This window comes from Pollachius pollachius (assembly GCF_949987615.1).
Source record: "Pollachius pollachius genome assembly, chromosome: 2".
Lineage (NCBI taxonomy): Eukaryota > Metazoa > Chordata > Actinopteri > Gadiformes > Gadidae > Pollachius > Pollachius pollachius.
In genome coordinates, this window is record NC_136935.1 from 36,757,889 (window position 1) to 36,829,939 (window position 72,051).

General features: G+C 43.6%; 2 protein-coding genes and 1 long non-coding RNA gene across 7 annotated transcripts; all 3 read left to right on the forward strand.

Moving 5' to 3' along the window:
* The first annotated feature begins 2,912 nt into the window (after positions 1 to 2,912).
* On the forward strand, positions 2,913 to 8,127 carry LOC307071630. The gene is made up of 3 exons (XR_013811631.1): positions 2,913 to 2,964; positions 3,573 to 3,663; positions 6,158 to 8,127. It is a non-coding gene; the product is annotated as an uncharacterized lncRNA (long non-coding RNA).
* Positions 8,128 to 20,501: 12,374 nt separating this feature from the next.
* Positions 20,502 to 28,940, forward strand: LOC307071629 (cell adhesion molecule CEACAM6-like). 3 transcript variants are annotated; one of them, XM_079730674.1, is made up of 7 exons: positions 20,502 to 20,607; positions 20,713 to 20,820; positions 22,691 to 23,062; positions 23,169 to 23,384; positions 23,517 to 23,777; positions 24,386 to 24,476; positions 26,971 to 28,940. In XM_079730674.1, exons 2-7 carry the CDS (start codon positions 20,766 to 20,768, stop codon positions 27,068 to 27,070), a joined length of 1,095 nt encoding a protein of 364 aa, XP_079586800.1. In that variant the 5' UTR covers positions 20,502 to 20,607; positions 20,713 to 20,765; the 3' UTR covers positions 27,071 to 28,940. The 3 variants fall into 3 exon arrangements, with proteins under 3 accessions (XP_079586800.1, XP_079586802.1, XP_079586801.1); XM_079730676.1 differs by having other exon boundaries at positions 23,169 to 23,231; XM_079730675.1 differs by lacking the exon at positions 24,386 to 24,476.
* A 12,411-nt stretch (positions 28,941 to 41,351) lies between these two features.
* On the forward strand, positions 41,352 to 49,419 carry LOC307071484 (cell adhesion molecule CEACAM6-like). 3 transcript variants are annotated; one of them, XM_079730470.1, is made up of 9 exons: positions 41,352 to 41,423; positions 41,529 to 41,636; positions 46,575 to 46,946; positions 47,053 to 47,268; positions 47,401 to 47,652; positions 47,827 to 47,917; positions 48,006 to 48,060; positions 48,570 to 48,808; positions 48,889 to 49,419. In XM_079730470.1, the coding sequence occupies exons 2-9, from the start codon at positions 41,582 to 41,584 to the stop codon at positions 48,962 to 48,964; spliced, it is 1,356 nt and encodes a 451-aa protein (XP_079586596.1). In that variant the 5' UTR covers positions 41,352 to 41,423; positions 41,529 to 41,581; the 3' UTR covers positions 48,965 to 49,419. The 3 variants fall into 3 exon arrangements, with proteins under 3 accessions (XP_079586596.1, XP_079586597.1, XP_079586598.1); XM_079730471.1 differs by having other exon boundaries at positions 48,573 to 48,808; XM_079730472.1 differs by having other exon boundaries at positions 47,053 to 47,115.
* Positions 49,420 to 72,051: the final 22,632 nt, after the last annotated feature.

Genomic DNA, 72,051 nt, shown 5'->3' on the forward strand with positions numbered 1-72,051 from the left:
ACCTGTTCAGAGTTCACCTCGACTCTGCATAGAAACCAATGCACAGCCACCATTGAATGTTGTACGTCCTGGCACTTGTACATTGCACTTATTCAGGGTACTTAATTGTGTAGCATCTACAGTAGCTGCTATCATTGCTTTACACGGGGAATGGGTTAGCCTAGCGATTGTAATACTTGCATTTGGTTCTATGAACATCTTTACTGTACCGACAGCGATATATTGTTTCACTTCTTATGACAAATGTACTTATTGTAACAAATGCACTTATTGTAAGTCGCTTTGGATAAAAGCGTCTGCTAAATGCCCTAAATGTAAATGTAAATAATGGCGGAGAATGGGATTTCAGATACAAACATGTTCTGTTTCCCTGGCAACCCTAGGCTGCCCCAAAACACACTGATTTTACCACCGGTTAGCAAAAGGTTTGATAAATTAAACAAAAATATTTAGATGTTAACGTTGGAGCTTCCATCATTCTGGAGGGGCAATAATAATAGGGGGGGGGGGGGGGGGGGGGGGGGGGTGTTTCAGTGTCTACAGACAGACAATCATTTTGTGACCATTTCTTTGCTGTAATTTGCAAAGGTGCATTATACCCACTACAGATATTCAGAAAATACATTCATACAATTATAGAATTGTCCATGAGAGTTAGGTAATTGGTTTAAAATAATACACATGATTAGAGAGAAGTACCAGGGTGCGGTAGTTCTCTTAGGAAAGGAACACATTTCGTCTACTCAGGCCACTCCCATATCAACCATATCCCTAACCACACAGTACACCTCACCCTCACTTTTAGATGATGCCAACGAACATTAGCCAGCTTAACCAACTAGTTTGCTGTGTAGAACTGTACATACAACTGTAGAACAGTTGTATGTTGCAGCTGAAAATAAGATTTCATCCTGTTTTGTAAATTAACTATGAAAAAAGGTCTAAGTATAAAGTAAGTATAGAAAGCTCTAAAAAAAATTGAAGTAAAATAAGAGAAGTAGAAAAAGGTAAAATAGCAGAAGATCAAACAAGAAGGAACTTTGTGACATTGTGGTCTTAAGGTGATTCAATGCTTCAGGCCTGCAATGCTGGCCAGGCCAGGCCTCCTTGTTAATACTGCTGCTAATTATGGTAAGAAAAGAAAGGTTTGAAAGTTTTCTTTTTTTTGTTTGGCTTAATATATGTTGAATATTGTTGGTCTTAATATAAGACCATGTATTTTGTTTTTACTTTCATTTCACTGTTTAACTAATTTAATTAATATATTGATGATTACAAATCCTATTAAGATAAGTATTGTGGTTTTCTCCTATTAAGATAAGTATTGTGTTTTTTTTTTTCTAAAAAGCAATCTCTTGAACACTGTGTTTGGTTAAGATGACTCATAGAATAGAGAAAGGTCAACTTTATATATTTTAAGTTAGGTAATTAGTCTTTGATGTGGGTAACACATCAATGCAAGTTGCATACAGCCTCTTGTAGTAATAGTTATGTCGTTTTTTGAGATCATAAAATTACAACGTGAATTATTTGACAGAATATATATTTCTATTTCAGGATACAAGACATATTGTAAGCCATTTCCTGGTTGCTAGGTGATCCTGAATTATTTACAACATTGATATAATTCAGTTTGTCTATTTTTGTATACAGCATCAAGTCTGAAGGTCAGAAGCCAACATAGTTTCCTATCTTAAAAATGTTTGCTCTTTTACTATCTTGATAACTATTTTTTCATAGCTGTCAATCGTCAGCTATATTGCTACCTGTATCACTAGCTGTATAATGTTGGTTTCATGATGTCCTGGAACGTTCCTCTCACAGCTCAGTGGTCCGCATGTATCTGTAGTTTCCAGTTCCACCCAACAGCCTCCATCTCTTTGTGTATCTTGTCATCATGCATTTCATCAGTTGAGCCTGTGTCTTGTTCATTCTCAATGAGATATTTTTCTTTATTTTTTTCCAGCGCTAAAGGGTAGTAAGAACTATGCCGTAACTTACAAATCGACTAATGTCTGCGCATTAAGAGAATCAACGGGGACATCAGCTGCACCTATGAATTCCCTCATAACAACCATTACAGCGTCACAACACTGTGGTTCACTAAAGTAGCGAACCGTGATCGTGTTGAATACAGCTGTGGAGAGATACGATGTAACTTGTTCAGCTGTAATGGAATGTGTACTCTGAGGATCAAAGACTTGAGACAGAGTGACTCTGTTGAGTATGTGTGTGTGTGTGTGTGTGTGTGTGTGTGTGTGTGTGTGTGTGTATGTGTGTGTGTCTCTGTCTGTGTTCTTGCATGTTTTGTGTGTAATCTTAATTTTTGTTATTAACTGTGTATTTCATTCTCAGACCAGGTGATGGTGTTGTTTCCTTCCTCTACTGATCCTACCAGGGCAAACATGACATGTCACAGTATGTGTAGCCTAGCTGGTGGTTTTACCTACAGCTGGTTCAGGAATGGACAGTATGTAGAACAGGGAATGTACTACAAAGGCAATATTAGTTCTGAAGACAACTATGCATGTGCTGTTGAAGGATACAAACATCTCCACTCTCCTTTAGTGTGTAAGTCAACTCCACAGTATACAGACATGCTACCAGATGTAATGGAGTTTTTAGGGTACAGAACTACATGTAGATGTACTATGGATGCACTCAAACTGTCGAGTTTTAATTAACTATTTTAACTTCTAACAGACGCTCCAAAGACCCCCTCAGTGACCGTGAGTCCCTCTGGTGAAATATTCAACGGCAGCCTAGTAACACTGAGCTGCAGCAGTGATGCCAACCCAGCAGCTGACTACACCTGGTTCAAGGAACATGAAGACTCAGTGGGACGATCAGGACAGAACTACACCATCACTAATATCACATCTGAGCTGGGAGGAAACTATTGCCGCCAAGCTCATAATGCCATTGGACGTCATAATTCCACCTGTTTTTACATTCATGTGACAGGTAATTATTGTTTTAAAACACACACACCACACACTTTGCCACTGAATGTATTATATATTCATAGAGCAGGGCATATGCTTCCGAAAATAAATGTGTGCGACCTCGAAATATATTTTCCGGCATTTGTGAGAGTGTAAATAATGACGGTGCTACCATTAGTTTCTAGGGATGTTCCCAGAGGAATATGCAATTTTGGTTGGGGATTCATTGTTTATTTATTGATTTATTGTTATTGTTGAGTGTGTGTAGAATATACTAGCAGCTTGAGGTGAGGTTGTAGATTGGAACCAACTGGACAGTTATATATAATGAATGTCTTCTTCGACTACGTCATCATACATTTAAATATTTCCCTGACCTAGGGCCACACAAGACACGTAACATAACAAAAGTGGTTGCAAAGTCTGAAGGAAGTAACTGGTCAGATCATCAACAGCTGACTTTAATGACGCTGAAGCAACTCAGCTGTCCTGCTCATTCCAAATTGCACAATGTTCCTTTATCATGATACTTGATACATTTGAAGCTCCAGTGATCAACCCTAGCCCTAGCATTAGCATAACTATTTAAACCCAGCCAGTGTCTGAATTCATATCTGTTTTTTCCAGAGACATCATCACTGACATCATTCATTGTCAGAATCGTTGTGGTTTCAATACTAGTATTGGCCACAATACTCCTTGTTTTTCTCTTCCATAGGTGAGATATTCTATCACCTCCCTAGCTCGCTATCTGTCTTGCTAACTCTCTCTTTCTCTCTGGGCCCTATTTTAACAGTCTGAAATGCAAGTATGAAACGCGAAACGCAAGGAGCTTTGTGGGCAGATCTCTGCGCTGTTGCTATTATAACGGTGGATAAATGGCTCTTGTGCCCGAAACAAATCTAAAATGGGTTGGTCTGAATACCTGTAGGTGTGTTTTGGGCGTAACATGCAATAAACCAATGAGAGTTCCATCTTTCATCCCCTTTAAGAGCAATGAGCACATTTGAACTTGGCAAGTTGATATTTTGTCAGTGCGTTTACAGTCTCCGCTGAGACAGATTGATGACCACAGGAATTTCAAACTTCAAATGGCTCAGTTTATGGCCAAATAATATGGCCTAATTCAAACAAGGAATAGCGTTTTATTCTACAACATCAGAAACACTGAGTCGTCATGTAAATTTCGGCAAAGAGAACTTAACACATATATAATATCTGATCCTGTGGCCGCAGCTGTGGGTCTATTTAATGATAAGCGGCAATACATTAACAATCATCGTTTGTTACCAGTATTGTATACATTATCGTTATCGACTTGTGTTCATAATATGCATATGTCCCACCGTATACATTGCCATGGACTGTATTATGCGTTACCTGTTTAGTTTGCCTTTTTTAAACAGATGGGTAAAACAATGTTTTCTCACGATCAAATAGATAGATAGAAAGCTCTATTGTCATTATACAAAGTACAACGAAATGCAATGAGCAGCTCCTTAAAAGTGCAGACATAGTTATCGAATATATAATATATAATAATATATAAAAGTAATATATAATAAAAATAAATAAATATATAATAATAAAAAAAAAATTAAATACAGTAAAACTTAAATACACAGTAAAGACCACAAACAGACAACAAACATCAGTGCAGATCTGAGTTCAGTATGGTGACAGCTTTGGGAAAGAAGCTGTTCCTGAGCCTATTTGTTCTGGCATATATGGACCTGAAGCGCCTGCCAGAAGGCAACAGGTTGAAGAGATGGTAGCCGGGGTGGCTGGTGTCCTTCAGGATCCCTCTGGCCCTGCTGAGACAGCAGGAGCCATAGATGGTGCTTAAGGAAGGCAGAGGGCAGCTAATGATTTTTAGCGCGACGTTTGCCACCCTCTGCAGTCTCTTCCTGTCGGCCTCCGTGCAGCTGGAGTGCCACACTGACACAGCGTAGGTCAGCAGGCTCTCGATGGTGGAACGGTAGAAGGTCACCAGCAGCTGTGTGTTTAGATGCTCCCTCCTGAGCACCCTCAGAAAGTGTAGCCGCTGCTGGGCCTTCTTGACCAGCGCTGAGTTGTTGACAGACCAGGAGAGATCAGCAGAGATGTGGACTCCGAGGAATTTGAAGGACTGCACTCGCTCCACACCTTCACCGTTGATGTACAGGGGGGCAGGGGCGGCTCTGTTCCGTCGGAAGTCCAGGATGAGTTCCTTGGTCTTGGTGATGTTCAGTGCCAGGTTGTTAGATGCACACCACTCACCAAGTTTCAGGCTCGTTTCCCCCTGTTATAAGGCCCACCACCGTTCTGTCATCAGCGAATTTGACAATGATGTTCTCTGGGTGGGTGGGACTGCAGTCGGATGTGTAGAGGGAGTAGAGTAGTGGGCTCAGCACACAGCCCTGGGGAGAGCCAGTGCTGAGAGTGCGGGAGGAGGAGAGGTTTGATGAGTTACAATTGATGAGTTAAATACTCTTTCCAATCAATCCTAAAAGTTATGGGCTTGTACCTGATGTCTGTGTCAAGAAAATATGTGTTTGCTGTACGGTGTTTGCAGATGCATTGGTTTAAAAGTAAAACTTCTTACCGCTGTATCAGCTGTTCTTTCCCAAATAATTTAACCAATGTTATCATTTACCCTAAAACGAGATTTAGTTTTTGGGTAGATTTTAAGACTGGGATATACTTTACTTTGAGTTTATTATTGTTATTATTATTAACCTTCAACGCATGGCATGTTACTACAGTGTTCATTCATGGAAATATTTTTTTTCCACAATTCACATCATCATATTTCAATTAGGCTAATCGTTTGCATGTTTATGCTGTGTATAGCCTATGTGTGTGAAAACTTATATTGCAGTTCCGACCTGCCATGGCATGTCAGAATAGCAACACTAACTGCGCTATCCGCTAATGCATTTTGACCAGGTATTTTCTGGTCAGTGGCGCAACTGCTTTTTTGATCACTAAAAGAGCACATGTATCATTTGTGCCGGAACTCGCCTCTCCTTCTTGCCAACACGCCTCTCAGGGCGCAAGTGTAGGGGCGCGAGTTTGCTGCGGGGAAAAAATCTGCTTTACGCCGGGTGCAAACTAACAACGATACATGCGCTGGGTGCAAGATAGGGCCCTCTCTCTCCTTGTGCCTCTCTCTTCCTCTTTCTCGTTTTCCATTCACTTCTGTTTCTTCTTTATCTCTGTTCTCTTACCAGAACAACAAGGGCCTCCAGAGAAGCATCTGGCCTGGGGGAGGCAGCAGAGATGGTTGGCGAGGTGGAGGGGGAGGTGAGGGACAGGAATGCAGACTTTTGACTCAACCATCATTTTACTAATCCACCCATTAGAAGAAGTCTCACCAGGCCAGTCTCTGTGTGGGACCTGTGTTGACCCAAACTAAAGCTGATGTATAAGACTGAACCATCATGGTACAGGTCATGTTCCTCCCCTCACCTGTGGTCACCAGATAATGGTACAGGTCATTCTATGTTCCTCCCCTATGGTCACCAGATAATGGTATAGGTCATTCTATGTTCCTCCCGTATGGTCATCAGATGATATGGCAGATAGAATCGGATTTCAGGGGCCAACAAGTTTTGTTTCCCAGGCAATTCTAGGCTGTGTGAAAACACACAGATGTCACCACAAGGTTTGACAAATTAACCAAAAACCAAAATGTACGGTTGCTTCCTCTCTCCTGCTCAGACACTTCCTGTTCCTGTGTATGTAATAGAGCTCTAACCAATAGCTCCGCCCCTTCAGCACAGAGAGAACCAATAGAGCTCCAGGAACTGTCTTGTCCAATCAGATCAAAGACAGAAGGTCCTGTACTCTGTGGTCAACTGTAAAAGACGCAACGCTGTGGCTGAATAAGCTTCTTTTGGGAGTATAGAGTATAGACCAGTGGTTTTCAAAGTGTGAGAGAGTGAGCCCCCCCTCAGAGAACAAATAAACAGCTGCAACCCCCCCTAAATTAAGAAATCTTTGTGTTTTTAAAGATATTTTTGTTCTTTTACACATTTTAAACACATTTTTAAACATTTCAAACACCTCAGTTGGTTTTTAAAGATATTTTTGTTCTTTAACACATTTTAAAAATATATTTTTAAACATCTCTGTGCATTTTTAAAGATCTTTTTATTCTTTTACACATTCAAAACACATTTTTCAAAATTGTTAACGTCTATCTGTGTAAATAATCGATCCGTAAACTGCCAGTTTAGTCTCCTTTTTGGCTCACCACTACTTTATTGGGAGCAATGAGTTTGCGTCTTTGATACGCACAGGCTAATTAAGAATAAAGTTAAAAAAAGGAAGAATAATAAGAGAAGTAGTTAAGATAAAATAGCAGAAGATAAAACAATAAGGAACAGTGTGCCATTGTGGTCTTAATTCAATGAAATACTGCATACAGATACACAAAATAATGAGTTTCACCGTTTTTATAGAAGAGGGCTGGATCTAATGCACTTAAATGCCATCTAACATGGCTGGATGGGTCAATAAAGAAAATAAGTTAATCTTCCGAGTAATAACATCATCAGATGAGACCGAAACCGCAATTGTGGAGGTGTATGCTTTTACAAAAAAGGAACAAATAAAGGATCTTTGTTATTTCTAAGTTATATGCAAGATTGCAGATGGTGAAGAGTGCACTCTATTACAGGCGGACCATTTATGCTTATTTTCATGTAGGCTGTCAGACTGTTGCCCTGCAGCCTGATGTATACACAGAAAACGAAAAGCTTTGGCTTGGAAGGTCCTCACTCAACCATAGAAGGAAGTCAACCTGAATGACTTACCCTACTATTAGCAATAATAATAAAGCTATACAGAGAAGTCAACCAGCAAGAGTTAGCCTACCGTCAGCGCTGATGCTAAAGAAGAGAATTGCTTTAGGTCTGACATGGAGAACCGTATGCAGTGAGATTGTACATACATATACATGTGTTTCTGCATATCTTGTAGCGCTTCATTTCTTTACGTGCTGAATACCTCCCACCAAAGACTTTTGATTTTTTATGTTCCACTCATTAACTTCTCATAACGTAACGTAAATATTGTGATATTTGCATGTTAACATTGGAGCTGCCAGATTTATAAGGCAGTAATTCAATTTGTACAACGTGGGCATTTGAGGCTGTAACTGATTAAGAGCGATATCAATAAATGATTTTTCAGTGTCGGCAGACGGACTATTCATTTTCATGACAATTGATTTGCTGTTAATTGTAGGTGCATTATACCCACTAAAGATATTCAGAACATACATTCATCATATTTAATAATTGTTTGAGGGAGATAAAGTTGAAGTGATGAGTTAAAAATAATACACACGCTTAGAGAGAAGTACCAGGGTGAGGACGTTCTCTAAGGAAATGAACACTTATCTTTCTACTCAGGCCTGCGTAGAAAGCTGTGTAGAAAACTATTTAAAAGTTGTATGTTGTTAGCTGAAAATTCGATTTCATCATGTCTTGTAAACAAACGATTAAAAATAATTAAGAATAAAGTTTAAAAAAAGGAAGAATAATAAGAGAAGTAGTTAAAGATAAAATAGCAGAAGATAAAACAATAAGGAACAGTGTGCCATTGTGGTCTTAATTCAATGAAGTACTGCAGACAGATACACAAAATAATGAGTTTCACCGTTTTTATAGAAGAGGGCTGGATCTAATGCACTTAAATGCCATCTAACATGGCTGGATGGGTCAATAAAGAAAATAAGTTAATCTTCTGAGTAATACCATCATCAGATGAGACCGAAACCGCAATTGTGGAGGTGTATGCTTTTACAAAAAAGGAACAAATAAAGGATCTTTGTTATTTCTAAGTTATATGCAAGATTGCAGATGGTGAAGAGTGCACTCTTTTACAGGTGGACCATTTATGCTTATTTTCATGTAGGCTGTCAGACTGTTGCCCTGTAGCCTGATATATACACAGAAAATGAAGTTTAAAATATTTTATAGTTTTGTATAATATTCACAATTTAAAAAAATATATATATATTTTTTGGACGTCGTAGTTAAAGGGGAACTCTGCAACTTTTTTGGCTTAATTTACCTTAATCTAACAGGTTAAAAGTCATTATGATGGTTCTATTACACTTTTTGGTTTGATTGGTCGCAGTTTCGACTCCCCCTAGCCCATCGTGGCGGAGAAAGGGAATATGCAAGTTTCTGTCGGCGACCCACCGCCCACTCTCGCGGGAGTCTCGAGTCTCACAAAGTAACAAATTGCTTTACGGTACTCCAGACCCACAAACACGGAACCGGCTTGATATAAACACAAGTAGGATGCACTTGAAAATAAGAATTTTTTTCTTAATTTGCTTGCCTGGGTAAATAAAGGCTAATAATAATAAGTAGCAAAGGGATTTTTACATTCATCATGGATCAGCCGACTAAAAAGAGACAGAGAAACCCAATGTCGGAGGAACAGAAGAAGAGAAATGGGAGACAGGGAGGCCAGACACGAGTAAACGTTGGGCGAGCCTTTCAGGAATAGCGTGAACTGAAATAAAAGAAGACTGTAAATCGGACGCCGACTTGGCCATGTTGCTTTTTGTAATTGTTAGTACTGAGAACTTTGTCCTCGTGGCTTTCTTGATGTTGATAGTCTATGTAAAAATGTGTTTGCGCTAACGTTTTGTTGTGAGCCCTGTATGTCTCTAGCTTGCTCACTTGCTGGGTATTATCGTACTCGCTACCAAGCACGTTTGTTTCCATGGTTGTTTTGTTCGTCGGTCTCGTCCCCCAGATACATGCTAAATCCCTGGATCCAGGTTCTTGTTTATTTAGATCATAGACTGCTTTTCTAATGCCTCCGATTTTCCTAAGAGTTTAGCCTATATCATGTGATATGTCTGGCTGCAGGGCCGCTGACAGGTTTGGCTGGGCCCGGGACAAAATTCTCTCAATGGGCAGAGGTCCCCATAAATGCTCTGAAGCCCCATTTCGTATATGGCATTCAAAAGATCCAGGGATCCAAGATTTTCTTTGAATGTTGCACTGTATATTTTTTTAATGTGCAGGATTTGGTCTTGAATGGACTCCGTCAGGTCACTCTTGTACTTTTCAGTGAGATTTTTGCAGGCTTCCTTGATGCTGTCCTCCGGCATCTCCCTGAACTTCCAGAGGACACAGAACTCACTGCAGATCTGCTGCATGGACTGAAATCTTGTTTCTAAGTGGGACATTATACTGTCCATTGCAGCATTAAACACTTTGTCCCGAAAGAGGTCCTCTGGGCTTTGCACCTCTGTCTCTGTTTGTTGTTCATCAAAAAAGCGTTTCCTCTTTCGAGTCTTCACTTCAATCTTGGCACTGATGCCCATGTCAGTGGCAACAGCAGTTGCCTCTTTCAAAAAATTGTTCCAAGAGGAACGCAATAATGCAATCTCCCCCTCCAACTCTTTAATATTAGCTGCTTGGACATCGAATGAGATTGTTGAGGACTGACTTATAATGTTCCTGTCCTCGATACATTGTAGCACCTTCGTCCAAAATGTGAGGAGCAAGACAGCATTAAAGGATTGAAAGTAGGTTTTCAGCCCATGTGCCTCAGCTTTTGTGTCATTGCTCAGGTTTCCTGTTGAAATGAGTGTGTCAAGTGCCTGTATCACGCTTGGCAAATGTTTTGCCACTGGGCGCACAGCTTCAATCCGAGCACTCCATCGCGTGTCTGATAAGAGGTGAAGACAACATCCCAAAACTTTTTTGAGGATTCCCCACCGTTGAGGACTTCCACTGAACAGTTTGTACAGCTGATTTACAAAGCCAAAGAAAAGATCAACTTCTGGGCAAGCTCTGGCAGCATGGACACCAACCAAGTTTAAGGTGTGAGATGCACATGGGGAGAATCTGGCCAAGGGGTTCTTATCTAGTATGCGCGCTTGCACCCCTTTCACCTTTCCAGCCATGTTTGCACCATTGTCATAGCACTGACCCCTACAATCAGCTAGGTCTATTCCATGCTGGTCAAGTGCTTCCTCCATCATGTTGGCTATTTCCTCTCCTGTTTTTTTGGAAAAATCTTTGAACTGAAGGAAACGCTCATTAATTTCCCATGCATTTTCAGTGGAGGTTTGACTGACATACCTCAGTAACAATACATTTTGCTCCACATTAGAGATGTCTGGGGTTGCATCACACATAATTGAATAAAATGAGGTCTCTTGCCTTTCCTTCAAAATAGCCTTCAGGACACGTTGTGCACAAAGTTCAATGAACTCGTTTTGGCTGTCAGGTGAGAGGTAATGTGCTTGCAGCCTTTTGCCCTGTAGCCGCTGTTGTCTGATGTTTTCCACATGATCCTTTAGGACAGCGTCATACCTCGATAATAGCTCAATTAAGCCCATGAAATTACCATTATCTGGTTCATCAATTTTGTTTGAGCTGCCCCTGAATGGCATATTTCTGAAGGCCAAGTACAGGGTCACATCCAGCAGTCGCTTCAGTAGTGCTTTGTTTTTTTCAATTTCTGTGTCCAGCAATTTCTGTTGTTCACTATCAATTCCAGCTGTATGCAAGACAGAATGTTGCAGGTTTTTCCATTTCCAATAGCAATGTTTGTGTGCCACATTTCTTTCATGTTCTGGGAATCTTTCATATAATTTTTTGTATTTGACTTTGGAAATCTGCATCCCATTTGTAGAATTTAGTGCACTTGTTGACCTTTTCTCTACTTCATGAGAGAAAAGTAAACATGGAAGGCAAAATAAGGCTTTCTTCGTCCTGCTATAGAGAATCCAGTCCCTATCGTTTTTTTCCCGTCCATTGTGAGAGGAAGAATATGTTAAATAGTGGGGAAATGCCCTGCCTTCTGCATCTGCTGGCAACTCTTTTGCCATCTCTGAAAATGGGATTCTTTTCGCCATTGCACGCACAACGGTTACTCTGTCAGCATCTTCCATTTTTGCTGGCCATAATGCAGGGTCATGGTAATCAGGGGAATGAGCCCCTCCTCCTTCGCTGTGACTTTGTCTCTCACTGGTAACCTCTGACTCTTCCTCTACTCTGGGGGATGGATCCACTCCTCCTGAATCACTGTGTCTTTCTCTCTCTCCCTTCACTCTCCTCCCCTTCTCTCTCACTGGTAGCCTGTTCTTCCTCTATCTCACTGGTAGCCTGTTCTTCCTCTCTCTCATCCTGTTTGGTAGCCTGTTCTTCTTCTCTCTCATCCTCTCTAGCCTCTCCTATAAAGTTGAACATATTTCGATAACAAGGGCTATATCTAAATTAACAGGGGTCAAAATGAACAATTTAAGAACAAATTGAAAACCCCTTAATTTGACGATTTAACACAGAAAAGAATAGACTGATCAACTTGGCTAACGTTATCCCAAAGACTACAAAAGTTTAAAAATCGAAGGTTTTTTTTTTTGTTCCCAAAATTGTCAAACGCCGAAACACAACCACAGAATTCCCTTGTGCAGCTCCCAAACACATGACGTCGGGATGACAAGCCCATTTATTACGGATAAACCAAAAGGATTATTTACAACTTTAATTGGATAGGCTATGGATATGGACTGAGTGAAGTTATGGCTTTCAGAATCATACCACAATAAAACTCACGCTATTGTATTCACTTAGAGCTCATTAACTGCACATTTCATCGACCATTTTTCACTTGACCAAGGGGAATCATGTCAAGGGTACTTTTATTTATCGCCAGACCCGCGTTTATGTCCGCTGAACTTCCAGAGAATGTTTGGGGAACAAGGCGGAGCCCATTCATCTGGCGAGTTTCAAGTTAACGGCAATCAGAAACTAAGTTACAGGCTATCCCAAAACGTCACGTTTATAACCCATTCCTTACATCCAACTCTATCTAAATGGCAATTTCACATGTTGCCATGCCACTGGCTTATTTTAAACCATGAGCCGCGTAACACTGGCTGTAATTCAGCTGACTGGGAATGATTCTCAAATCAATTCAGCCTGATTGGAGTGCGCAGCGCATGCCTGCCTGAAACATTTGATTTGGACATGGGCCTATTTGCGGGGTAATGTGCATATTCTAAGATTCAATTAGATATAGGCGTATGAAACACAGTGTAATAAAGCCTTTGTGGTTATCAAATTATTCAATGCCCCCTGTCTGTCTGATATTGATCTCCGTGTGACTTTCTCATGTGGTGCTGCACTAATATGTTTGACACGCCGCCTGTGCCTGTGTTACTTGACGACGGGGCTGGAAAAAGTTGGCCGTGTCTTACCTGGCTGTGCTGCACAGCTGCCTTTACTGGTACCTGCAGCATCACCTGAGTCTTTTCTGAAATATTTATAAAGAGATCCCCTCAGGCTTTCGGCTTCTTCCCCTCTTTTTCGCCTTTCTTTTTTTTTCAGGGCTCCTGACTTGTGCATGTTGAATCAACTCGCGCACTGACCACTAATGGAATGATGTCGTCTTTTTTCTTCTCCAAAGACCAAACCATTTTGGCATAGGGGTGATAGGGGGTTATTGGCCGTTTTTTCAAGAGCAATGAAGGCAAACAATCTAGGAGTCATTAATTGAATGCAAATAAAGCACTTTTCTTCTCTAAATCAACACATTTTGAAGTATACATACAATAATTAATCCCAACTTCATGGGGGTCCAGTTATGGGCCCCCCCCATTCCAGGGCCAGTCCAGGGCCCGGGACAACGTACCCGTTTGTCCCCCCCTGTCGGCGGGCCTGCAGACCAGTGTGCTGTAATCCTCAGATATGTCAATGATGAAGTTCAGGAGAAGCTCATAGGTTTGGTTCAATGTGAGTCATCAACTGGAGAATATTTTGTGGGGCTACTTAAAGAAACTCTGTCAAAGGTGGATATTGATCTTCAGAACTGTGTAGGCAACTCAACTGATGGTGCATCAAACATGCAAGGCCAATACAAGGGGTTCTCTACCTTACTCTCATCAGAGTCTCCTAATCAGGTGCACATCTGGTGCTATGCACATGTGCTTAATCTGGTTTTGGGAGACACCACAGGCATTGTTATCGAAAGTGCATCTCTTTTTTCTATTATAAATGATGTAGCTGTATTTATTAAAGATTCATACAAGCGTATGAATGTCTGGGAGAAGGTGAGTGATGACAAGCGACACAAAAGGCTGTCTCCAATTGGAGAAACTAGGTGGTGGGCAAAGGACCAGGCTCTCAGCAAAATATTTGGCTATTTTGGTAACCCCGACAATGCCTTGTTCGTGGACTTAATCCTAACACTGAAGAGGATAGTGGAGGATAAATCAATGAAACCACCTGTCAGAGCAAAAGCAAAGGGTTACTTTGAGTCAGAGCCACACCTGGAAGGCTCAAGGCCGAGCTCTATAATCTGGCCAACCAATGGGAGAGAATAAAGTTGCCCCATTTGGAGTCCTACACTGTCAGGACTGCAGCAGAGCATACCAAAGATGGAGATGGCCTGGAGCTCACAGTCACCAGCTGCACCTCCTGTAAAGACTGTGCAATTTGTGTGTATCGGGTCCTTTCCAAATACAACCTTCTGACTGGTTCCTATCATGTCATTGGATTGGCCTACAAGTTCCTGCTGACACTCTCCTTCAGCCAAGTGGCCTGTGAGAGGACCGTCTCAACATTAAAGTTTGTGAAGAACAGACTGAGAACCACCTTGACACAGGTTCGTCTTGAGGCCTTCATTATAATGTGCACCGAAAAAGAGATCCTGATGTCTCTAGACAACGATGAGGTCATTGACAAAGTTGCAGAGACCAGTGAAGTGCTCCAGCGCTTGCTGATGATGTGAGGTAGGACAGTCTGTTTTTTTTTTGTTTTATGAATAGGAATTAAAGCATAAGATTACGTTTGAAATTATCAAAAAACATAAATTAAGAGAATTTCCACTATTGCCTTTAATGTATTGGCCTGCTAAATTAGAATTATTTGTTACTTGTCATTTTCATGCAGATGTAGCTCTACACCGGCAGATTCAGGGTCCAGCAGAGAGAAAGCAGAGCGAGTTCTACATCCAGATTATTTTGATGACCAGCTGTTTGTTTTCTCTAACTATATAAATCCAACTATATCAATTAAGGAAAGTGTGTGTGTCTGTGTGTGTGTCCTAATTTTTCTCCTAAATGGCTTGACCTATCACTCTGAAATGTTGCATAGCCCCTCAATATATACCTGGCCAGAGACTGACAGAGCCATTTTTCTAATTTGTCAATGCAAACGTTGGTTAAAAAAAAGCTTGATTAGTGATTTATGTGAAGCAGTAACCAGCAGACAATGTGTATGTGTATGACAATTTTTTTCCACTAAAATAATTGTATCTTGCACTATTTAGATCATTTTCAGCTTTGATTTACCTTTCTAGGCACATGCAATTTCTAATATTTTGTACATGGACAAGATTGCTTATAAAATATTTCACAATATTCTAAACACATGCACATCCCGACATTGACATGCAGTTACAATGCACATATCCACGGATAAGGACTAGTTTTTATTATTTTACACCGTGGCAGAATTTTACGCACGCTATTCCCGCGGTCTCATAAAAGGCCTCTCCATCCCAAAGTCCCGGGCCAAATTTTTGTCCCAGTCCATCCCTGGCCTCCCCCAACCCTTTTCGAAAGCAGAAAATACCAGGCTAAAATAAAGCCAACCAATTAACTAAATCGGTAGATACAAACTACCATAGGGGTTCACAGACCCATGTACCATAATACATTTATATTTAACAATGAAATGATCAAATCAGTGTATGTTCAAACATACACTTCATTACACATAACAGTACAAATGTTGATTATGAACTTCACTGTTGCAAAATGCAAAATACCGTAATAATTAAACATAGTGCAAATAACGTTCCCCCCCTCACAAACAGTCATATTCCTGCATCCCAATCAGGCAATAAAGTGTTGCATTTCCAGGTGCTCGTGTTGCCCGGGTTTCAAAATGTTTGGGGACCCAGGAAGTGAGTGTGGCTGTCAGTGTCTGTTTATGTCGTGCAAAATGTATGGATTAACGGCAGAGAATGGGTTATGGAGCAGATCAGCTGGTACCTAACTGATTGCCAGGATGTTTACATGTAAGTAACTGAAAGGTTTTGTCGTTTGTGATCGCTATGATCGCTATGTCTCATGACGAGACGCGGTTGCCGGCACCGGGCGTCATACTCAACATTACCAGATGTGTGAATGCGTGTGTGCATGTTGATCAGTTACGTGTTGCGGGTAGTGTCAGATGTACGTGAAAAGGAGGGGGTACCTTTTCACACCATGTTGCAAATATAACCACAAAAAAAACTTTAATGCTGAAATAATGTTAAATGTTGATGCATGATTGTGGACTATATGGAAATAATACAATTCCAGGTCTCCTGGAAATGTTTTTATAATTCAGCTTAATATTTAATATATTGTTGCTTAAGGCGCACTCATAAACGAGAAAATTTCAAACTGGCACTGCATGTTGAAAAGGTTGCTGAGCGCGTTGCAGCAGATCTTTTTTCAGTGGAAAAGCGCAATGTACCTTGTGGTTATTGACTACTTCTCACGCTACATTTAAATAGCTAACCTCTCCTCAACTACCACAGCCCATGTAAAGGAGAAGTTGAAGTCCATATTCGCACGCCATGGAGTCCCAGACACTGTCGTCTCCAACAACGGCCCCCAATTCTCTGCAACTGAGTTTGCGGACTTCGCCAGGGAATACGACTTCAGCCAAGTGACCAGCAGCCCCCGTTATCCGCAGAGCAACGGGGAAGCTGAAAGAGCTGTGCCGACGGGGAAATCTCTCCCGGATAAGAGAGAGGCCACACAAGGCATTCATGTCTTACAGGGCTATTCCGTTTTCACATGGTTCATCCCAAGCACAGCTATTGATAGGTCGGCATAGCATAACACCTTTGCCCGTAAGCCAGGAGAAACTACAGCCTAAGTTGCCTGACCTCCAGGCTTTCGAAAGGAAGGATCAAGACATGAAGGAGAAACAATCTTCCTAATACAATAAAATACACTGTAGAAAAAAAAGACGAGCTCAGACCAGGACAAAGGGTCTGGGTGAAAAAACCCACTCCGAGTCTTGAACTGTCAGAGGCCCAGCTCCAACACCAAGATCTTACAACGTTGACCTACCCTCGTGGAGTCTATTTCTTCGTAGACTCCACATCAGGGTCATTCCAGAGGCTCCTACCGTGACCAGATCAGGGGGTGTTGAATATAGTTTAAATATCTTGGCCATTGGCTCGACTCCCAACTCACTTTCAGACCTCATATTGATTCCATATTTAAAAAAATAAACTGCAGCTTAAGAATGTTATATCGCTGAATTGCTTTACAAAACAGTTTAGAGTTTACAAAACAAATTATTACTCAAATTCTATTGCCTATAATTGATTATGTGGATGTTGTTTATCAGAACACAGCCAAAACCAATCTCAAAACTATGAATGTGATTTATAATATTTTCTGCAGATATGTTTTGAGGTGTCCATTCAGAACTCATCACTGTCATAAGTATCAGTCTTTGAACCAGTTTCACTGGTTACAGTTTGTACACAAATGCATTTTTTCCATATCGTTCATTTTATTCCATAGCGTTCATCCCAAGAAATACAGACCATCTTTTCTTTTTTGTTCAAAGAATAGCCAAAGAAATTGGGAGGTGAGCCTTTAAATTTAAAGCCCCTTCTACTTGGAATGGCTTAACTAGGTCTCTTAGAGCCATTTCCTCTTTTCACCAGTTTTAGTGGTCTCTTCTTAATCATTTGCATACAAGCTGCAACTGTTTTCCTCATGCTGGATTTTTTTGTTTTTGTGTGTTTATTTGTTTCTTTCCTTTTCTGTGTCTATGTGTACATGAATGACCCTAACTGTAACTGTTTATTGTCTAATAACTAATGGTTGGTATGGGGAGGATATGAGTGGTTTTGGTGTGACTGAAAGCTTTTGTCTGTCTGTATGTTTGTAATGTATTTTTTTTTGTGAGGTCCCCTCGAAAAAGATGGTTTATCTCAAGGGGTTTCCTCTGAATAAAATTGAAATTAGAAGAAACCCAACTAGAATGGACTTGATATGAAGTACCCAAGACTACACCGGCTACACGAGTGTCTCTGTTTATTAAACCTGCACAGCATAAAAACAATCCTGTTACAGCAAGCCTTCCACGGAATTGAGCCTTTATTCAATTATTATTAATAAAATTGTGATTTGGGGGGTTGCATGTCAATAGGCTCATTTTAATAACTATAATTTTTGGCAGGTACCTTCTGGTGCTCTAGTCGCACAAGACCCAAGGCCCACTGAGATTTTCGGCATGCCATCAAGACAGATGCTTGTGAAGACCGCCATGTGACTTGCGGAGCATCTTTTTGCCAGCTACGCCCACTGCCATGATGAGGAGAGAAAGCAAGAGAGCGATGGTGCATCTTCAGAGGCAGTAGATGGGACATTGTCGAGTGTGCAAGGCGAAGCTCCATGTCCTTATGAAGAAGAGGTCTCGACTCAGAGTGAAGGGGACCTAGCTTTAGATCTGCAGCAAGCTATTTCAATGACCACTAAGCCAGCGTCAGAGGAAATAAAAGACGGTGACTTCATGAAAATTCTAACCAAAGAGTTTTCCCTCTTGGAGGCCACCAACAGGAGACCACCCCACCTGCAACAGTTGTGTGACGCTCTTAGTACTATTCAGGCTACACCCGTGGAGGCGGAGGGAGCGTTTTCTATCTGCGGCCAATTTGTCAAGATGATCCGAAACCGCCGGAGCACAGAGTCGATCAATGCTCTCTGCTTCTTGAAAGCACACTTCCGAGAGAAAAATAAAGAAGGGCAGGGTGAGAATTGAATTGTAAACTAAAATAAATAGGTAGCCTAAGTTGTCACGAGTTCAATGCAATGCTGATATTGCGGCAAAGTGTTTAGGCTTTTTGTTTTATCAATGTAATTAATGTAATATCAATTCAGGCTATTGTTTTACATAGGCCTATGGCCCTGTCTTTTTGTTGTGCACCATTGTACAAATAAATATTTGGTTAACTTTGAGTGATTATTCCTGTTGATACTGCGGCAGTTTTTAGGCTTTTTTTTTTATTATTATTAAAGAGCCCATGGCATTTAAATGTCACTTTCTGAGGTTTTATAACATTAATATGAGTTCCCCTAGCCTACCTATGCTCCCCCAGTAGCTAGAAATTTTGTTGGGTGTAAAACGAGCACTAGGCATTCTGCTCCGCCTTTGAAAAAACGAAGCTCCAACGCGCCGTTTTGGATTTTCCCCGTATGTCGTCATAAGGGGAGATGACACCTCCCCTTTCTCTGCCTTGCCAGCCCAGAGAATTTAGCCTGCCAATGAGATACGACCTTGCAAGCGCCACATCTGTGTGATTGAACTGGGGGTTATGCAACTGAAACCATGGGTAACCCATCGTAAGCGTTCCTTGGCACAAAGCAGGTGAAGTCAGAGTTATGCTTGGGCAAAAATCTGTTTTTAAAGATGATAAAGAATAACAGCGTGCCATATGATCAAAATGATCAGTTTTTCGTGCAATAGCTCTCGCTCACGCTGGCCTCTCCTTCCTGCTGCAACACAAAGCAGACACATAAATAAAAACTCCCTGGCAAGTCTGATTGCGAGCAGGTGCCCGCAATCAGACCCAATCAACCCAGCAGATCTGTAGTGATCCAAACATGACTCCCCAGACCCACCCACAGGCCAAACATCGTACGTCCCCCCACACCTAGTACCACAGGGGTAAGGCCTTGTTCACACTACCTCCGTCCGTCGACGGATCTCATTGACTTTGCATGGGGCGCACGCCAAATTCATTGAGGGTCCGTCCGTCCATTCGACTCCATGGCCTGCTTCAAAAAGTTGAGAAATTTTAAATTTTTCAGGCAGCGCGTGATCCGTCGGCCAATCAGATCGCGGTAATGCAAATACTCTCCATGCGCCTACTTGATCCATTTTGCGATAACAAGCAAAACATGACTCCGCCTGTTCCTCCCGGAACAGGCGGGTACGCCCCAATTGCATGGGCTCAGGCTGGGAAGGACTTGAGTGTCCGCGACGGAAATAAAAAGAGCTCGGAATTCGATGGAAAAGACGGCGCTGCGGGAACCATGGCGTAAGGACAGTTATCGTCTCAAGGCATCCTTGCCATGTTGGTAGAAAACCTTGCACATCTCCTCCGGGAAATCAGGGTAAGAAGAACAGATATCGGAACTGCGCTCCCGTACAGCCGTAGCCCAAGTGAGAGCCTTTGAGACTAACTGTGTGTAATTGATATTATGAAAGAAGACATAACAAAAAGAAGACAAAAAAAGTTAAGAAAAATAAAGAAAAGTAGGCTTCTGTTTTTGAGGGACCACACATTTAAAGTGTTTGGTTAGGAACCATCACAAGATATCATCACAGAACCATCTGTTACTGGGTGACCGGCAGGTTGTATGTGTATGTGTGTGCACGAAGCACAGGAAGATAAGAAGATTAATAGAAAATAAAGTAAATATAGAAAACAAGAAGGAACCTTGTACTGGTCATTATGGTCTCAAACTTCACTGCACCAACCCCACTAGTTCTCAGTAAGTCATGTTGCTGATCAGCACTAAAGAAGAAGGAAGTCTAGTTATGTTGTTTGTACTTCTTCAAGTAGCTTTTAGAAACGGGTAGCCACAGACTTTGGCAGACCAGCTCTCTCTTCTACAGTAAGATGTTGTACCTCCTTAACTTTCATTCCACTGCTTAACACAATTATATAAACAAATGTATTTCTTATTTTTATGTATTTTTTACATTTATTTTACCTCCAGGTGTGTTTAAATATCTCCCTACAACAGCCAATTGATAGAGGACAGGACTAACCATGAATTCAAGATCAGCAGCAAGAGGATTTCTAGCTTTCCTTCTGTCATTACCAGGTTGGTACATTCAAATTGGGAACATGCAGTTTAACTGTTTCACTGATTACTGATCATTGTCAGAATACTGTGTGAAATTTTTGACCAAATATATATATTTTCATTTGACATCAAATTAAAGATTATTCACCATTTTCTGGTTACTAGGCAAATCTGACATATTTACAAGAGTTACAATTTTTTGTAAAAAGAATCCAGTAGATTAAAGTCTGAATTAGGTCAGAAGTTAACATGGCTTCCCATCCTAAAAGGTGAAGTTACTTTCAAGATACAATCTCAAAAACATATATATATAAATATTCAACAAGGACACATCAAACCAAAGCAAAATTATTCTATTGATACATAGAATTTTTGCAAAGCTATTACACAAATATTATTTAAAGCTTTGTGTAACCTACTCAGTTGATATTTGATATAACTTTGAATACCCTTCGAGTACAAAACAAAGGATGTTGAAGAATGCCAGTTATTACTAGAATACGTTTGGCATGTCTAAGCTGAATATTTCAAAACTTAGTGTTTTTTTTTGGTTTAAAAAGATATTAATGGGTTGATAGTGATTTCCATTAAATTGGGACTAACTTTATGAAAAAAACGACATGACCAAATCCGGACCAAATAGGTTAGTTCATGACCAAACGAGGATCCTCCCTCCTAAACCCATTTTGAATTTGCTCAGGGCTATTATCAGTATTGTAATTGCATAAAGTATAGTATATTTGCAACGTTATATGTTAATGGTTTGCCCTAAGTATATAGTGTTCCCTGCTGTGTCCATTGTTGAATCTGTTCACACAATCGCAATCACTTGTTCTTGTTGTCACACTAATTGTTTAATAAAAAAATACAATTTCATTCATCCATTCATCTTAAAACGGTCGTCTACCAAGACAAATATATATATAATTACGCTGTGCATATACAAATAAATATCAGTATATGCATCATAAAGGGCCTCTGATACAATATAGACAGTTGATAATTCAAAAGAGGTAGCTATTTAATCAATTTACCTCAGAAGTTACTCGGCGGCCAGCAATGGAAATGAATGATCTCCTACGCCGTAAAATGGTTGTTTGGAACTATTCGAGGCTCCATACCCCGGAAGTAGGCGCTACAACGGAGTCCAATGGAAGTGTCGCCACTCTGTTATATCTACCACTCTGGGCTGGATGTACGGCGTGGTGACGGCCAACAGTGACCGGAGATAACCGTTGTATTTGCCAAATAAAGAGCAGGATTGCAAGCCAGACATCGCCTCCTTATTCAACGCTGCGTTACAATATGAAAGAACAATATCCCTGACTGCACAAAGAAATGCCTCACTGTAAAATCCACAAACAGGATGAAGTCGGCTATGGTGAGGTCAATCAGTAGCAACACACAAGTTTCAAAACACAGGCTTTGGGAAACATGAGAACAAAAAGTAATTTCGTACGGTAACGCGTTACTTTGTAACTTAATATTACAAAAAATAATATCGTTAAGGTAACTCGTTACCCCCAACATTCAATGCATTCCCATAGTTCCATAATGAGCCCATCCACGCTTTCACCAATTTTTTAATGTTGAATGTCAATGAACAAAGCATCTGTAAATTACCGATCTCTCTGCTTGGTTAACATTAGCTGTATTGCTAGCTCTGTCAGTAGATCTATCACTAGCTGTGTTACTAGCTGTGTCACTAGCTCTATCATTAGCTGTATAATGTTGGTCTCATGATGCTCTAAATTTTCCTCTCACAGCTCAGTGGTCAAGAATCGGTTGATTGCAGCTCCACCCAACAACCTTTGTGTATCCTGTGATCATCCATTTCATTAGTTGAACCTCTGTGTCATGTTCTTTTTCAATGACATGTTTTTTTCAGCGCTACAGGGTGAAGTGGGCTACGCCGTTGGTTGCACATCTAAAACCGTCTGCGCCTTAAAAGAATCAACTGTTGACATCATCTGCACCTATAACTTCCCGAAAAAAGATAAGGAACTAAATGTCACACAACTGTGGCATAAAGGAAAAAAGCACAAGGCAGTTAGTCTGACAAAGGATGCAGACTATGAGGGTCGTGTTGAATACAGCTGTGGAGAGATAAGTTGTATAGAGAACAGCTGTAATGGAACGTGTGCCCTGAAAATCAAAAACCTGACACAGAGTGACTCTGCTGAGTACATGTTCAGCTTCATAATAAACAGGAAAAGCGGGAAATTTAGTGGTGACCCTGGAGTGAAGTTATCTGTGACAGGTAAACTTGAATTACTAATGTGTGTTTGTGTGCCTGTGTGGTTGTGTTCTTGCAGGTTTGTTTTGTGTGTTATCTTATTAAATGTTATTGTGTATTTCATTCTCAGACCAGGTGATGGTGTCGTTTGCTTCCTCTACTGATCCTACCAGGGCAAACATGACATGTCACAGTATGTGTAGTCCTACTGGTGGTTTTAAGTACAACTGGTTCAGGAATGGACAGTGTGTAGAACAGGGAATTTACTACAAAGGCAATATTAGTTCTAAAGACAACTATTCATGTGCTGTTGAAGGATACAAACGTCTCCACTCTCCTTTAGTGTGTAAGTCAACTCCACAGTATACAGACATGCTACCAGATGTAATGGAATTTTTAGGGTACAGAACTACATGTAGATGTACTATGGATGCACTCAAATTGTCGAGTTTTAATTAATTATTTTAACTTCTAACAGACGTTCCAAAGACCCCCTCAGTGACCGTGAGTCCCTCTGGTGAAATAGTCAACGGCAGCTCAGTAACACTGAGCTGCAGCAGTGATGCCAACCCAGCAGCTGACTACACCTGGTTCAAGGAACATGAAGACTCAGTGGGACGATCAGGACAGAACTACACCATCACTAATATCACATCTGAGCTGGGAGGAAACTATTGCTGCCAAGCTCATAATGCCATTGGACGTCATAATTCCACCTGTTTTTACATTCATGTGACAGGTAATTATTGTTTTAAAACACACACACCACACACTTTGCCACTGAATGTATTATATATTCATAGAGCAGGGCATATGCTTCCGAAAATAAATGTGTGCGACCTCGAAATATATTTTCCGGCATTTGTGAGAGTGTAAATAATGACGGTGCTACCATTAGTTTCTAGGGATGTTCCCAGAGGAATATGCAATTTTGGTTGGGGATTCATTGTTTATTTATTGATTTATTGTTATTGTTGAGTGTGTGTAGAATATACTAGCAGCTTGAGGTGAGGTTGTAGATTGGAACCAACTGGACAGTTATATATAATGAATGTCTTCTTCGACTACGTCATCATACATTTAAATATTTCCCTGACCTAGGGCCACACAAGACACGTAACATAACAAAAGTGGTTGCAAAGTCTGAAGGAAGTAACTGGTCAGATCATCAACAGCTGACTTTAATGACGCTGAAGCAACTCAGCTGTCCTGCTCATTCCAAATTGCACAATGTTCCTTTATCATGATACTTGATACATTTGAAGCTCCAGTGATCAACCCTAGCCCTAGCATTAGCATAACTATTTAAACCCAGCCAGTGTCTGAATTCATATCTGTTTTTTCCAGAGACATCATCACTGACATCATTCATTGTCAGAATCGTTGTGGTTTCAATACTAGTATTGGCCACAATACTCCTTGTTTTTCTCTTCCATAGGTGAGATATTCTATCACCTCCCTAGCTCGCTATCTGTCTTGCTAACTCTCTCTTTCTCTCTGGGCCCTATTTTAACAGTCTGAAATGCAAGTATGAAACGCGAAACGCAAGGAGCTTTGTGGGCAGATCTCTGCGCTGTTGCTATTATAACGGTGGATAAATGGCTCTTGTGCCCGAAACAAATCTAAAATGGGTTGGTCTGAATACCTGTAGGTGTGTTTTGGGCGTAACATGCAATAAACCAATGAGAGTTCCATCTTTCATCCCCTTTAAGAGCAATGAGCACATTTGAACTTGGCAAGTTGATATTTTGTCAGTGCGTTTACAGTCTCCGCTGAGACAGATTGATGACCACAGGAATTTCAAACTTCAAATGGCTCAGTTTATGGCCAAATAATATGGCCTAATTCAAACAAGGAATAGCGTTTTATTCTACAACATCAGAAACACTGAGTCGTCATGTAAATTTCGGCAAAGAGAACTTAACACATATATAATATCTGATCCTGTGGCCGCAGCTGTGGGTCTATTTAATGATAAGCGGCAATACATTAACAATCATCGTTTGTTACCAGTATTGTATACATTATCGTTATCGACTTGTGTTCATAATATGCATATGTCCCACCGTATACATTGCCATGGACTGTATTATGCGTTACCTGTTTAGTTTGCCTTTTTTAAACAGATGGGTAAAACAATGTTTTCTCACGATCAAATAGATAGATAGAAAGCTCTATTGTCATTATACAAAGTACAACGAAATGCAATGAGCAGCTCCTTAAAAGTGCAGACATAGTTATCGAATATATAATATATAATAATATATAAAAGTAATATATAATAAAAATAAATAAATATATAATAATAAAAAAAAAATTAAATACAGTAAAACTTAAATACACAGTAAAGACCACAAACAGACAACAAACATCAGTGCAGATCTGAGTTCAGTATGGTGACAGCTTTGGGAAAGAAGCTGTTCCTGAGCCTATTTGTTCTGGCATATATGGACCTGAAGCGCCTGCCAGAAGGCAACAGGTTGAAGAGATGGTAGCCGGGGTGGCTGGTGTCCTTCAGGATCCCTCTGGCCCTGCTGAGACAGCAGGAGCCATAGATGGTGCTTAAGGAAGGCAGAGGGCAGCTAATGATTTTTAGCGCGACGTTTGCCACCCTCTGCAGTCTCTTCCTGTCGGCCTCCGTGCAGCTGGAGTGCCACACTGACACAGCGTAGGTCAGCAGGCTCTCGATGGTGGAACGGTAGAAGGTCACCAGCAGCTGTGTGTTTAGATGCTCCCTCCTGAGCACCCTCAGAAAGTGTAGCCGCTGCTGGGCCTTCTTGACCAGCGCTGAGTTGTTGACAGACCAGGAGAGATCAGCAGAGATGTGGACTCCGAGGAATTTGAAGGACTGCACTCGCTCCACACCTTCACCGTTGATGTACAGGGGGGCAGGGGCGGCTCTGTTCCGTCGGAAGTCCAGGATGAGTTCCTTGGTCTTGGTGATGTTCAGTGCCAGGTTGTTAGATGCACACCACTCACCAAGTTTCAGGCTCGTTTCCCCCTGTTATAAGGCCCACCACCGTTCTGTCATCAGCGAATTTGACAATGATGTTCTCTGGGTGGGTGGGACTGCAGTCGGATGTGTAGAGGGAGTAGAGTAGTGGGCTCAGCACACAGCCCTGGGGAGAGCCAGTGCTGAGAGTGCGGGAGGAGGAGAGGTTTGATGAGTTACAATTGATGAGTTAAATACTCTTTCCAATCAATCCTAAAAGTTATGGGCTTGTACCTGATGTCTGTGTCAAGAAAATATGTGTTTGCTGTACGGTGTTTGCAGATGCATTGGTTTAAAAGTAAAACTTCTTACCGCTGTATCAGCTGTTCTTTCCCAAATAATTTAACCAATGTTATCATTTACCCTAAAACGAGATTTAGTTTTTGGGTAGATTTTAAGACTGGGATATACTTTACTTTGAGTTTATTATTGTTATTATTATTAACCTTCAACGCATGGCATGTTACTACAGTGTTCATTCATGGAAATATTTTTTTTCCACAATTCACATCATCATATTTCAATTAGGCTAATCGTTTGCATGTTTATGCTGTGTATAGCCTATGTGTGTGAAAACTTATATTGCAGTTCCGACCTGCCATGGCATGTCAGAATAGCAACACTAACTGCGCTATCCGCTAATGCATTTTGACCAGGTATTTTCTGGTCAGTGGCGCAACTGCTTTTTTGATCACTAAAAGAGCACATGTATCATTTGTGCCGGAACTCGCCTCTCCTTCTTGCCAACACGCCTCTCAGGGCGCAAGTGTAGGGGCGCGAGTTTGCTGCGGGGAAAAAATCTGCTTTACGCCGGGTGCAAACTAACAACGATACATGCGCTGGGTGCAAGATAGGGCCCTCTCTCTCCTTGTGCCTCTCTCTTCCTCTTTCTCGTTTTCCATTCACTTCTGTTTCTTCTTTATCTCTGTTCTCTTACCAGAACAACAAGGGCCTCCAGAGAAGCATCTGGCCTGGGGGAGGCAGCAGAGATGGTTGGCGAGGTGGAGGGGGAGGTGAGGGACAGGAATGCAGACTTTTGACTCAACCATCATTTTACTAATCCACCCATTAGAAGAAGTCTCACCAGGCCAGTCTCTGTGTGGGACCTGTGTTGACCCAAACTAAAGCTGATGTATAAGACTGAACCATCATGGTACAGGTCATGTTCCTCCCCTCACCTGTGGTCACCAGATAATGGTACAGGTCATTCTATGTTCCTCCCCTATGGTCACCAGATAATGGTATAGGTCATTCTATGTTCCTCCCGTATGGTCATCAGATGATATGGCAGATAGAATCGGATTTCAGGGGCCAACAAGTTTTGTTTCCCAGGCAATTCTAGGCTGTGTGAAAACACACAGATGTCACCACAAGGTTTGACAAATTAACCAAAAACCAAAATGTACGGTTGCTTCCTCTCTCCTGCTCAGACACTTCCTGTTCCTGTGTATGTAATAGAGCTCTAACCAATAGCTCCGCCCCTTCAGCACAGAGAGAACCAATAGAGCTCCAGGAACTGTCTTGTCCAATCAGATCAAAGACAGAAGGTCCTGTACTCTGTGGTCAACTGTAAAAGACGCAACGCTGTGGCTGAATAAGCTTCTTTTGGGAGTATAGAGTATAGACCAGTGGTTTTCAAAGTGTGAGAGAGTGAGCCCCCCCTCAGAGAACAAATAAACAGCTGCAACCCCCCCTAAATTAAGAAATCTTTGTGTTTTTAAAGATATTTTTGTTCTTTTACACATTTTAAACACATTTTTAAACATTTCAAACACCTCAGTTGGTTTTTAAAGATATTTTTGTTCTTTAACACATTTTAAAAATATATTTTTAAACATCTCTGTGCATTTTTAAAGATCTTTTTATTCTTTTACACATTCAAAACACATTTTTCAAAATTGTTAACGTCTATCTGTGTAAATAATCGATCCGTAAACTGCCAGTTTAGTCTCCTTTTTGGCTCACCACTACTTTATTGGGAGCAATGAGTTTGCGTCTTTGATACGCACAGGCTAATTAAGAATAAAGTTAAAAAAAGGAAGAATAATAAGAGAAGTAGTTAAGATAAAATAGCAGAAGATAAAACAATAAGGAACAGTGTGCCATTGTGGTCTTAATTCAATGAAATACTGCATACAGATACACAAAATAATGAGTTTCACCGTTTTTATAGAAGAGGGCTGGATCTAATGCACTTAAATGCCATCTAACATGGCTGGATGGGTCAATAAAGAAAATAAGTTAATCTTCCGAGTAATAACATCATCAGATGAGACCGAAACCGCAATTGTGGAGGTGTATGCTTTTACAAAAAAGGAACAAATAAAGGATCTTTGTTATTTCTAAGTTATATGCAAGATTGCAGATGGTGAAGAGTGCACTCTATTACAGGCGGACCATTTATGCTTATTTTCATGTAGGCTGTCAGACTGTTGCCCTGCAGCCTGATGTATACACAGAAAACGAAAAGCTTTGGCTTGGAAGGTCCTCACTCAACCATAGAAGGAAGTCAACCTGAATGACTTACCCTACTATTAGCAATAATAATAAAGCTATACAGAGAAGTCAACCAGCAAGAGTTAGCCTACCGTCAGCGCTGATGCTAAAGAAGAGAATTGCTTTAGGTCTGACATGGAGAACCGTATGCAGTGAGATTGTACATACATATACATGTGTTTCTGCATATCTTGTAGCGCTTCATTTCTTTACGTGCTGAATACCTCCCACCAAAGACTTTTGATTTTTTATGTTCCACTCATTAACTTCTCATAACGTAACGTAAATATTGTGATATTTGCATGTTAACATTGGAGCTGCCAGATTTATAAGGCAGTAATTCAATTTGTACAACGTGGGCATTTGAGGCTGTAACTGATTAAGAGCGATATCAATAAATGATTTTTCAGTGTCGGCAGACGGACTATTCATTTTCATGACAATTGATTTGCTGTTAATTGTAGGTGCATTATACCCACTAAAGATATTCAGAACATACATTCATCATATTTAATAATTGTTTGAGGGAGATAAAGTTGAAGTGATGAGTTAAAAATAATACACACGCTTAGAGAGAAGTACCAGGGTGAGGAAGTTCTCTAAGGAAATGAACACTTATCTTTCTACTCAGGCCTGCGTAGAAAGCTGTGTAGAAAACTATTTAAAAGTTGTATGTTGTTAGCTGAAAATTCGATTTCATCATGTCTTGTAAACAAACGATTAAAAATAATTAAGAATAAAGTTTAAAAAAAGGAAGAATAATAAGAGAAGTAGTTAAAGATAAAATAGCAGAAGATAAAACAATAAGGAACAGTGTGCCATTGTGGTCTTAATTCAATGAAGTACTGCAGACAGATACACAAAATAATGAGTTTCACCGTTTTTATAGAAGAGGGCTGGATCTAATGCACTTAAATGCCATCTAACATGGCTGGATGGGTCAATAAAGAAAATAAGTTAATCTTCTGAGTAATACCATCATCAGATGAGACCGAAACCGCAATTGTGGAGGTGTATGCTTTTACAAAAAAGGAACAAATAAAGGATCTTTGTTATTTCTAAGTTATATGCAAGATTGCAGATGGTGAAGAGTGCACTCTTTTACAGGTGGACCATTTATGCTTATTTTCATGTAGGCTGTCAGACTGTTGCCCTGTAGCCTGATATATACACAGAAAATGAAGTTTAAAATATTTTATAGTTTTGTATAATATTCACAATTTAAAAAAATATATATATTTTTTTTGGACGTCGTAGTTAAAGGGGAACTCTGCAACTTTTTTGGCTTAATTTACCTTAATCTAACAGGTTAAAAGTCATTATGATGGTTCTATTACACTTTTTGGTTTGATTGGTCGCAGTTTCGACTCCCCCTAGCCCATCGTGGCGGAGAAAGGGAATATGCAAGTTTCTGTCGGCGACCCACCGCCCACTCTCGCGGGAGTCTCGAGTCTCACAAAGTAACAAATTGCTTTACGGTACTCCAGACCCACAAACACGGAACCGGCTTGATATAAACACAAGTAGGATGCACTTGAAAATAAGAATTTTTTTCTTAATTTGCTTGCCTGGGTAAATAAAGGCTAATAATAATAAGTAGCAAAGGGATTTTTACATTCATCATGGATCAGCCGACTAAAAAGAGACAGAGAAACCCAATGTCGGAGGAACAGAAGAAGAGAAATGGGAGACAGGGAGGCCAGACACGAGTAAACGTTGGGCGAGCCTTTCAGGAATAGCGTGAACTGAAATAAAAGAAGACTGTAAATCGGACGCCGACTTGGCCATGTTGCTTTTTGTAATTGTTAGTACTGAGAACTTTGTCCTCGTGGCTTTCTTGATGTTGATAGTCTATGTAAAAATGTGTTTGCGCTAACGTTTTGTTGTGAGCCCTGTATGTCTCTAGCTTGCTCACTTGCTGGGTATTATCGTACTCGCTACCAAGCACGTTTGTTTCCATGGTTGTTTTGTTCGTCGGTCTCGTCCCCCAGATACATGCTAAATCCCTGGATCCAGGTTCTTGTTTATTTAGATCATAGACTGCTTTTCTAATGCCTCCGATTTTCCTAAGAGTTTAGCCTATATCATGTGATATGTCTGGCTGCAGGGCCGCTGACAGGTTTGGCTGGGCCCGGGACAAAATTCTCTCAATGGGCAGAGGTCCCCATAAATGCTCTGAAGCCCCATTTCGTATATGGCATTCAAAAGATCCAGGGATCCAAGATTTTCTTTGAATGTTGCACTGTATATTTTTTTAATGTGCAGGATTTGGTCTTGAATGGACTCCGTCAGGTCACTCTTGTACTTTTCAGTGAGATTTTTGCAGGCTTCCTTGATGCTGTCCTCCGGCATCTCCCTGAACTTCCAGAGGACACAGAACTCACTGCAGATCTGCTGCATGGACTGAAATCTTGTTTCTAAGTGGGACATTATACTGTCCATTGCAGCATTAAACACTTTGTCCCGAAAGAGGTCCTCTGGGCTTTGCACCTCTGTCTCTGTTTGTTGTTCATCAAAAAAGCGTTTCCTCTTTCGAGTCTTCACTTCAATCTTGGCACTGATGCCCATGTCAGTGGCAACAGCAGTTGCCTCTTTCAAAAAATTGTTCCAAGAGGAACGCAATAATGCAATCTCCCCCTCCAACTCTTTAATATTAGCTGCTTGGACATCGAATGAGATTGTTGAGGACTGACTTATAATGTTCCTGTCCTCGATACATTGTAGCACCTTCGTCCAAAATGTGAGGAGCAAGACAGCATTAAAGGATTGAAAGTAGGTTTTCAGCCCATGTGCCTCAGCTTTTGTGTCATTGCTCAGGTTTCCTGTTGAAATGAGTGTGTCAAGTGCCTGTATCACGCTTGGCAAATGTTTTGCCACTGGGCGCACAGCTTCAATCCGAGCACTCCATCGCGTGTCTGATAAGAGGTGAAGACAACATCCCAAAACTTTTTTGAGGATTCCCCACCGTTGAGGACTTCCACTGAACAGTTTGTACAGCTGATTTACAAAGCCAAAGAAAAGATCAACTTCTGGGCAAGCTCTGGCAGCATGGACACCAACCAAGTTTAAGGTGTGAGATGCACATGGGGAGAATCTGGCCAAGGGGTTCTTATCTAGTATGCGCGCTTGCACCCCTTTCACCTTTCCAGCCATGTTTGCACCATTGTCATAGCACTGACCCCTACAATCAGCTAGGTCTATTCCATGCTGGTCAAGTGCTTCCTCCATCATGTTGGCTATTTCCTCTCCTGTTTTTTTGGAAAAATCTTTGAACTGAAGGAAACGCTCATTAATTTCCCATGCATTTTCAGTGGAGGTTTGACTGACATACCTCAGTAACAATACATTTTGCTCCACATTAGAGATGTCTGGGGTTGCATCACACATAATTGAATAAAATGAGGTCTCTTGCCTTTCCTTCAAAATAGCCTTCAGGACACGTTGTGCACAAAGTTCAATGAACTCGTTTTGGCTGTCAGGTGAGAGGTAATGTGCTTGCAGCCTTTTGCCCTGTAGCCGCTGTTGTCTGATGTTTTCCACATGATCCTTTAGGACAGCGTCATACCTCGATAATAGCTCAATTAAGCCCATGAAATTACCATTATCTGGTTCATCAATTTTGTTTGAGCTGCCCCTGAATGGCATATTTCTGAAGGCCAAGTACAGGGTCACATCCAGCAGTCGCTTCAGTAGTGCTTTGTTTTTTTCAATTTCTGTGTCCAGCAATTTCTGTTGTTCACTATCAATTCCAGCTGTATGCAAGACAGAATGTTGCAGGTTTTTCCATTTCCAATAGCAATGTTTGTGTGCCACATTTCTTTCATGTTCTGGGAATCTTTCATATAATTTTTTGTATTTGACTTTGGAAATCTGCATCCCATTTGTAGAATTTAGTGCACTTGTTGACCTTTTCTGTACTTCATGAGAGAAAAGTAAACATGGAAGGCAAAATAAGGCTTTCTTCGTCCTGCTATAGAGAATCCAGTCCCTATCGTTTTTTTCCCGTCCATTGTGAGAGGAAGAATATGTTAAATAGTGGGGAAATGCCCTGCCTTCTGCATCTGCTGGCAACTCTTTTGCCATCTCTGAAAATGGGATTCTTTTCGCCATTGCACGCACAACGGTTACTCTGTCAGCATCTTCCATTTTTGCTGGCCATAATGCAGGGTCATGGTAATCAGGGGAATGAGCCCCTCCTCCTTCGCTGTGACTTTGTCTCTCACTGGTAACCTCTGACTCTTCCTCTACTCTGGGGGATGGATCCACTCCTCCTGAATCACTGTGTCTTTCTCTCTCTCCCTTCACTCTCCTCCCCTTCTCTCTCACTGGTAGCCTGTTCTTCCTCTATCTCACTGGTAGCCTGTTCTTCCTCTCTCTCATCCTGTTTGGTAGCCTGTTCTTCTTCTCTCTCATCCTCTCTAGCCTCTCCTATAAAGTTGAACATATTTCGATAACAAGGGCTATATCTAAATTAACAGGGGTCAAAATGAACAATTTAAGAACAAATTGAAAACCCCTTAATTTGACGATTTAACACAGAAAAGAATAGACTGATCAACTTGGCTAACGTTATCCCAAAGACTACAAAAGTTTAAAAATCGAAGGTTTTTTTTTTTGTTCCCAAAATTGTCAAACGCCGAAACACAACCACAGAATTCCCTTGTGCAGCTCCCAAACACATGACGTCGGGATGACAAGCCCATTTATTACGGATAAACCAAAAGGATTATTTACAACTTTAATTGGATAGGCTATGGATATGGACTGAGTGAAGTTATGGCTTTCAGAATCATACCACAATAAAACTCACGCTATTGTATTCACTTAGAGCTCATTAACTGCACATTTCATCGACCATTTTTCACTTGACCAAGGGGAATCATGTCAAGGGTACTTTTATTTATCGCCAGACCCGCGTTTATGTCCGCTGAACTTCCAGAGAATGTTTGGGGAACAAGGCGGAGCCCATTCATCTGGCGAGTTTCAAGTTAACGGCAATCAGAAACTAAGTTACAGGCTATCCCAAAACGTCACGTTTATAACCCATTCCTTACATCCAACTCTATCTAAATGGCAATTTCACATGTTGCCATGCCACTGGCTTATTTTAAACCATGAGCCGCGTAACACTGGCTGTAATTCAGCTGACTGGGAATGATTCTCAAATCAATTCAGCCTGATTGGAGTGCGCAGCGCATGCCTGCCTGAAACATTTGATTTGGACATGGGCCTATTTGCGGGGTAATGTGCATATTCTAAGATTCAATTAGATATAGGCGTATGAAACACAGTGTAATAAAGCCTTTGTGGTTATCAAATTATTCAATGCCCCCTGTCTGTCTGATATTGATCTCCGTGTGACTTTCTCATGTGGTGCTGCGCTAATATGTTTGACACGCCGCCTGTGCCTGTGTTACTTGACGACGGGGCTGGAAAAAGTTGGCCGTGTCTTACCTGGCTGTGCTGCACAGCTGCCTTTACTGGTACCTGCAGCATCACCTGAGTCTTTTCTGAAATATTTATAAAGAGATCCCCTCAGGCTTTCGGCTTCTTCCCCTCTTTTTCGCCTTTCTTTTTTTTTCAGGGCTCCTGACTTGTGCATGTTGAATCAACTCGCGCACTGACCACTAATGGAATGATGTCGTCTTTTTTCTTCTCCAAAGACCAAACCATTTTGGCATAGGGGTGATAGGGGGTTATTGGCCGTTTTTTCAAGAGCAATGAAGGCAAACAATCTAGGAGTCATTAATTGAATGCAAATAAAGCACTTTTCTTCTCTAAATCAACACATTTTGAAGTATACATACAATAATTAATCCCAACTTCATGGGGGTCCAGTTATGGGCCCCCCCCATTCCAGGGCCAGTCCAGGGCCCGGGACAACGTACCCGTTTGTCCCCCCCTGTCGGCGGGCCTGCAGACCAGTGTGCTGTAATCCTCAGATATGTCAATGATGAAGTTCAGGAGAAGCTCATAGGTTTGGTTCAATGTGAGTCATCAACTGGAGAATATTTTGTGGGGCTACTTAAAGAAACTCTGTCAAAGGTGGATATTGATCTTCAGAACTGTGTAGGCAACTCAACTGATGGTGCATCAAACATGCAAGGCCAATACAAGGGGTTCTCTACCTTACTCTCATCAGAGTCTCCTAATCAGGTGCACATCTGGTGCTATGCACATGTGCTTAATCTGGTTTTGGGAGACACCACAGGCATTGTTATCGAAAGTGCATCTCTTTTTTCTATTATAAATGATGTAGCTGTATTTATTAAAGATTCATACAAGCGTATGAATGTCTGGGAGAAGGTGAGTGATGACAAGCGACACAAAAGGCTGTCTCCAATTGGAGAAACTAGGTGGTGGGCAAAGGACCAGGCTCTCAGCAAAATATTTGGCTATTTTGGTAACCCCGACAATGCCTTGTTCGTGGACTTAATCCTAACACTGAAGAGGATAGTGGAGGATAAATCAATGAAACCACCTGTCAGAGCAAAAGCAAAGGGTTACTTTGAGTCAGAGCCACACCTGGAAGGCTCAAGGCCGAGCTCTATAATCTGGCCAACCAATGGGAGAGAATAAAGTTGCCCCATTTGGAGTCCTACACTGTCAGGACTGCAGCAGAGCATACCAAAGATGGAGATGGCCTGGAGCTCACAGTCACCAGCTGCACCTCCTGTAAAGACTGTGCAATTTGTGTGTATCGGGTCCTTTCCAAATACAACCTTCTGACTGGTTCCTATCATGTCATTGGATTGGCCTACAAGTTCCTGCTGACACTCTCCTTCAGCCAAGTGGCCTGTGAGAGGACCGTCTCAACATTAAAGTTTGTGAAGAACAGACTGAGAACCACCTTGACACAGGTTCGTCTTGAGGCCTTCATTATAATGTGCACCGAAAAAGAGATCCTGATGTCTCTAGACAACGATGAGGTCATTGACAAAGTTGCAGAGACCAGTGAAGTGCTCCAGCGCTTGCTGATGATGTGAGGTAGGACAGTCTGTTTTTTTTTTGTTTTATGAATAGGAATTAAAGCATAAGATTACGTTTGAAATTATCAAAAAACATAAATTAAGAGAATTTCCACTATTGCCTTTAATGTATTGGCCTGCTAAATTAGAATTATTTGTTACTTGTCATTTTCATGCAGATGTAGCTCTACACCGGCAGATTCAGGGTCCAGCAGAGAGAAAGCAGAGCGAGTTCTACATCCAGATTATTTTGATGACCAGCTGTTTGTTTTCTCTAACTATATAAATCCAACTATATCAATTAAGGAAAGTGTGTGTGTCTGTGTGTGTGTCCTAATTTTTCTCCTAAATGGCTTGACCTATCACTCTGAAATGTTGCATAGCCCCTCAATATATACCTGGCCAGAGACTGACAGAGCCATTTTTCTAATTTGTCAATGCAAACGTTGGTTAAAAAAAAGCTTGATTAGTGATTTATGTGAAGCAGTAACCAGCAGACAATGTGTATGTGTATGACAATTTTTTTCCACTAAAATAATTGTATCTTGCACTATTTAGATCATTTTCAGCTTTGATTTACCTTTCTAGGCACATGCAATTTCTAATATTTTGTACATGGACAAGATTGCTTATAAAATATTTCACAATATTCTAAACACATGCACATCCCGACATTGACATGCAGTTACAATGCACATATCCACGGATAAGGACTAGTTTTTATTATTTTACACCGTGGCAGAATTTTACGCACGCTATTCCCGCGGTCTCATAAAAGGCCTCTCCATCCCAAAGTCCCGGGCCAAATTTTTGTCCCAGTCCATCCCTGGCCTCCCCCAACCCTTTTCGAAAGCAGAAAATACCAGGCTAAAATAAAGCCAACCAATTAACTAAATCGGTAGATACAAACTACCATAGGGGTTCACAGACCCATGTACCATAATACATTTATATTTAACAATGAAATGATCAAATCAGTGTATGTTCAAACATACACTTCATTACACATAACAGTACAAATGTTGATTATGAACTTCACTGTTGCAAAATGCAAAATACCGTAATAATTAAACATAGTGCAAATAACGTTCCCCCCCTCACAAACAGTCATATTCCTGCATCCCAATCAGGCAATAAAGTGTTGCATTTCCAGGTGCTCGTGTTGCCCGGGTTTCAAAATGTTTGGGGACCCAGGAAGTGAGTGTGGCTGTCAGTGTCTGTTTATGTCGTGCAAAATGTATGGATTAACGGCAGAGAATGGGTTATGGAGCAGATCAGCTGGTACCTAACTGATTGCCAGGATGTTTACATGTAAGTAACTGAAAGGTTTTGTCGTTTGTGATCGCTATGATCGCTATGTCTCATGACGAGACGCGGTTGCCGGCACCGGGCGTCATACTCAACATTACCAGATGTGTGAATGCGTGTGTGCATGTTGATCAGTTACGTGTTGCGGGTAGTGTCAGATGTACGTGAAAAGGAGGGGGTACCTTTTCACACCATGTTGCAAATATAACCACAAAAAAAACTTTAATGCTGAAATAATGTTAAATGTTGATGCATGATTGTGGACTATATGGAAATAATACAATTCCAGGTCTCCTGGAAATGTTTTTATAATTCAGCTTAATATTTAATATATTGTTGCTTAAGGCGCACTCATAAACGAGAAAATTTCAAACTGGCACTGCATGTTGAAAAGGTTGCTGAGCGCGTTGCAGCAGATCTTTTTTCAGTGGAAAAGCGCAATGTACCTTGTGGTTATTGACTACTTCTCACGCTACATTTAAATAGCTAACCTCTCCTCAACTACCACAGCCCATGTAAAGGAGAAGTTGAAGTCCATATTCGCACGCCATGGAGTCCCAGACACTGTCGTCTCCAACAACGGCCCCCAATTCTCTGCAACTGAGTTTGCGGACTTCGCCAGGGAATACGACTTCAGCCAAGTGACCAGCAGCCCCCGTTATCCGCAGAGCAACGGGGAAGCTGAAAGAGCTGTGCCGACGGGGAAATCTCTCCCGGATAAGAGAGAGGCCACACAAGGCATTCATGTCTTACAGGGCTATTCCGTTTTCACATGGTTCATCCCAAGCACAGCTATTGATAGGTCGGCATAGCATAACACCTTTGCCCGTAAGCCAGGAGAAACTACAGCCTAAGTTGCCTGACCTCCAGGCTTTCGAAAGGAAGGATCAAGACATGAAGGAGAAACAATCTTCCTAATACAATAAAATACACTGTAGAAAAAAAAGACGAGCTCAGACCAGGACAAAGGGTCTGGGTGAAAAAACCCACTCCGAGTCTTGAACTGTCAGAGGCCCAGCTCCAACACCAAGATCTTACAACGTTGACCTACCCTCGTGGAGTCTATTTCTTCGTAGACTCCACATCAGGGTCATTCCAGAGGCTCCTACCGTGACCAGATCAGGGGGTGTTGAATATAGTTTAAATATCTTGGCCATTGGCTCGACTCCCAACTCACTTTCAGACCTCATATTGATTCCATATTTAAAAAAATAAACTGCAGCTTAAGAATGTTATATCGCTGAATTGCTTTACAAAACAGTTTAGAGTTTACAAAACAAATTATTACTCAAATTCTATTGCCTATAATTGATTATGTGGATGTTGTTTATCAGAACACAGCCAAAACCAATCTCAAAACTATGAATGTGATTTATAATATTTTCTGCAGATATGTTTTGAGGTGTCCATTCAGAACTCATCACTGTCATAAGTATCAGTCTTTGAACCAGTTTCACTGGTTACAGTTTGTACACAAATGCATTTTTTCCATATCGTTCATTTTATTCCATAGCGTTCATCACAAGAAATACAGACCATCTTTTCTTTTTTGTTCAAAGAATAGCCAAAGAAATTGGGAGGTGAGCCTTTAAATTTAAAGCCCCTTCTACTTGGAATGGCTTAACTAGGTCTCTTAGAGCCATTTCCTCTTTTCACCAGTTTTAGTGGTCTCTTCTTAATCATTTGCATACAAGCTGCAACTGTTTTCCTCATGCTGGATTTTTTTGTTTTTGTGTGTTTATTTGTTTCTTTCCTTTTCTGTGTCTATGTGTACATGAATGACCCTAACTGTAACTGTTTATTGTCTAATAACTAATGGTTGGTATGGGGAGGATATGAGTGGTTTTGGTGTGACTGAAAGCTTTTGTCTGTCTGTATGTTTGTAATGTATTTTTTTTTGTGAGGTCCCCTCGAAAAAGATGGTTTATCTCAAGGGGTTTCCTCTGAATAAAATTGAAATTAGAAGAAACCCAACTAGAATGGACTTGATATGAAGTACCCAAGACTACACCGGCTACACGAGTGTCTCTGTTTATTAAACCTGCACAGCATAAAAACAATCCTGTTACAGCAAGCCTTCCACGGAATTGAGCCTTTATTCAATTATTATTAATAAAATTGTGATTTGGGGGGTTGCATGTCAATAGGCTCATTTTAATAACTATAATTTTTGGCAGGTACCTTCTGGTGCTCTAGTCGCACAAGACCCAAGGCCCACTGAGATTTTCGGCATGCCATCAAGACAGATGCTTGTGAAGACCGCCATGTGACTTGCGGAGCATCTTTTTGCCAGCTACGCCCACTGCCATGATGAGGAGAGAAAGCAAGAGAGCGATGGTGCATCTTCAGAGGCAGTAGATGGGACATTGTCGAGTGTGCAAGGCGAAGCTCCATGTCCTTATGAAGAAGAGGTCTCGACTCAGAGTGAAGGGGACCTAGCTTTAGATCTGCAGCAAGCTATTTCAATGACCACTAAGCCAGCGTCAGAGGAAATAAAAGACGGTGACTTCATGAAAATTCTAACCAAAGAGTTTTCCCTCTTGGAGGCCACCAACAGGAGACCACCCCACCTGCAACAGTTGTGTGACGCTCTTAGTACTATTCAGGCTACACCCGTGGAGGCGGAGGGAGCGTTTTCTATCTGCGGCCAATTTGTCAAGATGATCCGAAACCGCCGGAGCACAGAGTCGATCAATGCTCTCTGCTTCTTGAAAGCACACTTCCGAGAGAAAAATAAAGAAGGGCAGGGTGAGAATTGAATTGTAAACTAAAATAAATAGGTAGCCTAAGTTGTCACGAGTTCAATGCAATGCTGATATTGCGGCAAAGTGTTTAGGCTTTTTGTTTTATCAATGTAATTAATGTAATATCAATTCAGGCTATTGTTTTACATAGGCCTATGGCCCTGTCTTTTTGTTGTGCACCATTGTACAAATAAATATTTGGTTAACTTTGAGTGATTATTCCTGTTGATACTGCGGCAGTTTTTAGGCTTTTTTTTTTATTATTATTAAAGAGCCCATGGCATTTAAATGTCACTTTCTGAGGTTTTATAACATTAATATGAGTTCCCCTAGCCTACCTATGCTCCCCCAGTAGCTAGAAATTTTGTTGGGTGTAAAACGAGCACTAGGCATTCTGCTCCGCCTTTGAAAAAACGAAGCTCCAACGCGCCGTTTTGGATTTTCCCCGTATGTCGTCATAAGGGGAGATGACACCTCCCCTTTCTCTGCCTTGCCAGCCCAGAGAATTTAGCCTGCCAATGAGATACGACCTTGCAAGCGCCACATCTGTGTGATTGAACTGGGGGTTATGCAACTGAAACCATGGGTAACCCATCGTAAGCGTTCCTTGGCACAAAGCAGGTGAAGTCAGAGTTATGCTTGGGCAAAAATCTGTTTTTAAAGATGATAAAGAATAACAGCGTGCCATATGATCAAAATTGTTTCCAGTTTTTCGTGCAATAGCTCTCGCTCACGCTGGCCTCTCCTTCCTGCTGCAACACAAAGCAGACACATAAATAAAAACTCCCTGGCAAGTCTGATTGCGAGCAGGTGCCCGCAATCAGACCCAATCAACCCAGCAGATCTGTAGTGATCCAAACATGACTCCCCAGACCCACCCACAGGCCAAACATCGTACGTCCCCCCACACCTAGTACCACAGGGGTAAGGCCTTGTTCACACTACCTCCGTCCGTCGACGGATCTCATTGACTTTGCATGGGGCGCACGCCAAATTCATTGAGGGTCCGTCCGTCCATTCGACTCCATGGCCTGCTTCAAAAAGTTGAGAAATTTTAAATTTTTCAGGCAGCGCGTGATCCGTCGGCCAATCAGATCGCGGTAATGCAAATACTCTCCATGCGCCTACTTGATCCATTTTGCGATAACAAGCAAAACATGACTCCGCCTGTTCCTCCCGGAACAGGCGGGTACGCCCCAATTGCATGGGCTCAGGCTGGGAAGGACTTGAGTGTCCGCGACGGAAATAAAAAGAGCTCGGAATTCGATGGAAAAGACGGCGCTGCGGGAACCATGGCGTAAGGACAGTTATCGTCTCAAGGCATCCTTGCCATGTTGGTAGAAAACCTTGCACATCTCCTCCGGGAAATCAGGGTAAGAAGAACAGATATCGGAACTGCGCTCCCGTACAGCCGTAGCCCAAGTGAGAGCCTTTGAGACTAACTGTGTGTAATTGATATTATGAAAGAAGACATAACAAAAAGAAGACAAAAAAAGTTAAGAAAAATAAAGAAAAGTAGGCTTCTGTTTTTGAGGGACCACACATTTAAAGTGTTTGGTTAGGAACCATCACAAGATATCATCACAGAACCATCTGTTACTGGGTGACCGGCAGGTTGTATGTGTATGTGTGTGCACGAAGCACAGGAAGATAAGAAGATTAATAGAAAATAAAGTAAATATAGAAAACAAGAAGGAACCTTGTACTGGTCATTATGGTCTCAAACTTCACTGCACCAACCCCACTAGTTCTCAGTAAGTCATGTTGCTGATCAGCACTAAAGAAGAAGGAAGTCTATTTATGTTGTTTGTACTTCTTCAAGTAGCTTTTAGAAACGGGTAGCCACAGACTTTGGCAGACCAGCTCTCTCTTCTACAGTAAGATGTTGTACCTCCTTAACTTTCATTCCACTGCTTAACACAATTATATAAACAAATGTATTTCTTATTTTTATGTATTTTTTACATTTATTTTACCTCCAGGTGTGTTTAAATATCTCCCTACAACAGCCAATTGATAGAGGACAGGACTAACCATGAATTCAAGATCAGCAGCAAGAGGATTTCTAGCTTTCCTTCTGTCATTACCAGGTTGGTACATTCAAATTGGGAACATGCAGTTTAACTGTTTCACTGATTACTGATCATTGTCAGAATACTGTGTGAAATTTTTGACCAAATATATATATTTTCATTTGACATCAAATTAAAGATTATTCACCATTTTCTGGTTACTAGGCAAATCTGACATATTTACAAGAGTTACAATTTTTTGTAAAAAGAATCCAGTAGATTAAAGTCTGAATTAGGGCAGAAGTTAACATGGCTTCCCATCCTAAAAGGTGAAGTTACTTTCAAGATACAATCTCAAAAACATATATATATAAATATTCAACAAGGACACATCAAACCAAAGCAAAATTATTCTATTGATACATAGAATTTTTGCAAAGCTATTACACAAATATTATTTAAAGCTTTGTGTAACCTACTCAGTTGATATTTGATATAACTTTGAATACCCTTCGAGTACAAAACAAAGGATGTTGAAGAATGCCAGTTATTACTAGAATACGTTTGGCATGTCTAAGCTGAATATTTCAAAACTTAGTGTTTTTTTTTGGTTTAAAAAGATATTAATGGGTTGATAGTGATTTCCATTAAATTGGGACTAACTTTATGAAAAAAACGAAGATTGTGGAAGTAGGATAGATATCGTGCAAATACAATACAATAATATACATGTCCTATCTTGGTTTTTTGGTAAAACAATGTAAATATCTACCTTGAATCATTTCATATCATAAAATTAATGTTTTGTACAATATCGAAATTAACTAGAAAATGCATTTCCTGCAGAAAATGCGGTGAGTGCTGTAGTACAAAGTGAGGTTGAAAATACTTTTTAATAAAGCCACATAGATTAAGACATAAAGAAACGTTAAATGGCTTAAATCAAGTGAAGGGATTTGAAAACAAGTTCAAAAGTCTACATTTAGTAAACAATGTACATGCACACCATTTAAGAAAAAGCAAATGGTTGGAAACAAATAAAGTGACAGCTGAATGAAAAGTGCAAAGCATTGCTAAAAATGCTGAAATGTAAAGGGCAAAAATGTATTGCCCTGCACTGTGTGTGTGTGTGTGTGTGTGTGTGTGTGTGTGTGTGTGTGTGTGTGTGTGTGTGTGTGTGTGTGTGTGTGTGTGTGGAGAATAGCGAGCCGGTGCGTGATTAAAAGTAGCTCAAAATAGTGGGGAAAAACCGACCGATCTGGCAACACTACCTGAACGTCCTCCAAAAGTAGCCCCATCGGGCGAGAAAAGCCGCCCAATCTGGCAACACTGCTGAACGTCCTCACGCTCCAGCGTCAACGTAAGTCAAGAAGACCAACTGAAAATGAAGCCGGTATGAAACTAAAACTGTGATTCTTAATAAAGTTTAAATGATATCGTAATTCCGTTTCGATATTATTGAAGATACAAGTGTGTTGATTTGTTTATTGGTTTGAACGATGGTAAACGGTTGAAATTTGACCGAGTTACGATGTCTTAAGTAATTTAAGTGTGGGCAGACGGCTTCAATGGGACCAACTGTAGAATATAGGAAAGAACGCTCTGCGCCAGTTGCAAACTAGCAACGACACATGCGCCAGTGAGAAAGTCAATTGCGCCGGATGCAAGATAGGGCCCTTAGTGTTTATTGTATAAATCTATACAAAATAGCATATAAAACCATATTGTAACGAGCTGGGTTAATGTGGTTCTGTTATTATGCGTTCAGCAGCTATGCAAACGTTCACATGTGTTTAGTTATGCACTAATGTTGTTAGTAGAGGTTAATGGGGGATTGTCTTGCGAGAGGGTGGGGGGGAACAACGTGAGGGTCAGGGTCCGGAAGTGACGTCTTTTGTTGGCGTTTAGCGGTGTTACGGCTGGATCAGAGCTATAGACCAATTTTTTATTTGTAAACATTCGGATGCGCGCGCAGGGTGGTGGCAGAAAACAGCAAAAGGGTAGTTATTTATAACGGCAAAATGACCACTCGGATAATAATACAAGTAGCCTAGATAGATTTTTAAAAGATTATAGTTAATATTGATTAGATCTGATTAGTAAAATGTTTTCGACATATTTCAATAGCCTGTCACCCAGTGATAAACACTGTTATTTAGCCAAATTGACGTTAGTGGGCAGTGGGATACGTCTTCCAGATCCGTTTGCCATAGCACCTTGTCAATGGTTGGGTTGCGAAGGAAAAGACAGAAGGTACAAAGTCGGGACTATTGAAGTCCATGGAGACCTCTCCTGTCCAAAAAACAATATTCTAGTTATTGACAGTAGGCCTACGATAGTGTAACAGGTAAATTTAGCCTGAGTTTGCCAAGCTTACGAGACTAGCTAGTCGTCAAGACAACGTAGGCCTAAAACAATTTAAGGTAAGTTAGCTAAAACGACTAAAACTACATTATTCTGTGTTCTAGCGTTAGATAAGCGTACAACTTTACCATTATTTTGTTTTTGTAAGCCAAACCGAGTGATGTGTCTGATTGAGTGAAGTTCTTAGGTTAACTTACCTGATATGAAGTGTGAACTGCAAAGTCTGGCATTTTTAATAAGGTCTTTGTTCCAATCGGATCTTCTGATAGCTTGTAACCAACGACGTCTGCGGTTGGCATTAAACGAGTTGTTATCTGCTGGTATTCTGTAAAACTTCAGGTCACTGTTTACAGAATTACGATTCTGGCATCCCACGGCACAACACGACATTTTTCGGTTTATCTTTTGCCACCGTCTTGCGCGATTGAACCCGTGTGACGTCGTTCTGACGTAAGGTGAAAATTGGTCTATAGAGAGAGAGTTGCGACACGCTATGATCTCGCCGACAGGGTGGTCACGTGGTTGTCACGTGGTTCATGTAAGCCTCAATAGTTCCAAACACGCCGCGCTTTCAATGTTATTTTATGGGACGACAGCAGAGATTTCAATATTGAATGGTAAATATGAATGAAAAAACACATACAAGTATTTGTCTGACTGTTATTATTTTTTTACTGCATTATTGCATATTTGTAAATGTCTGTTTTAGAGTGGTAGGTGGACAACTGAAAGCTATTAGATACGTTTTTAAGTTTTGGGGGGAAAGCTTCACGTTCGTGTTAGCATACTGGCCTAACCTTAACTTTTACCTTACATCTGTTTTTAAATCAAAGTATTCAAGATGTTCTACCATGATCATTTAAAGATATAAGCCACACAAAGTATCAAATATATTAAAGAATAACAACTCATTACGCTTGGATGAATGAAATTGTATTTTTTTATTAAACAATTAGTGTGACAACAAGAACAAGTGATTGCGATTGTGTGAACAGATTCAACAATGGACACAGCAGGGAACACTATATACTTAGGGCAAACCATTAACATATAACGTTGCAAATATACTATACTTTATGCAATTACAATACTGATAATAGCCCTGAGCAAATTCAAAATGGGTTTAGGAGGGAGGATCCTCGTTTGGTCATGAACTAACCTATTCTCAAAAGTCGGGGCATAAGTGGTTGAGGAACAGTTGTTACCCGCTCTGTGATCTTCAATGGTGTCATGATTCATTGGTTACAACTAACATTTTATAGATAAATGGTCATACCATGGTTGGCTGTGCAGCATTTGGATGCTCCAATCGGTCCGAGAAGGGTTACCACATGTACGGCTCGCCCAATCCAACATAAATAACTAACTAAATAACTAACTAACTAAAAGTTAGATTCACTACTGAACTTTGTAATTGTTGGTGTAGATACCATCACACGGCGAAGTCGAGCTAACAAACCAGCAGGCAATCGGTCGTCTACCAAGATAAGAATATATATAATTACGCTGTGCATATACAAATAAATATCAGTATATTCCTCATAAAGGTCCTGATACAATATAGACAGCTGAAATTTCAGAAGAGGTAGCTATTTAATCAATTTACCCCTGGAGATACCTTCACAGATGGCGAAGTTGAGCTAACAAACTAGCAGGCAAACGGTCGTCTACCAAGACAAATATATATATAATTACGCTGTGCATATACAAATAAATATCAGTATATGCATCATAAAGGGCCTCTGATACAATATAGACAGTTGATAATTCAAAAGAGGTAGCTATTTAATAAATTTACCTCAGAAGTTACTCGGCGGCCAGCAATGGAAATGAATGATCTCCTACGCCGTAAAATGGTTGTTTGGAACTATTCGAGGCTCCATACCCCGGAAGTAGGCGCTACAACGGAGTCCAATGGAAGTGTCGCCACTCTGTTATATCTACCACTCTGGGCTGGATGTACGGCGTGGTGACGGCCAACAGTGACCGGAGATAACCGTTGTATTTGCCAAATAAAGAGCAGGATTGCAAGCCAGACATCGCCTCCTTATTCAACGCTGCGTTACAATATGAAAGAACAATATCCCTGACTGCACAAAGAAATGCCTCACTGTAAAATCCACAAACAGGATGAAGTCGGCTATGGTGAGGTCAATCAGTAGCAACACACAAGTTTCAAAACACAGGCTTTGGGAAACATGAGAACAAAAAGTAATTTCGTACGGTAACGCGTTACTTTGTAACTTAATATTACAAAAAATAATATCGTTAAGGTAACTCGTTACCCCCAACATTCAATGCATTCCCATAGTTCCATAATGAGCCCATCCACGCTTTCACCAATTTTTTAATGTTGAATGTCAATGAACAAAGCATCTGTAAATTACCGATCTCTCTGCTTGGTTAACATTAGCTGTATTGCTAGCTCTGTCAGTAGATCTATCACTAGCTGTGTTACTAGCTGTGTCACTAGCTCTATCATTAGCTGTATAATGTTGGTCTCATGATGCTCTAAATTTTCCTCTCACAGCTCAGTGGTCAAGAATCGGTTGATTGCAGCTCCACCCAACAACCTTTGTGTATCCTGTGATCATCCATTTCATTAGTTGAACCTCTGTGTCATGTTCTTTTTCAATGACATGTTTTTTTCAGCGCTACAGGGTGAAGTGGGCTACGCCGTTGGTTGCACATCTAAAACCGTCTGCGCCTTAAAAGAATCAACTGTTGACATCATCTGCACCTATAACTTCCCGAAAAAAGATAAGGAACTAAATGTCACACAACTGTGGCATAAAGGAAAAAAGCACAAGGCAGTTAGTCTGACAAAGGATGCAGACTATGAGGGTCGTGTTGAATACAGCTGTGGAGAGATAAGTTGTAAAGAGAACAGCTGTAATGGAACGTGTGCCCTGAAAATCAAAAACCTGACACAGAGTGACTCTGCTGAGTACATGTTCAGGTTCATAATAAACAGGAAAAGCGGGAAATTTAGTGGTGACCCTGGAGTGAAGTTATCTGTGACAGGTAAACTTGAATTACTAATGTGTGTTTGTGTGCCTGTGTGGTTGTGTTCTTGCAGGTTTGTTTTGTGTGTTATCTTATTAAATGTTATTGTGTATTTCATTCTCAGACCAGGTGATGGTGTCGTTTGCTTCCTCTACTGATCCTACCAGGGCAAACATGACATGTCACAGTATGTGTAGTCCTACTGGTGGTTTTAAGTACAACTGGTTCAGGAATGGACAGTGTGTAGAACAGGGAATTTACTACAAAGGCAATATTAGTTCTAAAGACAACTATTCATGTGCTGTTGAAGGATACAAACGTCTCCACTCTCCTTTAGTGTGTAAGTCAACTCCACAGTATACAGACATGCTACCAGATGTAATGGAATTTTTAGGGTACAGAACTACATGTAGATGTACTATGGATGCACTCAAATTGTCGAGTTTTAATTAATTATTTTAACTTCTAACAGACGTTCCAAAGACCCCCTCAGTGACCGTGAGTCCCTCTGGTGAAATAGTCAACGGCAGCTCAGTAACACTGAGCTGCAGCAGTGATGCCAACCCAGCAGCTGACTACACCTGGTTCAAGGAACATGAAGACTCAGTGGGACGATCAGGACAGAACTACACCATCACTAATATCACATCTGAGCTGGGAGGAAACTATTGCTGCCAAGCTCATAATGCCATTGGACGTCATAATTCTACCTGTTTTTTCATTGGTAATTTGCCCATTTAGAACAAACACAAACTTACAGACACACACTCACACACAGACACAGAGAATGAATAGGCCAAGTCTTACTACTTCACCAACAATGGGGACACAGTTCATTGTTGGCCTATTACTTTTAACAGTTTGTTATCAGTGTCTGATTCAGATGACTATGTTCCAGAGATAACATCATCATCACAGACAACAGTAGTAGCAGTAGGAACCATTGGTGTCTTACTGGCCACTGTACTCCTAGTCTTCCTCTGGATGAGGTGAGATACACTCTCCTCTTTCTCTCTTTCCTTGTGGCATTCCTTCACTTCTCCTGATACTTCTTAATGTTTATTGTCTCTTCACCAGAACAAAGAGGGCATCCAGAACCAGTGGACAGGGAGGAAGGCCAGATCCTATGGAGGTGAGACACAGGAAGCCATTTATTACTAACTCATCCATCACTAAGACACAGTGGAAATTACCTGAGGCCTCCACACAAGACCACACAGGAGTCGTTTCCTTAGGAAGTATCCTTTTCTGTTGCTGTAGCCTTGTCACTAGGTTATACTTTACATCCAAAGTCACTCGACTAATCAGTCTGGTTGTATACTTTCTGTGGGGCAGTGTTGCCATTACACCTGTTAACTATGTTATGGTAGGGTCAACTGAGAATAGAAACTTCAGTTGATTATGAGAGTTTCTTAAATCATGACTGAGTCATGACTTGAGAAAGTGATGTTTGCTAAGCAAATTAATATGTTGATGAAAGTTGTTGAAAGAAACCTTGTAGGGTTGGAAGTGTGTCCTACAGCAGCCTTCATGGTGGGACCACCAATGGTCTCTCAATGAACCAGAAACAACTGGCCTCCAGGACTGTCTTCAGAAGTGTAAAGTGTCTTCTTAATGTAACCTTCTGTGCTCACTCCCCAGCAGCCACTTCCTGATTCGGTGTATGACAACGTCTCAGCTCTGTCCAATTGCTCAGCTCCTGCAGCACAGAGACGACCAATAGAAGGTCAGGATGACCTTCACTATGCCAGCGTCCACATCTCTCACTCAGAGAACCAGGAAGTGCCTCCCTGTTTGGCTGCCTCCGGTGTCCAATCAGATCAGACAGAGGAGGTCCTTTACTCTGCGGTCATCTTTAAAAGCCACAACCCTGTGCCCGAGTAAGCTTCTCTTGGTATTTCTAAAGAGAAATAGACAAACAAGGTGGCCGAAGTTCATATGTCCTCTGTCTTCTTTACAGGGCCTGTGACCAGAGAGAGACTGGAGAAACCTCAGAGTTGTACAGCACTGTCAAGAAAACACCCAAGGGGGTTTGATTGTTCCACTTGTAATCACTGATGGCTGCCAGTCACAGGGGCTGTTGTTCTTGTGGGAGTCACTCAGCTTCATCGCTGCCATCTGCTGGTTACATGAATGTACTGCACCTGTAAGGGATGTGTACCACCTTCTGGTTACCTTAATGTACTGCGCTTTTCACAGTATTAAATGACAATTCTGGTCTTGGTGAACTAACCATCGTACCCATCACCTGTCATCACCTGTCCTATATCCTTCTCTATATATAATCAAATTTGCCCTTTTGATTACTTTCTACAATTGAGTAAAAAAAACACAGAACACTTAGTGATAACCAAATGTAACCGCTTCAACTAAAGAGTGATTTTTGGGTTAATATGCCTTTAAATAGGATATGCGCTGTTAAGTTTGAATTACAATGCTGTACACTGCTCCTCTTCTATTTCATTAAAAGGTGATATTTCCAATTTATTAATTGTTATTTTGAGTGGTGTGATCCTGTGAAGGATCTTACGATAAATGAATGGATATAACCTTATTGTTACTGTGGATTAGCACTGGATTATTGCTGTGGACTATCGCTTGATTTGTTACCAATGATCACCACTAGGATTATTACCATGGAAAAGATGATCACAGGGGGATCTTCCTTCCAGGTAGTGTTCGGGGTGCAATTGCTGCCCTGATTGATATACTTAGTAGTACGCCTACTACGCGTTATTATTACATACCGACATGTTGTTGCTCGGGTCATATCAGTTCATTGGGTCACATCTATATGTTACTATAGGGTCACGTCTACTTGTTGCTAGGATCTAGGTTTTTTAACGAGACCAAACACTTTAAATTTTAAATGCATAATTAATGTTCATGGCCGAATTGATCTTGGGCGACTCCTGTTGTACTAGCTACGTCAATAGGGGGAGTTAGAAGGCCTGTACAAAATGACGGTAACATGAAGTGGCTTTGGTAACAGTAAATGTTTTTACATCAATTCCAAATATCCCAAATAAATTTTTACAAAAGGAAAATCAGCTCTCTCTTCCATATCCAATCAGTGACCACGAGGTGTATTGATGTTCAAACACAAAGTGCCCGGGGAAAGCCTATCAAAGTGTTTGTACTAGCAAACACACATTGATGTAAAACACGTACACAAATGAGGTTGGCCTATGGAAATACAGATGGCATCCTTCTTTATTGATATACATAGTAGTATGCCTACTACGCGTTATTATTACATACCGACATGTTGTTGCTCGGGTCATATCAGTTCATTGGGTCACATGTATATGTTGCTATAGGGTCACGTCTACCTGTTGCTCTAGGTTTTTTAACGAGACCAAACACTTTAAATTTAAAATGCATAATTAGTGTGCATGGCCGAATTGCTGAAATATATTTGACTTTTTATCCATCTCAACAGAAACTGCAATGTATCAGTCTATCTCTCCATCCATCCACCTCTACAGTTAGGCTGGATCAGTACTTTAATAGCATTGGTTGCAGAACTGAAACATAATTCAATTTTAATATGAATTCTGAAAATACCTATTTTATGTTAAAATTAAATGATTTGCTGAAAATTTAAAGAACAAATTGGGAGCTGAGTCATTTAAGTTATAGAGGCTTTTTAATGTGCTTCAGGAAATATATTGTTGTACCACAATTTCACAATATAAATATTTTCAATATGAACTTTGTTTGTTTGTTAAATTGACATAGAGTTGTATATTAAAGAAACATAAAATTACATAAATAAATGGATAACATCACACAAAAAAGGACAAATAGAAATGCACCCACATGCCAAGGTTTGAAAGAGGAAAACTATTATATATAGGGTAGACCGTGTCATCTTGTAACACCTTTCACACTCGTTTATATATCTTGGGATCAATACACTAGAATGTTAATGATTACATACCAAATTAAATAACAAAGGCATTAATTTTGTATTAATTTCATTATTTCCGTTAAAGGCATTTAAATAGGCAGAGTGACACAATGTCCCACAAGCAGGTAAATTGTCACACTATGAATTGTTGTTGTTCTTTTCTTTACTTCAAATTCAAAAAGAAATCCAGCTTCATACATACATTTTATTTTACACACAAATGTAATTCAGCTACAATCCCATTCTGTTCTATGATTTGTAATTATCTTACTCACGTGGGACCCATCGTTCCCAACGAACAATCTTCATCCTCATCGTCAAACGCTTATCAGGGGTCGGGTCACGGGGGCAGCAGCTCAAGCAGGAGGCCCCAATGAACAATTGTGAAGTAAAAATCAAAACATCCAACTCATTTCCAACCCATTGTGCTACCTGCCTGAACCAAGGGCAAGGCATTTCACCGCGCAGTCCTTACCAACGGTCCATCTGCCACCCTTCGAAGCGTATATCAAAGGCACAACCACACCATTAGCAATGCCTACAAAGGCAGACATGGCATATAAAATGTACTCAGCATTGTCAGAATGAAAATGGCTGGATAAAGCTAGGATGATGTTTATGCTGTAGTTGAGAGTAATGGATGCGAGTATGATGGAGACGGTGTGCAACGCCCTTCTCCTGATGTCTTTCCTCGGGGTTGATTTTGCTGCGGTGGTGGCCTCTCCCGGGCGAGGCTTCTGAAGCGTCCTGATCACCGAGGTGCAGCAGAACAGCTTGAGGGAAAGCAGCATCAGGTACTCAGCAAGGTAAACATATGGAAGCCCGACCCAATAATAGCAGAGGTAAAAAAAGACAGACCCCGACAAGCCAGCCAGCCAGACCACAGCAGATATTCCAACCCGATACTTGAGACCTTTGACCTGGAGGAAGGTCACAGGCCGGACAACCCCCAGGTACACCTCAACGCAGATGAAGCACTGAAAGAGCGGACGGGTGGTCTGAACCATACCAAAGCTCAGCTCCCCTAAGAGCTTTGCGGCGTTGACAGGCAGATATAGGGATATCAAAACCAAAATGTTGGACAGGCAGTTTAATGTTTCCGAGATGGACAGGTTCAAAGTGAAGAACTCTGTCGACAAGTCCTTGTTGGGTTCACTCAGAATCAGAAACAGAACGTAGCAGTTGGTGGGGAAGGCAACCATGACGTTGATGAGGTAACCCGTCATCTCCATAACTTGCCAGTCCAACGTAGTGACATTCTCCCCAATGGATGAATTCATCAGGCAGCTAAAAGAAGACAGGACAGGAGATCTAAGGCAGCAAGTTCAGTCTCACAATGAAAGCTGTTATGTTATATAATAATACACATAAATAAAATTACAAGCTTATTTATATAAGATCAATTCTGGACGCCGTGGGTGTTTACTTCTTTACTGTTAATTTTGAGGCCGACATGCATTTCGTATAAAAAATAGCAAATTAAAGATAATGTAAAAAGAACAAAGACCTGACTTGCTGATGTGATTGTGGAGATGTGGAGATAGAGTCCTTCAAACCATTGTTTGAAATGATGACCGTCTTCTTGAGGGGTTGAGTCATCCAAACCTGTTTTTGCAGTGATGAGTCTTCTTTAGGGCATTCAGGGTCAGATGAGGTTTTAAAGAGCAGTGTAGTTAGACTGAGAGTAACACTCTACTTCACTGTAGTGAAGTGCAAGGAAGCCAATCCAGCACAGGCTAAACTAGTCAAATAGAGAGGGAGACCGCAGTACTTTAAACAAACTGGATGGGTCAAATCAGGTGTGAGGGGCTGCTATGGCTCTCCTGATGATCTGTTTTTCCATAACACAGGATTGTTGTGGATAAGGATGAGGAAAATTGGGCCCTGAATGGCAGGCATAATGGCAGGTGTGTGTGTCCTCTACCCCGCAGTACTGCCCACAAAATCTCTCTGGGAACTTGTTATCTGCTTTCTCCAGATATACCATATCCACATCTAGAATGAATTTGTGAATTCCAGGGCCCCCCAAATCGCCTGGGAAATGGTGAAGAGCTGATTCACTCAATGGCGGTTCTACACGGGGGCCTACGGGGGCCAGTGCCCCTGTAGACATGTCCCTGGCCCCCCCTGGAAGCAGAAGCGAGTAACCAAATATCAGTATCCTTGCTAGGTCTAGGCTACACAATGTTGTGATGTTAACCACGTATTTTCATCCGTTTTGGCTGCTGCATTGGGATAACAAATACATTTGAGTAAAGAGTAGTAGGCTATCTGCCCGTGTTAAGTGGTGAGGGATGGTTATGCAGCAAAATCTAATGCATGCCCCTACGTTTTTTTCTTCTAATAGCAGCTATCATTAAATGATGAAAGAACAGTAGAACAGGGAAGTTTCCTTTGAGCTCTTTAGACTTTGCAAGATTGATGTAACCCTTCCTGTAAGCTCAGCCTCTCGGGAACACAGTTTCTCCACACTGAAACTGATAAACTAAATAGGAAGTGGCACATTGTTTTGCACTTTGTTGTACCCTGGAGTTTTTTTTTCACATTGACACATTGTGTGTTGTACCCTGTACTTTATTTTTTTATTTTTCATTTTTTATGGCCCTACCTCTCTTTCATGCTTGTACAAAACAAATGTTTATATGATTTTGATGATTTAGGGCATAAGCGCCATCAATTTAAGATAGCTTGAAAGAAAAATACAGACTGGTGAAGTTATAAACTCTTGTACAAATTAAATGTTTGATGATTTTATAGTAAAATAAAGTTCATAATCTTTAAATATTTTCTTTTGCCATTTTTTTGTGCCACTCTGGTTAAACAAAAGGCCCCTCCTTGGCCCCCCTAGTAAAATGTCTCTAGCACCGCCACTGGGTTCACTGTTCCACACCCTGTAGACCTCCCTCTCCTCACCCTGAAAACCTCCCTCTCCTCACCCTGCAGACCTCCCTCTCCTCGCCCTGAAGACCTCCCTCTCCTCACCCTGAAGACCTCCCTCTCCTCACCCTGAAGACCTCCCTCTCCTCACCCTGAAGACCTCCCTCTCCTCACCCTGAAGACCTCCCTCTCCTCACCCTGCAGACCTCCCTCTCCTCACCCTGAAGACCTCCCTCTCTTCACCCTGAAGACCTCCCTCTCCTCACCCTGAAGACCTCCCTCTCCTCGCCCTGTAGCCCTCCCTCTCCTCACCCTGAAGACCTCCCTCTCCTCACCCTGCAGACCTCCCTCTCCTCGCCCTGAAGACCTCCCTCTCCTCACCCTGTAGACCTCCCTCTCCTCACCCTGAAGACCTCCCTCTCCTCACCCTGCAGACCTCCCTCTCCTCACCCTGAAGACCTCCCTCTCCTCACCCTGAAGACCTCCCTCTCCTCACCCTGAAGACCTCCCTCTCCTCACCCTGAAGACCTCCCTCTCCTCACCCTGCAGACCTCCCTCTCCTCACCCTGAAGACCTCCCTCTCCTCGCCCTGTAGACCTCCCTCTCCTCACCCTGCAGACCTCCCTCTCCTCACCCTGCAGACCTCCCTCTCCTCGCCCTGTAGCCCTCCCTCTCCTCGCCCTTCAGACCTCCCTCTCCTCACCCTGCAGACCTCCCTCTCCTCACCCTGAAGACCTCCCTCTCCTCACCCTGCAGCCCTCCCTCTCCTCACCCTGAAGACCTCCCTCTCCTCGCCCTGTAGACCTCCCTCTCCTCACCCTGCAGACCTCCCTCTCCTCACCCTGAAGACCTCCCTCTCCTCGCCCTGTAGACCTCCCTCTCCTCACCCTGAAGACCTCCCTCTCCTCACCCTGAAGACCTCCCTCTCCTCACCCTGCAGACCTCCCTCTCCTCACCCTGAACACCTCCCTCTCCTCACCCTGCAGACCTCCCTCTCCTCACCCTATAGACCTCCCTCTCCTCACCCTGAAGACCTCCCTCTCCTCACCCTGAAGACCTCCCTCTCCTCACCCTGTAGCCCTCCCTCTCCTCACCCTGAAGACCTCCCTCTCCACACCCTGAAGACCTCCCTCTCCTCACCCTGTAGCCCTCCCTCTCCTCACCCTGAAGACCTCCCTCTCCACACCCTGAAGACCTCCCTCTCCACACCCTGCAGACGTTTCTCTGCTCCTCTGGGCATAGACCTTTTCCTGAATGTGGATTCTAATGCTGGGTATCCAGTCACAAATCATGAGATTTGCATTAAGCTGTGTCTATGCTTTCTTTGCCTGATAGCAGGTTGATGCAAAACACTTTAGTGCCCAGATATTTATCTTGCAAATCTGCCATGATACCTGAAAAAATACAGATAGAGATGGATGGCTGATTAGTTAGAGATACAACACTATTATCCTACTTGCTCAACGATGCCTAAAATTGAACTGCGTACATTTTGGTTAGAACCTACGAAGCATTGTGCTTCCATATACATAAAGATATCCATTCCATGAAGTCTTCAGCCTGCATTGATGTAATCAAAACCCTATACAGGTGCGCACATACGCATGCAAGTAGGCCTTTGTATTGGCTGATTCGTCAGTTCTTGAATATTCTTGTGTTTGTCAGTGCTCCACCCAGCAGTTGAATTGAAATCTGTAGTAATTTCCTTCTACCCCCACTTTTTACCCATATTGCTGCTATTTGTCGGTTCCCTGAATTTACTGCACCTGTGAGGGGATGTTTTATAGCTAAAACTTATTGGATACCTGAATGTACTGCACCTGTAAGTGTCTTCAATTACAATACTGTTCTGGTTGATACAAGCAGCGTTGCCATTTCCTGGCTGCATTAAACATTCCTCTACAGAAAATATTAATTTTTTTCCCTTATAATAACTTCTGCATTTGAGTCAAAAAGAACACAGAGATGTTCACCAACAGTGAGTCCCAAACTGTAACGGGAGAAAAAGGCAGAGGGGTGGAGCTTGTCGTCGGAAGGCTGGGACAGAATGGCTCCAAACCCCAGTGGCTGATGCATCCACCTCTACAATGAATTGGAGGTTGGTGTCAGGCCGGGAGAGAACAGGGGCTGACACAAAACAGCCCTTGATGTCGGTGAGGTCGTCTCAGCTGTGGACGACCACCAGAACGGCAAGGCAGTGAAGGAGAGGGCATTGAGCGGGGCTGTAATGCGGCTGTAGCACCTGATAAAGTGCCGATAAAAATTGGTGAAGCCCAGGGATTGCTGCAGCTGCTTACGATTGGAGGGGGCTGACCAATTCGCCACTGCGGCCACCTCGGCAGAATCCGTCTCCAGAACACCCTGACCGATGATGAATCCAAGGAAGGACACGGAGGGGGCGTGGAACACACACTTCTCAGCCTTGACAAACAGCCTGTTCTCCATCAAGCGTTGCAACACCTGGCACATTTGCTGTTCGTGTTGCACAGGATTCTGGGAATGAATTAAAATATTGTCACTAGAAACAAAAACAAAATGGTTAAGCATGACCCGGAGGACCGGAGCTTGAAAAGGCTTGAAACACAGCAGGCCCCTGCTGTGTTTCAAGCCTTTGGACAGACCAAAAGGCATAACCTGGTATTCAAAGTGACCAAGTGGGGTGTTCAGTGTGGTCTTCCACTCATTATTACTTAGTATTACCTTATTACCTAGTCCGCATCCGCGCGGATGCGGACTAGGTAATAAGCGTTCTCCCATGAAGACTCATTCACCAATAAACGCGAATAAAGAGTTGTTTTTTTTTATAAGTCTTTGGCGTTAGCCCCGTCCCGGATCCAGGATGACGTGTGGACTCGGCATATCCTGCCAGGACTACCAGGGGCAGAGCCTTCCTCTGTACCAGTAGACTGGGGCAGACCTGGTGGTGGTGGGGTGGAAGGGGGAGCATCGAACGAAATACCTATGCAGCAAAGAAAATATTTTAGACTACTCTTTATAAAGCAGGTGTAGGCAGGTGATTGGTGATTGGCAAGCAAGCGCATGTGAGTTGAGTCCTCCTGGTAGAACTTGCGCTAAAGCTTACATTTCCCCATGAAGACTCATTCACCAATAAACGCGAATGAAGATTTATTTTGAATGATAACATAACAGAGAATAATTTTCTTTTCTTTGCCGTGAGCCCCGTCACGGATCCATGACGACGTCTGGACTCGGCATATCCTGCCAGGAATAGCAGGGGCGGAGCCTTCCGCAAAAGAAAGGACTCAACACTGGAAATAAGTGATAACTCGGCATGTCCTACCAGGACTGGCAGGGGCGGAGCCCACCCCCAAAAGATGGGATATAGCGAAAGGGAGTAATGAGAACATACATACCCGCCGTAGAAAAGGGGGCATGGATCTATATTGCCTCTGAAAGATAAAAGGCATACCCAATGTACGACATATTAAGTCAATCATATACCACATAGAACAGTTGAGCTTAAAATACCATCAGCGAGATCAGTGAAAATTTAGAACACTCTGCAGCTGTTGCTGCAGCGAGCCTTGAGTGCTTTTGTGTTGTACCGACGACGTGGTCAACGCACTCTTCGGGGTTGCTGCAGTGACCGTGAGTGCTTTTGTGTTGTACCACCGACGTGGTCAACAAACTCACGAGTGCCCGTGTTGTGCCACCGACGTGGTCAATGCACTCACTGGTGTTGCTGCCGCGAACATTGAGTACTTTTGTGTTGTACCACCGACGTGGTCAATGAACTCACGAGTGCCCGTGTTGTGCCACTGACGTGGTCAACACACTTTGAGTGTTTTTTATAGTGTGCCACCGACATGGTCAACGAAATCACGAGTGCCAATGTTTTGCCACCGACGTGGTCAACGCACTTTGAGTGTTTTTTATAGTGTGCCACCGACATGGTCAACGAAATCACGAGTGCCAATGTTTTGCCACCGACTTGGTCAACGCACTTTGTGTGTTTGATGTTGTGCCACCGACGTGGTCAACGAACTCACGAGTGCCCGTGTCGTGCCACCGACGTGGTCAACGCACTTACCAGGGTTACTGCAGCCAAACCTTGAGTGTTTGATGTGTGGCACCCCGCTCCTCAAACCTCGGCCCGGGTGGGTCCGAGGTGTAGTCATGGACGGCGTATACCGCCGCCACCCACTAACCGGCGACAAAGAGCATCACTTCTCTCCCCCCAATCAGAGAGATAGGGGACACTTGGCCAGAGGGAGGAGAAGGCCAGGAGGCCATCATAAAAGGAGCACGAGAGCTGACGACAGGGGAGAACAGGAGCGAGTGGCACGAGGGAAGCGCTCGAGACCACATCCGAATAGAGGCTCACGGAGACCCTATGTATAGTGCATGTGTTCCCTGTTTTGAGAGTTCATTGTAATAAATGCAGAGTTCGGCTTAACCCCGACTCCGAAGCGTGATACGTACCTTGTACCCCGAGACATTGAGGAGCGGGTTACCACAGATGTTGTGCCACCAACGTGGTCAACAAACTCATAAGTGCCCGTGTTGTACCACCGATGTGGTCAACGCACTTTTGAGTGTTTGATGTTGTGCCACCGACATGGTCAATGAACTCATGAGTGCCCGTGTTGTGCCACCGATGTGGTCAACGAACTCACGAGTGCCCGTGTTGTGCCACCGACGTGGTCAACGCACTCCCCGGGGTTGCTGCAGGCTAACCTTGAGTTTGTATAGCCAAATCTTACGTTATAGATTGAGTAATTAATAACCACCACCACCAGTAGTTGCTGTTGTTGATGTTAAATATACCTTAACCAACGTTTGAGAGCGTCATATGAGCTTGGAGAAAGAAACTTGAGTTTGAATGGATATATGATTCGTATGCCATGGATGACCACCTTCCCAGCCATTTGATGGATGCCACTGACATGGTCAACGAACTCACCGGGGTTGCTGCAGCGAACCTTGAGTGCTTGGAGTTGTGCCACCGACATGGTCAACGCACTCATCGGGGTTGCTGCAGGTGAACCTTGGGTTATATGCATTATAATTATTATTTTATTTATTTGGTAGGCTGCCTTCTACCACATTAGCGAGATGGACTCTGAACCACTCTTTTGTCATTGGCAGGCCGTTGGGCAAAATAAACAGAGGTGATTCGGGGAACGTGCGTTGCCAAAGCTTAAGATAGTGGTGCATGGAAGCGTAAGGACAGAATGAGTTGTTGATTCTGGAAATAATGATGGTCACACCTGCCCCTAAGCTATCGCTTTTAGACCATTTTAAGAAGATGGAAAAATGCCTAGGAGACAAAGTGATGTCGGCGAAAGCCAGGCCCCGTGTAGGGAAAAATATCTGAGTAGGTGACCTGTATTCCCCTGGACGCATAAAACCATAGAGCGCTGTGAGAAACACTGTCTCGAGTAATACGTTAAAATAGAGATGGAATATCCCAGTTCTGAGAGAGCACACTAATCTATTCAAGATATCGAGAGTGATAGGAGAGCGTTTGTCTGGTACTTTTGGCAGTGACTTAGAAATACCTTTTGGTAGAAGACGAATTGCGGGAGTCGAAAATAAACTAGGAAAGCCAGGATCCTGGAATCTTGCATAAATGGAATACCAGCTAAGTTTCTATGAATAGAAGACAATTCTTGTCTACAAGATTCTAAGCAGTGGACGATGAAAGCGCAGACAATGGGGACCGACACTGGGAAACTGATATGTGCATGGAAATGCAAAATAAATTAAACAAAGACCATGCATGGCTATAAGCTTTGAGGGTAGATGGCACTAAAGCTCTTGCCATGAAGATCCTAGCGGAGTCTAACAGAGAATTTAAACTGTTGCATAATCCAACCGGAGTTTGTGGAAGGGTGGGCTGAGTATTGTATCCGCATTCGCTGCGGAGCATAGGCGTCTGAATTCCTGGAAACAGAAACGGGAGAGAGAATCAGCTAGAACATTATAGTGACCAGGTATATGGTCGGATTTTATGATGAAATTGAGAGTAATGGACTGCCATGTTAGACGTCTGAGCAGAGACATGAAAAAGTAGGGCACGCATATCGCTTTATATTAATCATTGCCACCACTGCTTTGTTATCACAGAACATGGTTATGCGTTTACGACGCCATGCTTTACCCCACAGAACGCAAGCAGCCATGATTGGGTAAAGTTCGAACAGCGCAGATAACTCGGACCCAAGGGCGAATGTGCGAAATTCAGCTGGCCATCTTTCAGCAAACCATTGCCCTTGAATAAAAAAACCGAACCCGACCGAGGGAGCCGCATCGGTAAATAGTTCGAGAGAATCGGATGATTCGGGTATGTCATTATAAAAGAAAGATATAGCCTACCGTTCCAATTAACAAGGAGAAACGACCAGAATTTGAGGTCAGACCTGCAGCCTTCGTTGAGGTATATTATGTCGTTCAGTTTTGGGACCAAATGGGCCAGAGTTAAAAGGTGAGAGATGAATGAGCGACCTTACGGTATAATGCGCACGTTGAAATTGAGGTGGCCTAGGAGGAGAGCATTTTGCGTTTAGTAACTCCAGCAGTAGTTTGAAACGAATTGGAAAAAGATCTGATCCTCTGTAGTTTCTCATCAGGGAGGGATGCTTGCATCCTATTGGAGTCCAAGCAAATCCCTAGAAAATTGATTGAGGTAACTAGACCCTCCGTTTTCTATTCAGATAGGGGGACGCCGATTTCACTGAATACTCTCTTTAGAGTGTCCAGAACGCTGGTTTGATTAGATGGAAAGTCAATTAGCTAGAATTCGTCCAGCATATTGGAAGCAAATGGCAACCGACATACGTTTGACAGGATCCAGCACAAGGCCTCTTCAAACAAATTGAAGAGGTGGGGACTGCTCCTACACCCGAATGTTAACCTGACTGCAAAATAGAATTTAGACTACCATTTAACTCCAAACAGCGGCCAATCGGAACGATGAATAGGCATGATTTTAAAAGCATCCGTGATGTCGGCTTTAGCAAGCAAGGCTCCCTGCGATTTTAATCAACACAATTGCGTAGTCGATAGTGGCATAGTACAAAGAAAATAGAGCTAGCGGAATGCATTCGTTGACACTAGCGATAGAAACTCCTACCTGGATAATGAACTGCAGTTATTATAAGAACAGACGGGTTTGTTGAAATTGTTACAAATACTCCTCCCATTAAACAGAACGATAGGCCGGCCTAGCTGATCACCAGGTTTGCTTACATGTTCACCATCATGGACGGGAAACGGAATGGGAGAGGTAGTAGCAGTCTTTGGACAGAGCACCATTATGTGCCAGTGAGAACTGCAGATAGCACACAATAGCGACCGAAATGGCTGAGCAGGAGCTCGGTGTCAGTGATAGACCGGTCGATTCTAGTATTGAACATAGCTATGCATTGAGCTGACTTGTCAGAGAACGCTTTGTGGTATTCATAAAATAAAGTTCCCCCAAAGCGCTGGTTGAGGTCAGCGATGATAACGAGGTAAGCATTTGATCCTCCTTTCAGGATAAACTTGCCACAGTATGTCTCTGTAAATACTGAAAGTAATGACGAACTCGCCGAAGGATGAGTTGCACGTTAGTCTGGGATCTGTTGTCTTTAAAAGAACAGACGCGTCGCCACAATCAACTCATTGGTGCTCAATAGCAGGGGAAGGTAAACCCATGAGACTGACATCTTTACCCTGGAGTATATTGTATTTAGTGAGTTGGGTAACGGTTGCCGTGGCGGGCATGATGAAATTCCCGAATGCTGAGCTGATAGAGCTGTAGATAATGTAAAGGATACGGGAGCTAGGGCAGCTACCGCGGAGGCAGCAGTAGGCAGGATGGCTAGACACGCGGCGTTGTGCGTAGGCTGTGTTGGTGGAGGAAGCCGAGGCCGATGGTTGCGTGCCGGGGCGCTCAGGCAGGAAGTGGAAGGGAGCCGTGACAAATGAAGATGCGGGTTGGGGGCTTGGACCTTGGACCTTTCCGGGAGTTTGGATCGGTGTCTCGACGGCGTCCATCCTTGTGCCGAGGCATTTCACGGACTTGGCGAGGGTTTGTAGAACCTCGATAATATCCGTGTTGAGGACTTGTGGGTGAGTTGGTTGAGGATGCCAGGAATCGGGATGATCGGCATTCTTCCTCGCACGTTTAGCCGGACCAAAAGTGGTAGGATGAGTAGCACGCTTCTTGCCGGATTGTTTGCTTTTAGCCGCAGCTACGGCGGCGGCAGCAGCGGTGCCGGCGGCAGAAGTAGCAGCGGCGGCAGCGGCACCGGGAGCGGACAGTGGAGAGAGGGGTGTGTGTTGAGGGTTCCCCGAAGCTGCGTCGGCTACCTGCAGGATTTCCTCCCTTGATGAGCCGACTTCCACTTGGACGTGTCATGATCCGCCCCTGGTTTTCCCATTCACCTGCCTGCCACCCTGATCACTCCCAATTAACCCAACCACCTTCACCTGTGTTTCCCCTATATCAGTCCTTTCCTCCCAAACATTCCCTGCCAGATTGTCTCTTGTGTTTCACAGTGCTTTCCCGCGATTCGAATCCTGACCTACCACCTATCCTGCCTGCTCTCTGATCCTCGCCTGTCTGACTATCCTGCCTGCTCCTGATCCCCGCCAGTCTGACTATTCTGCCGGTTCCTGATCCCCGCCTGTCTGACTATCCTGCCTGCTCCTGACCCCCGCCTGTCTGACTATTCTGCCGGTTCCTGATCCCCGCCTGTCCGACTATCCTGTCTGCTCCTGATCCCCGCCTGTCTGACTATCCTGCCTGCTCCTGATCCCCGCCTGTCTGACTATTCTGCCTGCCGATCCTGAATCCGAATAAACGATTGACACTGTTCCACGCTCTTCGCCAGTCTGTGCACTTGGGTTCAGCCAAACGCTCATGTTACAGAACAATCCGGCCAACAATGGACCCAGCCCAGATGGACGACCGCATCTCCCGGATGGAGAGCGCGCTACAGCAGATGATGGACGTCACGGCTCAGGGACAGCAAGACCTGATGCGAATCCGCCAGGAATTGGTGAACGTCCAGACCGGCGCCACCGCTTCACCTCCTGCCCCAGCGGCGACCAAGACTCCGGCTCCTCTACTCCGTGAGCCTAGTGTAGGAGTCCCTGAACGCTACAATGGTGAGCCTACCACCTGCAACTCCTTCCTGTGCAATTGCACAATTCTCTTCTCCCTTCAGCCACTCACTTACGCCGTAAATCATCTCTCCGGACGGGCGTGTCTTTGGGGCACCGCTGAATGGCAGAGAGGTACCTCCGCCTGCCGCTCCTTCCACTCCTTTGCCGAAGAGCTCAGGAGAGTCTTCGGAACCGGTTCTCTGGGAGCCGAGGCCGGGCGGGAGTTGTTAGCCCTGTCCCAGGGACGTCGTTCAATTTTGGACTACGCCATCGACTTCCGCACCCGGGCCCCCAGTTGTGATTGGAACCCGGCCGCTCTCCGCGATGTCTTCCTACAAGGACTGGCTGGGTACATCAAGGATGAGCTGGTTGCCTACGACCCGCCATCATCACTGGAAGCTCTGATCGAGCTTGCTTCCCGCCTCGACCTCCGAATCCAGGCTCGCAGGAGGGAGAGGTGTTCTGAGGTTCCGCCACGCAGCCCTGTTCGCCCATTGTTCCCGGCAACCTCTGCCTTCCTGCCGCAGACCCCAACCGCTTCCCTGAGAATGGGGAATCCGGAGCCAATGCAGCTGGGTCGCACCCATCTTTCCCCGGAGGAGAAAGAGAGAAGACGGAGGCTGAACCTCTGCCTGTACTGTGGTCTGCCTGGACACATCGCCGATCATTGCCCAGTAAAAGCCAGAGCTCACCAGTAACCAGAGGCATACTGGTGAGCTCCATCTCTGACTCTGCCTCTTCCACAAGACCCACTCTCTCCGGTGAGCTCCTGTTGCCCTCCGGTTCCCATCCCATAACCGCACTTGTCGATTCAGGGGCAGACGAGAGCATCATGGATCGGTCCCTCGCTCTTCGGCTGGGACTCCATCCAGAGAGACTGCCAGTGCCGATCTCCGCCAGAGCCCTGGATGGACACGTGCTGGGGAGGGTAACTTCCCGGACAAATCCTGTGTACATGCTCCTGCCTGGAGGCCACAGGGAGACCATTCAGTTCATGCTCCTGCCCACACCCAACCAGCCGGTCATCTTGGGTCACTCCTGGCTTCGCAGACACAACCCCAACATCGACTGGTCCACCTGCTCCATCCGAGAATGGGGAGTCACCTGTCAGCAATCCTGTCTCAGGATCTCTTCACCGAATCCTGTTGCTCTCGCTCCTGCTCCAGCCTCGGACGTCTCCGGGGTCCCTGCCATTTACCATGACCTCAGAGAGGTCTTCAATAAGGCCAGGGCCACCTCCTTGCCCCCTCAACGTCCCTACGACTGTGCCATCGACCTACTTCCGGGCACTTCATCCCCCAAGGGACGCTTCTACTCCCTCTCTATCCCTGAGCGAGGGGCCATGGTGGACTATATCCAGAGTTCCCTAGCCACTGGGATCATCCGACCCTCCTCGTCACCGGCTGGGGCCGGGTTCTTCTTCATGGGCAAGAAGGACAAGTCCCTGAGACCCTGTATCGACTATCGAGGTCTGAACAACATCACAGTGAAGAACCGCTACCCCCTTCCACTACTCTCCTCCGCCTTTGAGCTGCTCCATGGGGCAACGGTCTTCACCAAACTCGACCTGAGGAACGCCTACCACCTGGTCCGTATCAGAGAGGGAGACGAGTGGAAGACGGCCTTCAACACCCCAACGGGGCATTACGAGTACCTCGTGATGCCCTTCGGCTTGACCAATGCCCCGGCAGTCTTTCAAGCGCTAGTCAACGACCTGCTGCGGGACATGATTGACAAGTTTGTCTTTGTTTATCTGGATGATATCCTGATTTTCTCCCGCAATCTCGTGGAACACGTCACCCACATCCGCTCAGTTCTCCGTCGCCTCCTGGACAACTCCTTGTTCGTCAAAGTGGAGAAGTGCGAGTTCCATGCTCCCTCTGTCACCTTCCTAGGGTATATTATTGCTAAGGACAGTCTTCAGATGGATCCGGCCAAGGTCTCTGCTGTGACATCCTGGGCTACCCCGGAGACACGCAAGCAGCTGCAGCGTTTCCAGGGGTTCGCCAACTTTTATCGGCGTTTCATCCGAGGGTTCAGCTCCATCGCCTCCCCCCTCTCGGCCCTCACCTCACCCAAGGTTCCTTTCCGTTGGTCTGACGCTGCTCAAGAGTCCTTCGAAGCCCTTAAGACCCGCTTCACCACCTCCGCCATCCTCCAGATCCCCGACCCCGAACGTCAGTTCATTGTGGAGGTGGACGCATCTGGTGTGGGAGTAGGGGGGATCCTCTCCCAGCGTTCATCCTCCGACCACAAAGTCCACCCGTGTGCCTTTTTCTCTCGTCGCCTAACCCCCCCGGAGAGAAATTATGATATTGGAAACAGGGAGCTTCTGGCGGTGAAGCTGGCCCTGGAGGAGTGGCGGCACTGGCTAGAGGGAACCAGGGTTCCGTTCCTGGTTTGGACTGACCACCGAAACCTGGAGTATATCCGAACCGCCAAGAGACTAAACTCCAGACAGGCCCGCTGGTCATTGTTTTTCGACCGGTTTAACTTCACCCTGTCCTATCGCCCTGGCTCTCGGATCACTAAACCAGATGCCCTTTCTCGACAGTTCCCCGAGTTCCCTGATGAGACGGCTGAATCCTCCGCTGTTGTCCCGGCCTCCTGCCTTGTCGCTGTTGTCACCTGGGAGATTGAGGAGAAGGTAAGGGCCGCCTCCCTTAATCTGCCAGCCCCCAGTTCCTGTCCCCCTGACCGCCTGTTCGTTCCAGCCTCCCTCCGCTCCGACGTGCTCCAGTGGGGTCACGCTTCCCGACTCACCTGCCATCCCGGCATCCAGCGGACCCAGGACTTCCTGCGACGGCGCTTCTGGTGGTCTTCACTGGAGGAGGATGTCCGGGGCTTCATCAACGCATGCCCCGTGTGTAACCAGAGTAAGACCTCTCGCCACCCCCCTGCCGGCTTCCTGCACCGCCTGCCCATTCCCCATCGTCCCTGGTCGCACATCTCTCTGGACTTCGTGACCGGTCTTCCCGCGTCCAAGGGCCACACTGTCGTCCTCACCCTTGTGGATCGGTTTAGTAAGCTGGCCCATTTCATCCCCCTTACTAAACTCCCCTCTGCCAGAGAGACTGCGGACCTGCTCCTCCACCACGTCTTCCGCCTCCATGGGTTACCCACCGATGCCCCGGGCCCCAGTTCACCTCGGCCTTCTGGAGGGAGTTCTGCAGCCTAGTCGGGGCTACCGTCAGTCTATCTTCCGGCTTCCATCCCCAGTCAAATGGACAGACCGAGAGGGTTAATCAGGACCTGGAGACCACCCTTCGATGCCTGGTGAACCGTAACCCGGCCTCCTGGTCTGACCAACTGGTATGGGTAGAATATGCGCATAACACCCTCACCTGTTCATCCACCGGTCTCTCTCCTTTTCAGTGCGCCTACGGGTACCTGCCACCCCTATTCCCCGACCTGGAGAAGGAGTCTTCCTGCCCCTCGGCCCAAGCCCTGATCCGTCGTTATCGACGCACCTGGACCCGGGCGCGCACTGCTCTCTCCAAGGCTGCAGATCGCCACGCTTCTGCTGCCAACAAGCACCGCACGCCGGCTCCTGCCTACCGACTTGGCCAGAAGGTCTGGCTCTCCACCCGTGACCTACCTCTCAAGGTGGAGAATCGCAAGCTGGCTCCCAAGTTCATTGGACCATTCCCCATAATCCGCGTCATAAACCCTGTGGCGGTACGCCTTCAGCTCCCTCGTTCCATGAGGATCCATCCCACCTTCCATGTCTCCAAGGTCAAACCTGTCCAGGAGAGCCCTCTGGCTCCCTCTGTTCCGCCCCCTCCTCCCCCTCAGCTCGTCGACGGGGGTCCGGTGTTCACCGTCCGGCGTCTCCTCCGCTCCCGCCGCCGTGGACGTGGGGTCCAGTATCTGGTGGACTGGGAGGGGTACGGTCCGGAGGAGCGCTCCTGGATCCCAGCTCGCTTCATCATGGATCCCCGTCTTATCTCTGACTTCCACCGATCCCGGCCTGACCAACCTGCCCCATCCTCCTGCCCGCCCGCTACAGTTCCACCGGCGAGTGGTTCCTCTGACCTGCCGGGGAGAAGGAACTCCGATGTCGCGTCCTCCTCCTCTTCAGCGGACGCAATCTCTGAGGCCTCGGAGGAATTCTAACCCTCCTCCGGGCCCCCTCCACCCTCCCTGTTCGATTAAGGACGTCTGGAGCCGTCCCTTGCCGGGGGGGGTACTGTCATGATCCGTCCCTGGTTTTCCCATTCACCTGCCTGCCACCCTAATCACTCCCAATTAACCCAACCACCTTCACCTGTGTTTCCCCTATATCAGTCCTTTCCTCCCAAACATTCCCTGCCAGATTGTCTCTTGTGTTTCACAGTGCTTTCCCGCGATTCGAATCCTGACCTACCACCTATCCTGCCTGCTCTCTAATCCTCGCCTGTCTGACTATCCTGCCTGCTCCTGATCCCCGCCAGTCTGACTATTCTGCCGGTTCCTGATCCCCGCCTGTCTGACTATCCTGCCTGCTCCTGACCCCCGCCTGTCTGACTATCCTGCCTGCCGATCCTGAATCCGAATAAACGATTGACACTGTTCCACGCTCTTCGCCAGTCTGTGCACTTGGGTTCAGCCAAGCGCTCACGTTACAGGACGCCTTGTTGGTCGACGAGTTCTAAGAGGTTTTTGGCTGGCCGGGACGCCCGAGAAGCTGACTTTAACTGGATCCTTGAAGTCCTAGGCGATATGGTAGGAGATAAAGAAATGGCATACCTATGCAGTAAAGAACATATGTTAGACTACTCTTTATAAAGCAGGTGTAGGCAGTTGATTGGTGATTGGTGATTGGCAAACTGGCGCCTGTGAGTTGAGTCCTCCTGGTAGAACTTGCGCTAAAGCTTACATTTCTGCAGGTCGAGTTTGGAAATAACTGAGGCGTCCCGCAGCAGAACAAAAGCAGCGTCAATAAGGAGAAGGGGTTCTTGACCTTCACAGTAATGGTGTTCAGGTAGTCGATACAAGGACGTAAGCTACTATCCTTCTTTTTTACAAAAAATAACCCAGCGCGCAGTGGGGAGGACGAAGGATGGATGAGGCCAGCCGTGAGAGAGACCCGGATATAGTTCTCCATAGCCTCCCACTCAGGCCTGGATAAGTTATACAGGCGGCTGCTTGGGAGAGGGGAACCAGGCAAGAGGTGTATTGCGCAATCATGGGGACATTGTGGGGGCAAGGAGAGTCTGTGATGTTTGCTGAACACTAAAGCAAGATCATGATAGACAACAGGCACAGAGGTTCCGGGGTGGTCAATGTAGTGAAGGTCGAGGATGCCGGGGCAGATTGAAGACAGTGGGAGTGACAGTATGTGCTCCAAGCGGTGAGGCTGCTTGTGGGCCAATTGATGTGGGGATTGTGCTTGTAGAACCAGGGGTACCCTAGAACTAACTAAAACTGGGGAGTTTGGGGAAAAAAATGGGGAGATTCGACAACCGCAGGTCCAGGGGGACGGTCTTCAGCTCAACCAGGCCAGGTCGGCTCAGCATGGCTCCGGATGTTTCGGGGGGGAATCAGAGACCCTTGGGGCCTGTTACGTCATCGTGGGCTAGGAGACGGATGGCGGTGGTCGTTGAAGAGCTGGCACTAGATAAGTGACAGGGACGGGGGACAGTGGCGGGAGGGCAGCGAAGGCGAAGCACGGAAAGACCTCTCCCATTTCCGGAGGCGGATATCCATCCGGATGACCAGTTGGATCAGCTGCTCCTTCAGGATGTAGTGGAGAGCGTTCCAGAACGGTCATGGTGTCCACTCTGCGGGGGCCTTGTCGGAGGGAGAGGAGTCGTCTCGCGGCGTCCTGGCCGCGACTGGGATGGTCGAAAACCCGGTGATAACGGGGTAAGGTAGTGGACCCAAAGGCACAACACAGGGTAGACCAAATACGTTTGAACAGAGGAGTTCATTGAAAATCCAGGGGGGCTGGAGAATGTTGGGAAACAGGGTCCAGGTGAGTCCTGATGGAGGGGCTGAGGAGCATGGAACAAGGAACAAGGAAACACGGGTTAGGTTGGTAGGGCAGGATAATTCTTCAGAAAGGCGGATTGTACAGAGGGGCCACAAGGCGATACAAACTGTTCCAAGTCTGTTATGATCTGGCGACGATCGTCTGGAGAACAGGGGTCGGTATAACGGAAGCTGATGAATGAACGAGAGACTGGGTCCCACTAGGTGGCAGAATGGACGATGTGACAAGCATAAACGCTTCAACTAAAGAGAGTTTTTTTGGGTTAATGTGCCTCGAAAAGGATATGTGCTGTGAAGTTTGTATTACAATGCTAAAATTATCAATTGAAAAAGGGATCTTTACATTTGATTGTGGTTTTAAGGGGTAAAATGACGATAAATTAATTAAATTGATGATGTGAATATGAAAGACTCGGATCACATGGGACCTTTAAGAGGTAATTTTATGCAAAGTTTCCATTATCAGCCAAAAACTGCTTAATTTAGCAATTTGATGTCTTCTGATTTCTAAGGAAAATAAAATGAATGAATTATTTTACATTGTTATCTCCATTTATGGTTGCGTCTGCTAGAAACACACACTGTTACAGGAAGTAAATGTTTAGCTTTGATTATTCAATAGATTTAGCCAGTATTTAGTGACCTATAATATGGGCCTGTGAAGCCCTTTGAGACTAACTGTGATCAAGAGCAATACAATTGAATTAATATTACAAAAGATGGAATAAGTAAAAAAGAAGGCTTTTGTTTTGAGGGACCGCACATTTAAAGTGATCGGTTAAGAACCATTGTGTAATGTTATTGCAGAACCATCTGTTACTGGGTGACCTGCAGGTTGGATGTGTATGTGTGTGCACGAAGCACAGTAAGGAGAGAAGACATAGAAAATCATGGAAAATACAGTAAAAATAGAAAACAAGAAGGAACCTTGTACTGGTCATTGTAGTCCCAAACATCTGTGGAGCAAGCCCAGTACTTCCAAATACGTCATGGCAAAAGAGGAAGGAAGTCTTTTTCTAGGTATATCTACAACTAAAGCCACCATTGACATTGTTGTGGATTACAACTGATGTATTTCTTCTTTTAATGTACCTTTTAAGTTTATTTTAGCTGCAGGTGTGTTGAAATATCTCCCTCTTAACAGGCAAGTGAGAGAGATAGGACTAACTATGTATTCAAGATCAGCAGCAAGAGGATTTCTAGCTTTCCTCCTGTCATTACCAGGTTGGTACCTGGTATCATTACACACGTTGTTTTCCAAAGCTATTGCACTTATATTATTTAAAGCTTTATGTAACCTACTCAGTTGATTAATAATTTATATAACTTTGAATAACCTTCAAGTACAAACAAAGGATGTTGAAGAATGGCAGATATTACTAGAATAGATTTGGTGTGTTGAATAATTTCAAAAGTTTTTATGCTTTTTTTGTTGAAAAAAAATATTTATGAATTTATATTGATTTATATTAAACGGTGACTAACTATATCGACAAATCGAAGATTGTGGAAGTAGGATATAAATCTACAATACGGCAATATACTGTACATCTACTATTTTGTCATTTGTAAAACAATGTGAATATCTATCTTAAATCATTTCATATCATGTTGTACAAAAAAAACTTTGTACAACATGACCATTTATAATAGTGGGCGGAGACACGTTGTTTGTCTTAATTAGGAAATGACCTTCCCTTGTTCAATCAATAGCCCACCCACGCTTGTGCCAGATTTTTTATGTTGAATTTAACTAAGACATATGGATCTCACTTTACATCTGTAAATGACAGATTTCCCTGCTCGGTTAGGTATCACTAGCTGTTTAGCTAGCTTTAACAGTAGCTCTATCACTAGCTGTGTCACTAGCTCTATTACCAGCTGTATCGCTTGCTCTGTCGGTAGCTGTATCACTAGCTCTATCAATAGCTGTATAATGTTGGTCTCATTATGTTCTGGAACATTCCTCTCACAGCTCAGTGATCCGCATGTATCTGTAGTTTCAAGCTCCACCCAACAGCCTTCATTTCTTTGTGTATCTTGTGATCATGCATTTCATCAGTTGAGCCTCTGTGTCTTGTTCAATCTCAATGACATGTGTTTCTTTTCTTTTTTCAGCGCTACAGGGTAATAATGGTTGGGCAGTTACTTACACATCTAGTAATGTCTGTGCCTCAAGAGGAACAACAGTTAATATCAGCTGTATCTATAAATACCCTTACGGCCGATATTTCCGCCCTACCAATGTCACAACACTGTGGTTTACTAAAGGAGAGATCGAGCTGCCAGTTAATCTGAAACATGATGCTGACTATGCAGGACGTGTTGAATACAGCTGTGGAGAGATAAGCTGTAACTGGTTCAGTTGTAAGGGAACTTGTACTCTGCAAATCAAAGACCTGACGCAGAGTGACTCTGCTGAGTACAAGTTCAAGTTCATAACAAACATAGAAGGAGGGAAATTTACTGGTGACCCTGGAGTCATGCTATCTGTCCCAGGTAAACTTGAAATCACTTATGCATCTGTGTGTGTGTGTGTGTGTGTGTGTGTGTTGTGGCAACCCGTTTCCCCGATTGTCAGATACCCGGTAGGAATTACACAGAAAGCAGGGGTTCAAGCCGCAGCCGGCGTTTATTTCACGAGAATAATTACTAGTCTGTATACTCGTGCTAGGGTCTCCGTGAGCCTCTAGCTCGCCGGCGTGGTGCGGAATCCCTCTGTGTCGCTTCGCCCTTCTCCCGGTCTAGCGAGTACTCCCGCCGTGTCACTTGCCCGGCGCTGTGCGGAATCCCTCCGTGGCACTTCCTCGTGGTGCGGACTCTCTCCGTGGCACTTCCTCGTGGTGCGGACTCTCTCCGTGGCACTTCCCCGTTGGTGCGGACTCTCTCCGTGGCACCTCCCGTTGGTGCGGACTCTCTCCGTGGCACCTCCCGTTGGTGCGGACTCTCTCCGTGGCACTTCCTGGTTCGCCCGGTCTGGTGCGCCTTTTAAGCCCGGCTCCTGGTCCTTTCCCTTCCTCCGGCCAGGTGTCTCCGATTGCGCTGATTAGGGGGAGAGACGTGGTGCTCTCTGTCGCCGGCTGGTGGGTGGCGACGGTAAACCCCCGTCTACTGCGTGTCCTCGGACCCGCCCGGTCCGAGGTTCAGCGGCGGGATGCCACACTCCTCCACCGCTTGCTCAGGCCTCTGGTCGTCGGTGAACCCGCTCAGGCAGGCATCCCGGCGTGACAGGGCGCCGGCATTCCT

Excerpts from the sequence above, each read along its gene's own strand:
- LOC307071629 (XM_079730674.1), top strand. The coding sequence starts at position 20,766 with ATGAATTCAAGATCAGCAGCAAGAGGATTTCTAGCTTTCCTTCTGTCA. Across the intron at positions 20,821-22,690 it reads TTTCCTTCTGTCATTACCAG|CGCTACAGGGTGAAGTGGGC; the intron begins GTTGGTACATTC and ends TGTTTTTTTCAG. Across the intron at positions 24,477-26,970 it reads CTTGTTTTTCTCTTCCATAG|AACAACAAGGGCCTCCAGAG; the intron begins GTGAGATATTCT and ends TTCTCTTACCAG.
- LOC307071484 (XM_079730470.1), top strand. The coding sequence starts at position 41,582 with ATGAATTCAAGATCAGCAGCAAGAGGATTTCTAGCTTTCCTTCTGTCA. Across the intron at positions 41,637-46,574 it reads TTTCCTTCTGTCATTACCAG|CGCTACAGGGTGAAGTGGGC; the intron begins GTTGGTACATTC and ends TGTTTTTTTCAG. Across the intron at positions 47,269-47,400 it reads TCTCCACTCTCCTTTAGTGT|ACGTTCCAAAGACCCCCTCA; the intron begins GTAAGTCAACTC and ends AACTTCTAACAG.